This window comes from Simochromis diagramma, unplaced genomic scaffold (assembly GCF_900408965.1).
Source record: "Simochromis diagramma unplaced genomic scaffold, fSimDia1.1 OVJJ01000603.1, whole genome shotgun sequence".
Taxonomy (NCBI): domain Eukaryota; kingdom Metazoa; phylum Chordata; class Actinopteri; order Cichliformes; family Cichlidae; genus Simochromis; species Simochromis diagramma.
In genome coordinates this window covers 22,149,040-22,212,404 of record NW_024387414.1, presented here as the reverse complement: position 1 = coordinate 22,212,404, position 63,365 = coordinate 22,149,040, and the positions used below count along the sequence as shown (strand labels likewise).

The 63,365-nt window shown below is 43.0% G+C and overlaps 1 protein-coding gene across 7 annotated transcripts; it reads right to left on the bottom strand.

The window, feature by feature from the left end:
- Positions 1–5,647: 5,647 nt before the first annotated feature.
- Positions 5,648–47,370, bottom strand: cbfa2t3 (CBFA2/RUNX1 partner transcriptional co-repressor 3). 7 transcript variants are annotated; one of them, XM_040011302.1, is made up of 13 exons: positions 46,215–47,364; positions 37,951–39,211; positions 23,863–24,018; positions 21,552–21,874; positions 21,198–21,287; positions 20,347–20,528; positions 17,961–18,244; positions 17,212–17,297; positions 15,825–16,104; positions 15,246–15,314; positions 14,471–14,524; positions 12,589–12,779; positions 5,648–11,188 (listed from the first exon to the last, which is right to left on the bottom strand). In XM_040011302.1, exons 3-13 carry the CDS (start codon positions 23,990–23,992, stop codon positions 10,796–10,798), a joined length of 2,082 nt encoding a protein of 693 aa, XP_039867236.1. In that variant the 5' UTR covers positions 23,993–24,018; positions 37,951–39,211; positions 46,215–47,364; the 3' UTR covers positions 5,648–10,795. The 7 variants fall into 7 exon arrangements, with proteins under 7 accessions (XP_039867236.1, XP_039867229.1, XP_039867234.1 ...); XM_040011295.1 differs by lacking the exon at positions 37,951–39,211 and having other exon boundaries at positions 46,215–47,367; XM_040011300.1 differs by lacking the exon at positions 37,951–39,211 and having other exon boundaries at positions 21,552–21,793.
- Between the last annotated feature and the right edge of the window lie 15,995 nt (positions 47,371–63,365).

Here is a 63,365-nt window from a genome sequence, read left to right as displayed (position 1 = left end):
AGACAACAACTCAGACTCAGATTCACACCTATGGACAATTTAGAGTAACCAGTTAACTAAGCCTGAAGAACTGCATGTCTTTGGACTGTGAGAGTACCCAGAGAGAATCGGGGAGCTCATGTAAACGCCACACAGAAAGCACCCATCCACATAGTGGATTCAAACCTGGGACCTTTTTGCTGTGAGGCAAGAGTGCTAACCGACAAAGCTTTCCTCTTTTAAATGTTATTTATAACCTATCTGTTTCAGAAGTCTGAAATCTGTCCTCAGGGGTTTTTTTTTCAGTGAGTGAAGTTCTAACAATCTTTTATTCATAAGTTTTCACTGATTAGCAGGTATGCCTACGTGACAATATAAAGTCCAACCCCAGGAACACTCCAGGTTTGTGTCTGTGAATCACATCTCCAATCCAGTTTTGTTCCATCCTTCGCATTGCTTCAAATCACACCCTCACTCCCTATCTGCTCCACCACTGTATAACTATACAAATAACGCGAATAAGAAAACAAAGAATGAAAAGAAAAAGACTAAAAAGATGAGCCTTTAGAGTCTCTATAGTGCCTCTCTTGGCAAAGCAAATGTATTTGGCATGGTATTTGGATTCCAAGATGGCGGCGCGTGAACAACGCGAGGCTCAGTGTCTCTCCAGAATCTGCTATTTAGCGGTTTTTTATCTACTGTACCCTCAAACACACAATAATAACATGGACTGAACCACCACTCACAACCACTAGCACTTTATATAGCCTCTGTAGAAATTATCCACACCCTCACTTATCTTAACTGCACTACTGTATAGCTCTGTGTAAATAATCATTCTGTACATTCGATAATCTTTAATCCTACAACTGTTTACAACTTGCATAGTTCCCATTTCTGTATAGCTGTATATCTCAGATTCTGTAAAGTTATTTATTTCATATTCTGTATAGTTTTTCATATTTATATCCTGTTCATAGCCTGTACATAGCTTGTACTCACTACAGCCTGTACATACTTATAGTTATAGAATATTCACAACATACCTCATACCGTGTACATTATAACATACCATAATAGACCCATTTCTGTAATATACTCACATATCTATATTATTGCTAATATATATTGTAATATATCTATATCACTAAAGCACTTCTGGATGGATGCAAACTGCATTTCGTTGCCCTGTACCTGTGCATGTCCAATGACAATAAAGTTGAATTCTATTCTATTCTATTCTATTCTATAACAATGCATTTATGTCTGCTTGCTAAAACTGCAGGACAGGACAGATTAAAAAATAATAAAAATAATAACATTTTACAGAACAGAGAGCTACTTCTAAGAAGCTTCAAAAAAGCTTCAAAATACTCCACTGCATTTGGTGGAGTATTATCTGGACTGGGTACAATCAGCTCAGGTGACCCTTACTAAGCTAGTTAGTGTTAGCTGATAACATATATGTCCAAATATTTTTAGATGTGGTGATGACCGTTAGAGGCATCAAAACTGTGCCCCCAAACCTATGGGTTATGTCACATCTTTTATATACAGTTAGGTAGGTTTGACAGTTTTCTGTACACCACTAAAGTGGATTTTAAATCAAGAAATCAAGATGTGATTGAAGTGCAGACTTTCAGATTTAATTCAAAGGTTAGGTTAGGCATTGCCTGCGGAAGCTGCCAACCCCATCTCAATGGGTTCAAAATACTTACTGAGGGTGGCCGCAGACCCTCAAAACAATGTCTCATGTGATAGCCAGGGCTTTTTTGAGCCATCACATGTGGAGAACACAGCAGGCAGTCAGAAGACCTTACTGCAACAGTTTTCAGACGATTGCTCAGGTCACGGGTACAGGCATGTTTGTTAGTCAGGGGTGCAGGTCTGAGTGGTGGTGTTATACATGATCTGTCCACCTGCAGGTCATTTTGAGGAACTGGGACATTGTCAACCAGCAGCAGCTCAGGGTTAGTTGACCTCTTACACTGACTACATGACACTACTGAGCAATTATGCTCCAAGTGTAGCCTTTTACTAGGCCTGGCAACCTTGTCGGTTTGAGAACCACGACTAACTTTTCTCAAAGCAGGCCCTTTTTGCTTTGAGTTGGCTTTCCGTTTGAGTTTCAATTTCAAACAGTTAGCAATGAGGTGTCCAGGTTTGTGGCAGAAGAAACACAGCTTCGTTTTGGGTCTCGAAACCACAACTTTTTCAGCCTTGTTAGCTGGCCCACTCTTACCTCGCCAAGATGTACTATGGCACAGAGGGGTATCACATTCTACAGCATTTATTTTATGACTTAGGGTGAACTCATCTGCCAGTGTGGCAGCCTGCTGTAATGTGGAAACCCTTTGTTCACTTAAATAAAGAGCAATACACTCAGGAACAGAGTTTTTACAATCCTCCACAAGCATGAGCTCACGTAATGACCCCAAACTGTTAACCTGGCTTGCAGAGCACCATCTACCAAAAAGCTTCACCTTGTCCCTAGCGAAGTCAAGATAGGACTGACCCTGTGCCAACTCCAAACCTCTAAAATGCTGCCTATAGGCTTCAGGTGCAAGTTCATAGGCTTGGAGGACGGCACTTTTAAGCTTCTCATAAATTAAGCAGTCATCCATAGACAGACTGGAACAAGCTTCTTGAGCCTTACCCGTGAATTTACACAGCAACATCACCCCCCACACGTCTTCAGGCCACTGTAATACTCATGCCATAACATTACCATAACCATATTGGACAGGTAATGTCATCGGATCATGAGCTGTTTCTCTCCTTCTCCATACTTTTCTGTTTTTATCGTTCTTTTACAAGTTCATCTTGGTTGCATCTCTCCAGAAATGTTCAGGCTCTGTTAGATGTTTTCTGACCCTCCTGTTCTTCAGTGGTTTGGACCTTAGTATAAACCCTCTGTATTTCCATTCATAATGGCACTTCTTGTTTGTAGACCTTGACAATGATACACCTGCCTCCTTGAGAGTGTTCTTAACAGAATATTGCGATCATTTGCTTTGGTTGTACTCTGTGGTCTCCCAGGCATCTAAGCAGTGCTAAGTAGTGCACCTTTTAAAGACTGTACCAGACAATAAAGTTGCCCACCTTTGGCCACTAATGTTTTTCATATCTCTCTGTCTATTTTTCAGCTTGATGGCTTCCTTCACTTGCAACAACATCTCACATGGAAAATTCCCATGACAAGTTACCAAATAGGTTCAACACTTGGTATTAACTCCAAATCTTGTGTTTGCTTAATTTCTCATAAATTAACAAGGGAACAGACTTCACCAGTGAAACAGCCTGCCAGCCAGTTACTTTTAACAATTTGAAAATGTGGGACTGTGTATAAAAAAAAAGCTGTCATTCCTAAACAGATAATGCAATATTTCTTGCAAAACCCCTTGAAAAATAAAACTGAAAATGTGCACTTAAACCATATCTTGACTGTGGTGCTGTACAGAAACAAAAATACAGGGAAAAAATGTGTAACTGTGGACCTAACTGTAGCTTCTATTGGTGTCTCTAATAACAACAATATCACATTGTTGTCCTGAAGTGTCTCAAAAAGAAACACCAATGTATGAGGAAGAAACATCCGCTCAACTTTGTGCTGAACATTGGAGGGGTCAGGATCTCTGTCTAAATAAATAAATAAATCTGGGTAAATTCCCAGATGATTAAACATGCAACTATTTTGCTGGTAATAACTGAAATGAGTAAAGAAGATCAACAGCCTATTTATGCAAGATAATTCATAATTTTATTGAGGGGGGTTATATTGGCTGGGCCTGATTATTTGGGGGGGCCATAACCCCCCTAACCCCCCTGGAAATTACGCCCCTGGGAAGAAAGCATGTACAATAAAAATCTCAGAATTAAGCAGCTTAAGAGAATTTAGTCAATAATAATTCTGTTGTTTTATTTTATTTTATGTATTATTTTATTTCTTCAGTGAAAAAGGCCTCATCTGTTGATTTTATGTTCAGGAACCACTCGGAAATACCACAAATATTCTGACATAACACCAGTTAAACATATGAGAAGAAATAACTAAATAAGAGTAAATGGTGGAGAGAGGTTTTGCAGCTTTTAATAAACATAGCCACATACAAAATGTGTCATTTGAAAATTAAGAAAATATAGAAAGAAACTGCAGTAAAAAGGTGTCTGTTGTTTGGTTTTTCCATTAACATACATTGACCTTTTCTTTTCCCTTTTCTCAGTCCTCTTCTTTTAAGTCACACTGACAGACTGCATAACCTGCTCCAGCTGTTTAATTCAGTTCAGCTTCATTTATGGAGCGCTAAAACACACACACACAAAAGTTGGCTCTAGTTGCTTTATATCGTAAGACAAAAACTCTACAATAATACAGAGCAAACCGCAACAATGAGACGACCCCTGATGAGCAAGCTTTTGGTGAAAGTGGAGAGGAAAAACTCGCTTTTAACAGGAAGAAACCTCCAGCAGAACCAGGCTCAGGGAGGGGTGGCCATATGCTGTGACCGGTTGGGGGTGATGGAGGGAAGAAAAAACTCATACATGGAGTGTCATTAATGTCATTTCTACAGGAGCCCTGGGAAGGTTTGGATAACCTTAAAAAATGTAAAATAAAGTTCAGCGGTTTAGATGTAGGGAGGCAAGTCCAGGATCAACATTGCATCTGACCAATCACTTTGTTAAGGTGTCATAGCTTTGCAACTTGGAAAAAAACTGCCGATGCCCACTGAGGGAAAAAAAATATCCAAAAACGAGGTCAGTTAAGGTCAAGGTTATGGATGGGGGTTGGGATGTGATCATGAATGGGTTTAGGGTTACTGGGCTATAGTATGATTCTATCGGATTAGGCTTATGTTTTGTATGTGGTGTTATGGTGTTTCCACGTTACAAAACTATGACATCACTACAATTTGATTGGTCTCTTGTGTTGTTGAACCTGGGCAAATATTAGATTTGTTGACAGACCTGTCCACCGTGTGCCTCATTATAAGAAGGGAAGAAATTGATTTTTTTTTAAAAAACCTAGCAGGTGATTCAGAAGAGGTTAAACGTATAATAAGATTTAATCAGACTATTACATTTACTTTAGTATAAAATCCAAACCAACGGACACTGCACAAAAGACCTAAAAAAAAAACAGCTGGTGGGGTGGAAAGGGACAGCTCAGGTTGAGCAGTCTGGAGAGAGTTAGAGAGGCAAGGCTGAGATGATTTGGACATGTGCAGATGAAATAATAAACAGGAAGACCAGACAAAGGATGTTGAAGATGGAGCTGCCAGGCAGGAGGAAAAGACCACAGAGGAGATTCATGGATGCAGTGAAGGAGGACATGGAGAGGGTTGGTGTGACAGGGGGAAATGCTACGAATAGGGTCAATGGAGGCAGGTGTAAAGATGGAGATGGAGTGATGCAGCCGAAAGAAGAAGAATTAGTAGAAAAGGTGACTTTAACATGAGACCAGAGTTGTTTAGTAATGTTTTTGTGTGTCACTGTTGTAATATACTTACATAATCTTCATGGTATGTCTAGATTTTTTGGTGATATGTCAACATTTGGGATGATGACACTGTGTTAATAATTATTTAATAACAATGGATCAGTTTCATTTTCTGGGCATGTAATCTTAGAATATTCCCACATTTGAAAAAGACAAGAGAGAACAGCAATGAATACTTCATTTCATGTTTTAATTACACAGTTACATTGTTCAACACAGACAATAACCTGAATTAGAATGTTTTACAGCTTCACACATCCAACAGAGCGAACAGTTAAAGAGCGGTATTAGCAACAGGGAGGAAAGCATGCAAGAAATAAATACAAATAAGAATTGAATTCTTCTGGCACAGTTTACTTCATCTAAAAATGGCAACAGGACCGTTTGAAGAGGGAAATTAAACAAAAGGGAAAAGATCTTCAAAGCGCCATCCTTTCCTACAGAAACATGTTTTTCTGTAATAATGTATTGCACATTACAGTATAGAATGCTTCCCTACACATAAAAAACCATAAACCTTTATTCAGTTTATGTAAAGATAAAAACAAGACCATCCTGAGCCATGGCTTTTGGGAAAACAAGTTCTGTATCCACTGTTTGCCACCTTAGCTTTCTACTGTAGCTATATATTGGAGCCTGTTTCACAGGAAGGACAAGTCAGCGTCACATCTGATGAGCTTTGAAGCTTCTCTGGTTGGAGTTGGGAGGAACAAACACCAACCTGCTAATATCTGTCTTCTCTAAACATGTGTTTTGCCCATATCATGTACATAGTTAAACAAATAAGACACATGGCCAATGCAAAGTGTTTGGAGACCCTTGGATGGTATTCACAACAGCAGAGCCCTTATGTGTTTGCCATATATAATATCTTCACAGAGAAAAGTAAATGACACCACAGCACTAATGCACTAATTGCATTTGTTTCATTACCCCAGCTGATCTTCTGTATCCTACTGTCCACTGAACCCAGGAGGAGTGAAGGACAATTTTGCTCTTTCCTGTGCAGATTCGAACTGCAGTCTCATATCTCACGCAATCAATCACAGCTGACGTTCTCTACTGCTGGGACATAACACAAAAATTAGAACCAAAGCGAAATTGAACTGAGATGGATGTAGCTTTTGGTTGTGTTTTGGTCATTTATAATGGTCTGTTGGGTTTGGCTTTGTTTCGTTTATCTGAGGGCTTACTCACAGACATGGAGGCACACACACGAGCAGCGCGCTCGAAAGATGAACGGAACTGCCGCCACAATGTTGCGTGAAAGTGGATGTTATAGAAAAACGTGTCACTGTACTGCAAAAAGCTGCTGCTACATACTGTGAATCAATGTGCCACTGTACACGGCCTGGGATGTTTCATTAAAGCTCTGAAGGTTTCAAGTAGTTTGTACAGAGACATAAAGAAAAAAAGACTTACAAAAACACACACACACAACCATATGCACACACACGCACACACACCATGCATTCATTTTTATCTCTGCAAGGCTTTGTGACTGTAAGAACACGCAATCAGTAGGCTGTTTGAAAGGAGAGGCTTCTATTATTTTTACAGAAGCACTTTTCAGTATGTAGACAACAAGCGCTTTGATTGCTTGAATAATAATTCTACACTTCTGAAACTCAGCCGGTTCATTGAGGGCGGTCTTCACTCCTGGGCTCTGAGCGTGTGTATTTCAGACACTTTGGTTAACTGGTGTAGCTGAGCTCTAACCTTTATTACTTCTGGTCTGCTGATTCACACCATTTCAGAACCTACTATGGCAATACAGGAGTACTTTGGTCTGTGCTTTTATTGGTTTTGGACAACAAATGGCATGTCATGGTCAATTCTCTGATCGGTTTGGTAATACGGAGGTCTGACTGCATGTGTGCCTGTTACTAAATTCTAGCAGTATCAGCTTTTTAGTGGGATGTGTTTTAAAAAAAAGAAAAAGAGAGACACTAGGGTCTGAGAGGAATAAATAGATTTAAACATTATGAGTAAAGACAGTTCTCTACAACGCTATTTCCTTTTATGACGACTTTTGAGCGGGCATGTGTGTGTGTCTCCATGTCTGCTCTCAACCCAGCTTTTCAAAGTCCAGGTTAACCTCTCCTGGTGGTTAGCTGTATGGTCACAGGAGGTAGCTAGTGTGAAGGGAGGGTTGTGAGCAGTGGTTTGTGGTAGCAGTGGAGGAATTCGACATCAGGGTAAAAGGAACAAGTCACAGAAAAAGAAAATAGGCTGAGGTCAGCGCCTTAACATGGTAATTCTAACACACATACATAAATGCTACACACGAATGAAGGGGTACCTTGCAGCTTATGTCATTTGAAATATGGTCTCAGATAGTCAAAAAAAATCAATCCAACAAAAACTAAAAAGTAACAAAGAGTTTTTGTTTTCTCATGCCCCAACTGCAAAAACAAAGTTACTCTTTTTTCCCCATTTGGTCCAAGCAAAGGACGCCAAGCATGTAAGCTATACAATAATCAATATAAAATATGCACACACATTTTTTCAAGGCTTTTTGACTGTTTAGTATTCTCGTGTTAACCTTATTGCTGAGGCGTGTGGGAAAGCCTGGAAAAGAAAAAACAGCGCGAAAGAAGTCGTGCTACTCTCTTGGCCTGAAACTAAAGACCTGCCCACCCCCCCCCCCCCCCAGGTCAGCAGCTTATACTCAAATTGTGTCTTTACAAATGAACAATAAGCAGCGAGGAGTAAAGAACAACATTTTAAAGATTGGGTATCAAATTAGATTTGTCATGTACTGTAGCTTAACACTGGCGTATCGCTTAATCCTGCACCATGGGAGAAACAAACACTGTTAACCACATGCACGCAGACTGATGAGGACCAAGAGAGAGAGGATCACTACAGGGGCGCTGGAGCTAAACGGCTGGTAAGAAACTGAGTGCTTGACGTGATGTGTCAAGTATGACATTTCCAAAAATTGGTGTAAATGAGAAGAAAAAAACAAACTAATTGAGTTACCACTGAGCCTTTCTATTAATACACACTGTTGAGTCACCTACTGCAGGATGCAGAGCTGTTTTACCACTGTTGCCAACAGTTTCCTCCACTCGGAGTCACATGACACTTTGATTTGAGTGAAAATTGAAAAAGTGTTTAACTTGTATGAGAGAAAAAAAATTTGATCAATTTTAAAAACAAATGTACTGTGAAAAAAAATCTGGACATTAAACTTTAAAGGTTTCTGTTATTTGGCAAACACATTTTTGGACCTCTTTAAATACTATGTACATTCACATTAAGTTACTGATGTTACTTTAAATATATTTATATGTATCTATATTATATGACACCCTATGGGCAGTTGCTGAGGTTCCATTCAGTAGCTGAATTCTCTTCATATTGCACCTCCGTCCTCTCACTGTCTTACAATGCGAGCAATACAAAATATTCTACAAGAGGGGTTTCCATCTCATTGATATAGATTCAACAAATCAAACAATAAGTACAATGCAGGCCTTCCTCTCATAAACATAAGCGTCCTTGCTCTGTCTTCACTGCTCAACCCGAACTCAAAGGAGGAAAGTGAAAGGTAGCAAAACAAAAACAAAAGTCCGTCTTTCCGGATATACACAAGGGCAGCACGTGTGGACATCAGCAACAAGAGACATTATTGAAAAATGAAAAGAGGAACGATATCTACAAGCGGGTTCAGCCCTACCCGTGGGGCTTGCTTTGTGGCTCTCTGTCCAAAGCCAGCGGAGGGGTAGGGCACATGTGAGTCAAGTAGTTGGGGAAGAACATGGAAGGGAGGAGAGGGGTGAAGGGAGGTAGAAAGAGAGAGGAGAACAAAGTCTACACCGCCCTTTTTTAGGCTCTGTCTTGTGTTTATCATGCTTTGGAAAAGGAGGGAGTGAATGTAAAGGTAATTCCTTCAAAGATCTCCTCGCTGTGGAGCGTAAATTAAAAACAAAACAAAAAACAACAAAAACTTACAAACAATCCTTCCACGTATCTCCATAGTTTGTAATGCCATCTTGGACAATGTTTTCAAGCTTGTGTTGAGGTTTTTTTTTTCTGTTTCGGCAGCTCCTTTGCCATGTACACACCATCGTCTCCTTTGAGGCTGTGTAGCTTTTTTCCTTCCTCTTTGTCCTCTCTACCATTTAAACAAAAACACACTGTTGCAGGGTTTCCATCTATTTCATTAAGTCTTTCTTGTAGGTAAGTTCAGAGCATTGTCCATATTCACTAGTCTGGGCCGTCTCTGAGGAATCGCTGTACTTTTACCCAGACTGCAGGAGGCAGCTGCACATCAAAGCAGGTCACAGTTTGCTGTCTCTGGGTCCCGTTTTGCAGCTCCTCTGCAGCCCGGTCGTCTCAGGGCTGGCTTATCTGCTGAGGAGGTGATGTTGCTTTGTGTTTGGTTACAAGATGAGTGCTTCTCTTTATCGCTTACTTACTCACTTTGGCAGTGTAATACAAAGGTTTGGATCATGTTATTTTTCATCTTTGAAATCATTTGGGTTCATAATGGTGCAGAGAGGTGAGTCCGGTGTAGATTTTCTTGGCTCGCTAGCAAGGTAGTTAGCAGTTCAAAATTAAGTTATTTTTTTCATATCATTACTGTTATCATAATCAACGTCAGCATCATCGCTATTATTCTTTATTTCGAATATTTGGACTTCTCTTTGTTTTCCCTTAAAGCCAGAAAGCAACTTTTAATAAATACTAAGCTGTGTTTCTGAGGAATTAATCGCATCCCAACTTTTACCCCTTCCCTCAAAAATAACAAAAAAGGTATTATGCTCCTTGCCTTTCTCCAATAGGATACTAGAAAAAGTCCCACATCTGGGAACTGTTTGGACTGTTAGTGCACATCTCAGGGCTCATCTCATTGGTGCTAAATTAAAGGGAAATCCTATCCAGGTGCTAATCGGCCTAGTCATCCCCCATTGATGCTGCCTCCTCACAGCCCTTATAGTGGACATTATTTACCATGCTTACGTTACTGAGGGCAAATCTTCAAGTCAAAGCTCATGTTCTCAGCAAACACATCTGATATGTTTCTTCAACAGAGAAAGGAGACACTGCACTCGTCATGCTTTACACTACATTGAACCCCAGACCACAATCTTTGTATCTGTGGCTGTGAAAGAGAAAGTATTCTGGAGGAAGGTGAGGAAACAAGTCCATCATCAGGTTAAAGAGAAGACGTTAAAGATCGGGATATGAGGGAAATAAGAGGTAAAGGAGGGGACTGGAGCAGTTTGCGATGAAGATTCCTCAGTTTGGTTTTGTGTGGAGTGTGAGCGCTGTCACTTCGGTATGCAGGGAAGGGACGAAGTTCAGACGTCAGCGAGAGGTGGCATCCAGTAGTGCGGGGGTGGCTGGAGTTGTGGAGCGAGAGGCACTGCTGGAACTGCTCTCTTTGGGGCTGGCAGAAACACTTCCGCTGCCGCTGCCGGCCCCTCCCGCAATACTGCTCTGGGCTGCGAGTGACAGGGGTCCTGGAGGAGTGCGCTCGGAGTGAGTTGGGGGCGCGCTGGAGGAGGCGGAGGAGCTGGAGGAGGGGGTTCCTAGAGGGACACTGCTGCCCCCTGGCAGCCCCTGAAGGCCTTGACCACAGACGTGGTGGTGCTTCTCCCAGTCTTTGTGTTGGCAGAAGGAGCCACAGTAGCGAGCTGTGTTGCAGCCGCTGCACGTCTCGCTGGCTTTCCTCCCACAATTCCAGCAGCTCTGTTGAGACAGTAGGGAGAGAGTGGGTCGATAAAAATAAGTCTATTTTGTACTCAACCAAGCAGAGTTTACACTTCCTAACGCTGCAACAAGAGTCTAGATTTGCCAACAGGAAATATGTTTTTTCTCAACTGCATTACTTTAATATGCAGCTTATTTTTCCCAAAAATATTACAGTATCGTTACGATGTAACACAGTGTGCCGTTCGGGTGATATGAAAATAAAACAACAACTATATTATACCACAAGACTGCACAGTAGGTATGTTCCTCAAAGGCATCAGCTTTTACATTTTTTTAACTTTATTCATCAAAAACAATGCATTACAGTTCAGAATACTGTATTTTTAAAACAATTTCTCACATTGTACATGTTAAAACCTAAACTAAGTGGCATTTACAAGCCAGTTTGTGTGTGTCATCCACAATTTGTCTGCTCCTCTTTGCATGGGGATTCGATGTTATGGATTTAATTCTTGGTCCAAGGCCACTGGTTTGTGTTACCAGCAGGTGGTGGTCAACTGCTCACTAATGGCCTCAGCCTGGCACTCTGCTCCAACCATCTGGGTCTGTCTGCTTTTATTTACACAGACAACTGGACTGCTTCTGCAGTAATGATGACAACATGCTGCTGCTGCACCAAACCGAGAGAAGCCAGCTGCATGGATGCAAGCTAATGCAAGGTAATGTCATGGTCCTGAGTCTGTCGACTCAGTGTTTTGTGTTTCTTTATATTATTCTGTGTTCTTGTTTATTCTGTTATATCTTTTGTTAAGGTTTGCCATTTGTTAGGGTTTTGTTCTATGCCTGCCTGCTCCCACTTCTCCGTGTTCCCTCTCTGTCCATGGTGTCACACCGTATGCCCGTGAATCTGTCTGTTAAGTTCAGTGTCTTGTCTGGTTCTCTGTGTATGTGAGTGTGTTCAGTTTACGTTTCCCCTGTCTCGTCAGCTCTGATTTCTCCCAGGTGTGTTCCCCTCCTGTCTCTCATCTCTTGATTATTGCTGTGTGTATTTAAGCCCTGTGTGTTCTCCTGCCTGTTGCAGTTATTTCCCTGCATCACCCTATGTTGGTTCCCTGAGTCTCCCTGCAGCTCCATTTCAGGTCTGCTTGTGTTAGTTTTTCCCAGTTTTATTAATCTTAGGTTCAGCACTTGCCACCTCCTTTGCTGTTTGTTCTATCTCTGTCACAATAAAGCTCACTCTCATCAAAGTCAGTGCTTGCATCTTGGGTCCTACGTCCAACCTCCACTTGTCTGCCACTGCGGACGTGACAGGTAAGGGGAGTGGAGCAAAGGGTAATGGATCAAGAAAGCCTTAAAACAAAGGGCCTGATGACTGATTAAGGAATTTAAAGTTCCAATGAGAGAAGGATGAGGCAATATGTCGGTAGGGGGTCTATGATACTCACTTCACTGGAGTCTTCCTGCTGGTTGATAACTGTTAATGCATCCTCAGAGGCTTGTCTCTTGGCTTCGGCCAGTGCCCTCTCCATTTTAGAGCGCTCGGCAGAAATCATCTCATGAGCCTTCCTCTCAGCGTCTGACACTGCTTTCTGCAGCTCCGACATCGCCTGTCGTTTCACCTCATTCACTGCTTCCTCTGAGAGAGAGAAAGAGAGAGAGTGTTAGTGCTTATGGCCATCGTCCCATCCAGCCTGCTCTGTCTGTCATCCTTTATTAAGGCTCTTTAAGCTGCCGTCTTGTTGTAGCGCGGCAAACAGATGTACATCATCCAAGATTTAAAACTTTATGCCAGGAGAAGTGTGAAAAAAAAGAAAAGAAACCAGACTTCAATAATTTATTCAAACACGTCTGGTCACAATCATTTTCAGAGCTGACAACAGCAGATGTCACCAACTCGGTTGTTCATCAAGCACCCTGAATGAATTGTCATCCTATCACAAGAACAGTTTTACCAGAAACTGACAAGAGTTTACAGTAAAGGGCGAATAATTTCCCCCCGCAGCCGGCACACATATCTCCACCGGCTGACTTCCTACAATGTAGGCTTCATCACATGGTCTTTTGTTTTTCCAGCAGGAGTCCACCATATGAGTAAGGAGGCTTTGTTTTTATAACAGGCAGGTGGGTAGACTCCTTTCCAGATGGCAGTCTAAAATAGAAACTTCCTGTAGTTCCTTCTCAGTAAGAAGCAGAAGTGATTACGTTTTGTGGTCTTTCATTACTGGCCTCGCAGCGCACAACATGTTTTCCCGTAGGACTTCATTCGCCTCGGAAATAGTTTGCCAAAAACACACTGTTTAGCATTCAAATGCTAATGTGGTATGTTGCGATGACAAGATGTGAATTCCTCTAACATATTTTCTACCAGCAAAGACAGCAATATTTTCATACATTGAATAATATTTCTCCAGATAACCCACATGAGCCAATTATAGCAACGTGCGCACACGAATAAAGACACAAATGACACCCTAAAGTGGATTGCTAGGCGGGTTAGACGACGCAGTTCTCTCCCCTGCTCAACATTTCCTCCAGTCAATGTTTGTTTGAAGGGGAACTCATAAATAACTGTCACTTTTCCTCGCCGCTCCACTCCAGTTGTTTCAAACTACTGTGCAGAAAGATAGGGAGTGAGGGGGAGCCTTATCCACACTTTGCTGCTGTGTACATGCGCATGGCAGCGTGTGCATGGAGCTCTATGTGAGCTTGTGTGAATTCAGCGCTCTTGTGCTAAAAAAAGTTTGCATTCTGTCAACGCTGTACACATATAGTTACACTTAAGGCACACGTGTCTATGCTGTCCCACATCCTGTCATTCCCTCACTACCTTCATTTTATTCCTACTCCTCCCCCCTTACACCCCTCCTTCTCCTCCTCTTCTTTCTTCTCTACCTTGCAAACACTATCTGCATTATTCCAAGCTTCTCAATTATCTGGCCTAATGCATGCACCACTAAGATTAGTTTGCAAATTTAATTAATTCTTATCAAGGAGACTGCATAGCAGATGCTGGGGCAATTAGCACTTAATGGAAAACACGGGGGCAGCAATATTAACGTTTTAATTCTGCAGGGATTTGGCAAGTCCCTGAGATGTGTTATTTCTGTCTGCTTTTTCTCACTTCAGATCTTATTTTTCAAAAGCAATGCAGTCTCTCAATGTGAACCAGACCAGAGAACACGTGTCTGGTTTTAATTAAAAAAAGCGAGAGGTGCCGCAGCTACATCAGCACAGACTACCAGGGTGCTGAGATAGAGCTGACACATATGCACATACACGCACACAAACATTGGAGGTGAGATGCTGGGAGTGAGATATGTTACTCACCCTGCTTGTTTTGGAGGTGCTTTAGTGCTGGGGAGAGCGGGATGCTTGTAGTACCTGTATGAAAAACAACTGCAATTAAAAGAGCCTTTTGCTGCCGGTGAAAATGCAGCACAGTATTTTGCAGACAGCAGCAGCATCTATTCCTCCGCAGGGTATTGGAGTATGAGTGCAGCATAATGGTGCTGGGACTGAGGTGGAACAAGGGCTGAACCAGACCGCTCCCGGGACAGGCTCTATCTAACATGCAGGTCCCATGCGGTGCAACGCTCCCACCTGCTTCCTTTTGGCAAAATTAGCCAAAAATAAAGCTTTTTTTGGATTTCTTCTTCTTTTGTCTCTATATCTCAGCAGTTTGTTTCTTCTTCCCTTCAGTCAAAGGTCTGTGTATGAAATGTGAGTGGAAAAAGTGGGATAAAAATTCAAGTTCTCCCGATGATGGAGACCAGTTAAAACTCCACCTTGTGCTGTGCTGTGCTGCCGCGGCCTACCGTAGGCCCACTGACTGCATTTTCACTGCAGCTTTAACTGCAGTGGCCTTTCATGGTGGTGACAGATGGAGGGCATTTATCCTAATGACACAGAGGACATCCAATCCTCTGGCCTGATGGACCTACAGCTGTAAGGCCTCTGCTCTGTCTGTCTGCAGCCGGGGTGAGGGCCATGAAAAATGACGACAGTGTTTGTGTGTGTGTGTGTGTGTGTTTTGTTAGTCTGTGTTAGGTCAATCACGGAGACAATAGAAAGAAGAAGAAGAAGGAAGATGCTTGACTCTTACCAGCTTTCCTCCAGATTTCTTCCGGGAGGTATCCTGAGGGAGGCCTGTGTAAGAAGTCTCGATGGATCTCTGAAACACACACGCAGGCTCACACTCAGTGTCGATTGCATGCACACGGAGACAAACTGTTGATCTGCTCGAACACACATCCATCCATGACTGCCCTACAATTTCCAGTTCTATTTTTGGAATCGATAAAAAGGTATAAAAAGGTAAAATGTATATATATATATGTGGCAACATCAGTGCAGTAAACAGGCTGCCATAGACTTTCTCCAACTATTTGTGGGAAGGAAGTGGAATATGGGAGCTAGAAGTGAATACAAATCTTAATTACGAATGAGCATGCTGTCGACATAAGGGTGCAATCAGCTGGTTAAAGATCCAGGATATTGCAAGGAGATGTTTTGTATGCCTCACAGTTTGAGCTAAAATTTGTAAATCTGCTGTAAATATCATCATCTGACTGACTCTCTGTGTCTAAATTGATATATTACGGCGTTTCCAGCATTTTAAGTAAGCCCTACCTTGCCGTGAGTGTTTTGCTTTGCCAAACATACCCTGCGTGTGTTTGTCTACCTGTCTGTCTGCCTGTCTGCCTTTCAGCAGCCGAGGAAGTTCCTACGGGCAGTGACTCGCTGCTGCTAGCTGTGTTGGAGGAGGAGTTGTGGTGAGGAGGAGGAAGAGGAGGAGGAGGAAGGCAGTGCTGTCCGTTGCTCCCACCTTTTTTCATCTCCTCCACGTCACTGTAGCGCCGGATCCAGTGATTCATCTCCTCCCGGTCGGCCTCCTGGCAGCGGCGCAGCACTGTCAAAGAGCGCCTTGTCTTCTCTACCATGTCCATGATGCAGTTGAGGAGCTGCAAAGGCAAATGATATTTACTTAAAGTGATTAATGAACAAGAGGAGACGTTTACTGGTCCCCTCCGCCCCAGAAAAAAAAAGTAAACTAACGGGAGGGAAGTTAAACTTTCAAATGAAAGGTTTTGAAAGGGACCAGATTTTTAAATAGATTGTTTTTCCTAATAGCTCATGAGAACAAAACCTCTCCAAAACGTAAGAGCCACTTTTCGAGCCACTTTTCCTGTCCCAAAACCAGACGTGTGCTTGCGAGCAGTGTGTGTTAGTGTCTCGACCTATTTGTTCATGAATTCCGTGCTTGTTGGTGAACGTCTGACAGCATTACGATGACGCAACGATGATAATTTAACAGCTGGGCTGCTGATGACAGTGTTGAACCGATTCCTTCTACCCTTCTGCTCTGCTCCTTGCCAGCTCAACAGATTTCCTTCCCCCTCCACCTCCCCCTTTATTGTAACCAGTGTAACTGTTTTCCAAAGTGCCCTGTCTTTCCAGACATAGAAAGATCTGCTAAATGGGTTTAGCATGGTTGACATTCAATCTATATCATTATTCCCATTCGTCTTTCCCTCTCTCTGTCTCTGACTTCTTTCCCCTGCCTCTCCACCACCTCCCTCCCCTCTGAGTTAGCTATATTTATTTCAGTGAAGTGTTTCTAATTTGGCAGGGGTCCAGGCCTGGCCGGTTCTCTCCATGACTGCAGCTCTTGTCTCAGCTGCTCACCCCAGCTGGAGCTGCTCTCTGCTGGGTCCTGAGCTCCATCTGGGGCCCTGTTTCTCTCTCTCTCTCTGTGTTTCTCACTCTTGCATTGTGTGTGCGTGTATGTGTTTCTAGCCTACATGGTTTCTGATAGAGTTGAGTGCTAGGAATCCAGATAGGTGTGTGTCTGTTGTTAATTCACCGCACTGACGCAGACCTCGTAAGGTCAACTGTCTGTCAGCAGCTCCTGTCCCTGTCATCTGCATGCCATCAATTGCACTAAAACAAACTTTCATCACCCGCTGACCTCTTAGCTCCTTCTCCCCCCCCCCCCCCCCCCATTGTTTTAATTTGAATGAAGTAAAGAGGTGGTTGTCATTAAACACAGCTGCTTTGCAGATTCGTACGTTATCGAGGTGCTTCCATTCCTCTGCCCACTCTCGATCTGTAAGACGGTGATCAATCACTTCCTCCTGGCGAGCTCCGTGGACTGCTATAAAAAAAGAAACCCACAAACACAGAGAAGTTTGTGCCACATTATTGTCATGTAGACTTCACACATCATCAACTCATTTTTTTTTTTAAATAACTGTGTCGACATAATGAAACAAACTCCCTGACTTATTTCTTAGGCCTTACTAGCTATGTCAGTATGGCAGCGGTTGTTAGCTTTGTCCATTAGCTGAGCGCACTGCTTTAATTTTCTTGTTTTTTGATTTTTTATATTTCCTGTACAACTCCTGCTGTATGCATTTTAATGTAAGTCCCATAATAAAGCATATAAAGACGCTGAATTATACAAATTTAGCACAAATCAAATTAGAAGAGTCACTGAAACACGCTCTAACATTGTCTATACATTGTTTATAATAAAACACACGCTCATATCTAATCAGTGAGATTATTTGTATAAGAACCAGAAGGAAGGCATGTATGGTTGCTGCAGGTGACCACATGGGCATGTATGGCTGTGGTCTTTATATAGACACAGTGCCACAAGGATTATCACACTGGACTGACAGGTGGCCTTTGTTCTCTACATACACCCCATTTATATACACTGAAGCTCGCTCGGTCTTGACCGTGAAACTGTGTGTAGTGTCACTGTGGTATTGCTGACTTATCTAACCAAATGAATGCTTTGCAGCTGTTCTACCTGTCTGCCGGTGCCTGTCACGGGCTTCGCGGTGTTCGTTATGCCTGTAAGCATCTCTGTATTGGTGTGCCAGAGCCATGTCTTCTAAACGATAGTGCTGGGGTCCCACTTGGGGGTTTGGCGGGTGGGGGATGCCATTGGGAGGGTGTGTGGGGAGTCCATTGAGAGGAGGGTGAGCAGGAAGACCTGTGCTGGGGCTGAAGCGTTGGCTGGGGCTGATGGTGCAGGGCCTCTTAGCCAGGTGCTCCGGGTGCAACCCATCTCTCTCAGAGCTGTCTTTGGTCCTGTGAAAGAGGACAGGGTGGTGGATTAATTCAGTGTTTCTGAGCCCAGATGGCCTGGAAAGGGTGATTTAGCGGCATAGCCACAAATTATTTTGCTTTTTGCTTTTTTTGGATGTCATCAGTGGTAAAGTAATTGCAAATGTATCCTATTCAAAGTTAAGTTTAGAGAGCAAACCTTTAAAACTTTATTCCAATGTTATCTCAAGTGTCATAATACTTAAAAATACACAAAACTCATTATTCATCTCATATATATATATGTATATATATCATCTCACTTTGGCATGTCTGCAAGAAAAGAATCAACCTCTATACAGACTACATGTTTCTCTTGTTATTCCATCCTTGGCCTTGCCAGACCACAGTGACTAATATGGAAACTGTGGGATGGCTTTGCAAGCATCGATATCCAATGCCAATGTATTATGTCAGAGTTCAGGAGGGCACAATAAAGTGAAAGCCAGAATCTCCTTTTAGGAGAAAAGACTAGCTCTAAACATGTAGATGTGATTCCTTTTATGATACCTATCTGTTGTCTGTCTTCTAATGTATCTTTGTATTTGGTGTACGGTTAAATATCAAATGGTAACAGCAGAGTCTGATGGATGATTATTAAATGAAGACTCCAGTATTGCAAGTTAAACCTGTTTGAAGAGGCTTCAGGAAGGAACACAAATCTGTCTTTTTTTAAAGTTGAGCAACTCCCATATGGTGTATGCCAGCGCACATACATCCTCACGCACACATCTTGCGTATCCCTGCTGAGAGGTGCTTGTTGTTCAACTGCGGTAAGTCAGCGCCTCTCCAAAGCTTTTGCACAGCTGTACGCCATATGTACCAAACAAAACCAAGTCCAAGCATACACCCTGCATCTCAAGCTCTTAATCTGAATATCCCTCAGCCTACTCTTAGATTGCAAGTATTTCTCCCACCCTGCTCTTGGGCTTAAGGGGCAATATGGGCTGAATGCTGTGTGTTTGGCAGATGTTTAGTGACACTCATTTGTGTCTGTGTACTTTAAGTGTGTGTGTGTGCGAGAGGTTGTGTTTTCAAGCCATCTGGACAGTTTAAATGGGAGTGTTGATATTAATCTGTTTAGCTGGATGGCAATAGCTAGGCATTCAGATGGAAATCACTCTTTATTATCCTGGGGATCAAAGGCGAATAAATGCAACACTGATGATGATGGTGTGTGTTTATGGGTGTGCGTACTCGTTCTCAGTTATCCGTGTCTATATTATTGTGCATGTCAGCTATAATCGTACACATCCCTGGTTGTACTGTCTAGCAAATCAGAGGTATAGCTGGCATGACGTAGGCCTTGGCCCAGCTGTACACCCCCACCTCCCGTCCTCTGAGTTCTGCCTGCTGCGTATAAGCCAGAGGTTGTGAAGAGGATGTGTGGGGATTACAGCGGGATTGCATGTCCAGCTCCAACCTCTAGTCCCATTCAAAACCATAGCCACCACCTGTCTCCCCACACCCTGCCTAGGATGTGCTCAGCATTGTGGCCAGCACATCGCCATCTGGACACGTCTCTGACATATGGACAACGGCCGGGAGCCCGCAGGTCAGGCGATGTAAGAAGGGGAGCGAGAGAGCGGGGTGAAGGAGTCAAATGCAAAAGAAGGGCAGTGCCAGTAAGAGAAGAAGGAAGAAATGAAAAAGGGAAACGTCAGTTAATTCTCTCGTGTGTTATCCTCTTAGCTGAGCGAATAAATCAGAGTGCCGGGGAGAAATGTGGGACAATAGCTCTTTTAGACCTCCTGTCTGTCTTTGGATAATGTTCAGGACATGTACTGTACTTCACTCCCTGCGCTCCCCTTTGGATCTCGTTTTCTTTCGCCTCTCAGTCTCTCTTTTTTCTTTTCCTATGCTGCATTTATCTCTCTCCTCCCTCCCAGACAGCTGGCAGAGGCAGTCTGGCATCAGGGCTGTCCAGACTTCCGCCTCCCGCACAGAGGATTTATAGCCTCCCCTTGTCGCTTGGCATTCTGAAATACCCTAAAATAATTCATTTACAACAGTCTGTGTAAGACTCTGCCAATGCATGTTCATTTCTGAAGTCTGTGCTTTCTTGTTTTTAAACAGAGAGATGTTACCTGTCAGGGGTCCTTCTCTTGCCATGCTCATTCATCTCCAGCATTATCTCGGAGGAGTCGAGTGGTGAGCTGGCGTTTGCGTCCAGGAGTAGCTGCTCGTGTTGGGCCAGATACTGAGCTGGGGTCTGCTTGGCCAACCTGGCACAGTGAAGCAGTTCTCTCTGCAGCAAGGGCAGGTTTGCCTTCAGTGGAAAAAAGAGGGAAGACAGTATGTAAGTTGATATAGGAAGGACATGCTGTAGATTTACTGAACCTGTAGGAACATAGATTGTTGAGTGGACAGGAAAAGAGCTAGAAACTCACGGTGGAATCACAGATAGATGGGGTGAGAGTGAAATAATGCCAGATTAGGGTGAGGAAAAAGAAAGTGATAGATGAAGAGACAGGATGAGATAAGACAGGTCCCTTGACACATTCCTCTACCATGTGTCTCCCTCTCTTTCTCCGGGGTGTGCTGTTGTGTGTCTTTTATCTGTGTGTGTACGTGTGAATGTGTGTGCAACAGTGCTGTCAAATAGCTCTCTCAGACCTGTCTGGTTGATATAACACAGCTATTGCTGCGATGTCCCAGATGTGGAGGATCATCGCACGCCAGGAGGTCTGACACTCACACACACAAACTCACACTCACCCTTTTTGTCAGACATTACCATGCACGTCTTACCACTGTTTATGTACAGTATGATGGCTACCGCATGTACACACTGTACACATATAGATTCCCCTTTTTACTACTCTTTGAATACTTTCACTGAAACGCTGTCCTGAGCGCTGACCACAGTGAGAAGTAAAGTTTGTGCATTTAACTAGAGGACATCAGGCTTGATTTGTTGAAATGTGCAGACATTTACCTTTAAGAAAGGAATGACGAACGGCCTCAGAGGGAAGTTGGTGGCCTCGTGAAGTTTAGAGTGAAATTCTTCAATGGTGAGAGTGGAATTCTATCCAAGACAACAAGAAGAAAAAAGTGCTTTTAATGCTTTATAGATAGCTCGCACAATCATTCCAACACATGCCATTTCCTTATTGTCTTCTCCACATGCTTATATCTGTTTGTATTCTGTGCACACATTCTTGATTCTCAATGAGCAAATAACACAATAAGTTCCACGTAAGAGCTTAATGTAGCTTCAGATATTTATACAAAACGTTGTTACTGAAAAGATTCATCAGGCAAATTCTACACGAGCATAATCACAACTTACCACCAGTCCCAGGACGAGGCTGCGCACTCTCTCTCCAATCTCAGGCGATATGTCGTTGCCAAATTGCTGCAGCGTGGTCAGGAAGCGCTTCAGCTTGCAGAGCTGCCGGGCGCCGCAGGCCGGCGGGAGCTGCTGGTTGGACAACGAGGCTGTCGAGGACATGGCCGGCCCGTTGCTGAAGCCGTTAGGAGTGGACGGAGCACCGTTTAGCGATGTAGGAGAGTGGCTGCTCCCATTCAGCACTGCAGATAAACAGACAGGAGGAGGAGGCGGCGTGAACTGGGTCAGTAGTTTCGGAGGGGCCTGAGGGGCATCTGACAGATCTAGGGGCATGACAAGGGCAGAAGCTTTTAAATCCTGCTGACAGAAGAGTGTTTGGCTGAGATGAATTAAATAAAACACACAACAGGTTTAAAGTCGATACCACGCCTCCAGTAAATGACAACTGTAGTGATGCAATTTTCTGCTAGATGCCGTGAGTGTGTGTTTGCAGTAACTTCAGCTGTCTCACAAGTGGTACCATTTGACTCCCACCCCGACCCATCCATCTGCCTCTGTATCAGTCTATTTCGCCCTGCTTCTCACTCACTCACTCACTAGGACACAACTATATGAGGAACTTGTTAAAGAGATGCCAAAAATAGTCCTATGGCCTGTGTTACTTTTATTCCAGTAGCAGGTGTGTAGCTAAATCTGGGCCCGCACATGTCCACCAGCTGAAAGTACATTTGCAGCTTTGAGGTTCAGAATAGGCACAGCATTCATACACACTTATACTCACTCGCGTATTTTTCTTAATGCAGGCACAAACAAACAGAGAAAAACAAAAACACGTATGACCTCTCCCCTGAAATGCTCTTCTCCGGTCAGTCCCGTGTCTCACCAAATCTAAATAAATATATTTGCGTCTGTGTATGAATGCTGCGTGTTTGCTGGAATACCTAATTTCTAAAATTCCTAAAGCTGTCTATAGCTTAAACTTCACGATAACAGCATATGACAGCACTTACAGTGAGCACAGCATCCAACCAGCTGCGTAATCTTTTCAGTGTGTATTTTTAGGGCGCTGTAGTGAGCTACTGTCGGGTATGATACTTTTCCATCATATTTTGATAAAGCAAAGACTATAGGCAGTTCAAATGTCCACTGGTGTGTAGCTGCTTTGGTTCCTATCAGGCATGCTTGTTGCTCTAATCCACAGAACGAGGGCCTGAACACATATGGACTAACCCATGTGATTCTAATAGACTGCACTTGTGTTCTGGTTTTAGAGAGCGAGGGAGAGGTGCAAGGAGAGATCTACACTCCTGACCACCCGCCACAACAGGTGAAACAACATAGTCTGCCATTGCTATATAGGGAAGAAAGCACTCTACACACTGAAACACCATCCTGGCCGATGTACCCTGTACCGACTGCCGCCTGACCAGCTGGTAAACAACACAGGCACACACGCATACACAATGCCATACACTTACATAGACACTCAAAGACACTTGTCCCACCAGCAAGGGCGTTATGCACTCCAAAAGACACAAGCACACACGGACGCCTGCAGGCAAACACACCTGACGCACAAGTGACTTCAACACTTGTTCATCAGAGCAGAGAAGAAACACATATTTGGAATTTCTCTTCCTTTACACAAGCGTATAGAGTGACACATGACAAAAGCAGAACAAATGGCTGCGAAGTTCATCGCAGACGGCTGCTAAGGTATTGCAAAAATGTATGCATTTGTGAAGAGTATGATCGGCATGTGGTAGGTCTTAACGAATGAATTTTTCTTATTCTTACTGGAATAGCCCTACTTTCGTTTTCATGGCAAATTTAGGGGAAGGAAGGAAGAGTTTTAAGTCCTAGCAAAGACACAATAAGGCCAAAGTCACAACAAATCATAGAGATTGTGATTAAAATATGACATCTATATTAACAGCTAAACCACAAAATGGTCCAGTTTGGTGTAAAGTAGCTTTTACCCCAATACCAACTACCTAATCTATGCTGTAAAGAAGCATTTACAATGCCTTGGACACCAGCGCACACAGCCACATCCTGTTTACTATGAGATAAAGGTTTAGAGCGACTCCATTCAAAAGTCACCAAAGCAGCACACCAGTCAGTGTTTTTCTTACACCCGTCTCACAGCGTGTAAGCGCTCAGTGGGTTATGAACAATTTATTCCAAAAAGTTTGGACTCTAGATGACGCTCATAGTAAATAAATCACGGACTAAAGATGTTAAAGTATAAAGTGGTCGTGTTGTTTTTCCTACTTAAAAATAGGATGGAATAGATAGAAAGGATCCTTACTTGATTTACTGGTGGTAGGGGTGAACGAAGCATTGCGATTGGTTGATTGGCTGACAGCCGGGGGTGGAGGAGGCATGGTGGGTGGGGTGGACCTGGGCTGGGTTTTCACATCCGCAGGTGAATCTGGCATTGTTCCAACCTTCTGCACTCTGCTACCTACAATATGAAAGGAGAAGACAGACACAGTTTGTCAAGAACGAACTCCAGCTTTACAAAAACAAAAAAAGTGTATACCTAAAACTTCAAAGTGGAGACTGGTGGTTTAAAAGAGAGCACTGACATCTTCACCTGGGAGCCATTAGATGTTTTCTTAAGCCAGAAGCCCCACATATACAGAACAAAAACAAATCAATGCAGCAAGTGGAAATGAATCCAAACTTTTTTTTGTCTTTCCCGATGGAAATTCATGGGCCTGGGAGACATAAAACACCTGCTCACTAGCTCAGCTGCTGCTGACTGAGAGCCCCCTTTCGCTTCCCTCTTGCTCTCTCTCCTTCACCCATGCACAATCCATGTAGCTGTGACATCCCAATCAGACCCCCTCCACTGTAACCTCCAACACCCACACACTTCCCCCCGCCTGTCCCTTCTCGTTCCCCAGTTCAGACAGCCGGCTTGATAGCCAGTGACAAGTGCAGCTGGATCTGCTGCTGTCCATCACTGTGGACTGGCTTTCAGCGGGGCTCTGTCCTGCTACCAGAGGCTTCACTGTCCTCTGCCAGACAGCCTGCCAGGACCAAACAAGGCAAGGCCAAGCTCTGGAGTGTGAAGGGAATGGATGGTACATCAACGGACATGAGAAGAAAACACAACACGTGGTTTATGTGACATGGCCACACGCATGTGCGTGGACAGATGCGCTACGTTGTACACTAGTGGCAAAGGGCCTCACGTAGTACAAAAAATCTTACACAAAAACACGGTCATGTGAAAAACACTAAGTCGATGTATCTATTTATCTAGCTATCTATAGAGCGTTGTCTTTCTGTCTGACTGTCAGTGCAGCTGCTGGATCCTTCTGCAATGTAAACTTGAGCTGAGAGTGTGATGACTTTTTCAGCTTGAGAAGATATTTTATAATGATGTGTGTGACTGGCAAAGTGCAATGAATGTGCACCATGTCATAAGAAACAATAAAATCACTATTAACACTCAGTTTATGCATACGGTTGAGTACTAAAACTCTATTACTCAAGTAAACCCATCTATTCATGAACAAAGCCTAAGACAGAGGCCCGTCTACTCAACTCTAGCAAAGCAGCACACTGTAGACTTTATGTGGCATTCAATGCTTCCTACCCCATCCCTCAGCTTCTCTCTTTTTCTTATTTTCATCTGTCTTGTCATCACTGGATTAAAAAAAAAAGTAATAATAATTCTGTCCTTCCTCACTAACACAGAGAACCCAAACAAGTGACCACAGTAGCTTTCACAGATCTTCATATAGTTGGCAGAACAGTATAAGCAAACCAACTTAGGGGCCAACAGAAACCTTTCTTTTCCTCTCTTTCCTTAATTTTCTTGGCTCAGTTGATGTATTTTGTTTTCTACTGTTACCATCCAAAATACAATATCAGACCACATTTATGATCTGGTTAAATAATACCACTGGTTTAAAGCGTCCCTGCTGCCAATATCAGAGCTGATGTCACATTCATGTGCACATCATGGATGTTAACTGCATTTTAATGCAAGCACAGTAAGTGAGACTAACTTATTTGTGACAATAAGTATCTCTGAGAAGACAACGACCAAAAGTTGGAAGATATTTGCCAAATTTAGAAGAGGAGACAAATAATTATTTGCCACAGACAGCATTTTTGCAAAGTCAATAAAGTGTCCCTTGACTCAATAACTCACAGTCAGCTTCTTTAAGGTAGTCTGGGGGCTTTTACCTTAGCAGATGGTTTTGAAATATCGGATTTTACCATCATTAAACATGACACAAAATAGCGCAACAGATGAAATCTGTTTAAACAGTGTGTTCACACATATCTGCTGCTTGTCTTGGCTGGTAAAATGCACTAGAGGCACAGAGGAGCCTGCACCATGTTACAGCAACATGCCGAGACAATATTTTTTCAAACAAAGGAAAAAATTACACATCACTTTGCCAGTTTCACAAGAATGGACAAATGATTAGGCGTATGATTCACTGTCTAAGTTTACGAACTTTCCCCTGCCGTAAAAACACACACATTTTGAATTTTTAAGAGAGTCTGGAAGTTTCTCCTTTGTCTCTCTGACATCGCGTGCTGCTTTTTCCTTGTTCGCCTATGTTTGAATCTTGTCTGTGTGCTTTGAGGATGTTGTTGATGTAAGAAACGTGTGGCGAACGCCATTACAAATGCGTATTTTTGATTTATAAATTAATGTCATCCTGAGCCAAACATAACCAGTTAGAGATAATGTCTGGTAATGCATTTCTGCTAATCAAAAAGAGCTAATAAAAACTCTACCAGCATCGCTACTGAAGCATAATGTTTAACACTCACTGGGCTTTTTGTACCTTTACCCTGGTGTGTAGCTGGAGTATAGTAATCAGCTAATATATCAAATCACTACCACATAATGTGTTTTTCATTTCACTCCTGCGAAATGTTTTCCTAAACACAACTCCTGCCTCAGTCGGCTTCGGTCCTTGGTGTTAGCCTATTTCTGAGAGCTCCGTTCAACAGCTGGTGTCTGTATTTAAAGAGTGCCACACTGGAGTGTGCAGTGTGAGAGCCATTGACACACTGATCCTCAAGAACACGAGGGGCACTCTGCTGTTTGCCCGATGCCAGACGCTCTAAACATAAACACACAAGGTTGCGGATAGAGGCAAACGAGGCTGGTTTGTATAAATAGATGCTCCTCTATACAGCACTAAACATGTAAAAACACATTACATGCTGTTGAATTGGTGGTCTTATTCCTTTATAGAAGCAGCCATATGTTTCAGTAAACCTCGTCTTTGAGCAAATTTATTATGTCACTCTCTGTACAAGATCTTTTCTAGTGTGTACGGTTAGTTTTTGAGAGGAGAGGAGAGGAGATGAGAGGCGAGGAGGAGAGGACGAGGATAAGGGGACCATTCAGTCTGTCTGCTCCCACCGTGGGATTATAGACAGCTGTTTAATCTGACCAGCTACAGAGACAGGGCGCACACGTACACACCATGCTCTGGATTTTACTTTTAATACATTAGGAAGTCTGCAAGGTCTGCATCCCCATCTGTGGCCATCTGTGCTCCAATTGTGCTTCGTGTTGAAGGACAAAATATTTATACCAAAAGAAGTATAAAAAGAGAGCTGGGCATGGCAGGTGAAGTGGACCTGTGGTTAAGATTCAGGTTTGGACCATGCTATTTCTCCCTCACTTGCACACATCTGAGTCTACTAAGAAGGCCACTTTAGGGACAAATACATCTTTTTTTTGGTCCAAAATATCTCTGAATATTGTGCTGAAAATTAGACGGCACGATACAACCATTACCTTCCTCTCTGAGGCTGTTTGCCTCTGTTTCTCAGACTCTCTGAACAGCTGTATCTCTCTATGTTTGACGTAATCAGGGCTAAAAGATTGCTCACCAAAGAAACAGTCCTCAGTCTAAAAATGTTCTCTGTCTCCTGTTCTCTCCTTGTGCCATGATGAAACGAGATGAAAACCAATTCACTGCAAGGCACACAAAACCACAGATAACATACTGTACGCGGGCATGTGCACAGTGCAGTGGTTTGTCTAAGCCATTTGAGGGTCTCATTATAGATTCAGAGACACATGTTTTCATTTTAGTTCCTTAAGACAAGCGCAGATAGAGATATGACAACCACCATGTAATGATAAGATATTAGAAGGTCATTCAGATGCTGGTTGTGCAGCGTGGTCTCATTTTACGTATGCATATGCCCGCATGTTGACTGTATGTGTATCTAGGCATTTGTTCTTCCACTGGAAATGCGGCTGAAACTTATTAGCTTTAGCTAACCACTGCAGAACAGTCCCCTTAAATCCCCCTGTCTATTCAGTCTCTCATACTCCACAGAGACTCTTGTCAGTGACCACATAGCCCTAAAATTCTCTCTCTGTCTCTCGCTCCCTCCCTCCCACTGTAATTCCCCTAGTCTCCAGGAATGCTGTTGTTTTTAATTTCTCCCAGCTGCTCTGGCTGGCTGCCCAGCCGCCTGGCTTTCCACATCTGTTCCCTATCACGCCGCTGCGGAGTCCACACAAACAGAGCCTAAGCCCCTGGCCCCCAGACCCCCACCAGGCCTTAGAATCAAAACACTGGGGATTGCAGGCCTTGCTTTTTGGACCTAGGACTAAGGGCTACAGCACCTACAGTACAATCCATTATTATAGTACCAGCACAAATATCATTCAAATAAAAAGGAAGTGTGAACATCATTAACACACAATTAATGTCATCTTCCCAAAACCTAGAGCAAGTCAATGTATTTGTTTCTGTCTGTGTGCCTGCTTCCCCATTTTGACATTTACCTTGTTATCAGGGTGCACCGTGCCACAGGTAAGATAGGAATGTGTGTGCGTGTGTGCATAAATATTTGTGAGTCTGCACCGAGGCTGCTCCTGCAGACAGATCCCAGACTCCGCTTCATCTTGAGCTGATTTAGAGTTCAGAGGCTTTAAAGCCCTCACTAATGACAGGGTGGGAGGCAGGCCGGTGCAGTGTGTGCGCACACAAACGCGCTTGTACATCTATCTTTATGAGGACTCACGTTAAAGTAGTGTATTCCCTGTCCCCATCGCACTAAGCCTAATCTAAACCAATTTCTAACCTTAAGTCTTAACTCTGAAGCTGCCTGTTGAAGGTAACTTCATAGCAATGTCCTCACTCCTACGGTTCAGATTACAGTTGCTCAAGAACACTCTCAAACACACACACACACACACTATAAACAGATGCACAGATGGTTTCACACGTGCTTACAAGTTTTCAAAATACGTATGCTCATGCTGTGGACACAAACATGGACATTTTGCCCTTTGTTACTTAAGAATCGCTGTGATATTACACATGTGCAGCATATGGCACAATAAACACGGTGACCAATAACAAACAGGGGAATAAGGAAGGGAGGATGGGGGAGGACTGGTTGTCTTCAAGCACTGACAACAGCCGGGCTGTCTTTGATCAGATTGCAACAAGCAGATCATTGACAATTCCCTAGCTTTTCAAAGTCAAAAACATCTCCATTTTCTTTTAAATGATCAAACTGTGGAGGGAAGAGTAAGAATAACTACAGGACAAGCAGAAGGTGAGGACAGATCAAAGACAATTTATCCAGGACCAGAGGTGCTAAGGTTAGAAAAGCCGTATTTCTGCCTCTCAAAGCTGCAGGGATGCTGTCATACACTGCTTATATCTGTGAAAGCTGTTGATGTAATTGTATTGAAGTTCTAGCGACCATCTGTTCTCCTTTGGGAGGGCCTGGCTCCTCTCGTCGGCAGTGAAGTGGTTATGTGCAGCATATCACTGCTGCCGACGTGCTCGCAGAGAAAAAACTTCCTTTTCAGATTTTCCCAACGGCTGCTAATAAAATCCAGATGCTAGACTGTTTCTGCCTCACTCCCGCTTCCCTCACTCCTCCCTCTCTATCTTCTGTCCTTCTACATCTCCTCTTTTAGTCCCCACCCCACCCTCTCCCCCACCCTCTCCCCCACCCTGAGCTATCCTGTCTTCCTACATTGCTAATCATTTTTTTGCTTTTCTTTTTTTTTTAAATCTACCTGTCCTCCCCTGTTCTTCATTCCCTCACCACCCGTCCATCCTCACCTCCTTCTTTTCTCCAGCCACTAACTCAGAGCCATTCCTAAATAAAGGAAAGTATTTGTGACATTTGGCCGAGGCAGGCTGTGCCAAGAACAACTCCCTGGATAGCCAGACACATCTGGAGTGTGTTAGGACTGCACTGGGCACTGGTACTGACACTGGCTATCCCACCACACACACACACACACACACACACACACACACACACACACACACACACACACACACACACACACACACACACACACACACACACAGAAAATAGTCCCACATATAAGATCACCAAAAAACCCATAAACATTTCTCTCCTTACATGCCAGAAGCTGCAGGCACAAATTCTCAGTTATACTTGTTATTGTATTGCTTACACTTCCTCAGAAGCAACAGGGAAATACACAGGTTTTTATGGATAATTATGCAAGTACATGACTACACGCATGCGTTCTGTGTAGGTATGTAAACAGCATCGGAGTGCACGCATGTGTTTTGTGCTTCTGCATGTGTGCAAATGTGTGTGGGTTTGCCTGTGTGCGTGCTTGTGTGGCTCCAGGGTCCCTGTGTGAGAGGAGCTGAACACCTGAACATCAATAACTGTCATGTGAGCCACCTGGGACCCCACAGCCAGCTTGCACCATGGGCACACAGCCATCACCAGCACAGCTGCCACAGAGAGGGGAGGGGATGGGGTTATAGAAAGAGAGAGAGAGAGAGAGGGAGAGAGGGAGAGAAAGAGAGAAGGACTGAGAGCAGAGATGTGGGGGAGGAAGTGGGAGACAAGACAGAGTCACAGATATGAGGAAGTGACTGTGCATGTACATCTAGGAATGGACCAGCAAAGCAGGCAGGCAGACAAACAAAAGCAGAAAAATTTACATGTAGCTTCTGCCGTGCATGAAAACTCTCGTTTGTTTTTGCTCATCTACTTCTTTTCTTCCCCTCATCCTGTCAGCCATGCACCTAATTTTGCCAGTGGAGAGCTCAGCCCCAGGCAGCCAACATCATCGGATAAGACTTTCTGTTGTCTTCACTTTCTGATGAGCCCAGTTATTGGGCTTCCTCAAAAGTGACATAATTCATCCTTGCAACGAGTGCACTCGTGTAAAATCCAGTTTTGCTGAAGCAGAAAACATTTTTTGTGGAATGTATGGAGTCATGATTGGTATCACAGTAAAGTGGAAGCGTAAACACAGCATCTACCTAGGCATCTGATTTTTTGTTTTAGGTAACAGGATTCAGTAAATAAATTCTATTGAGAAATCACGTTACCGCCTTATCGATCATCTTGAGCATCTAGTACCGATTTCTTTAATGGCCGACCAATATCAGCTTCATATTTCACTTCAATGGGAATAAAACCAAAAGACAAAACATATTTGAAAAGAGTATGTTCACGGTGAGCACACTTCCCCGATCCAAACACCTGCAGCCTCACCCAGCACCAATTAGCTCATCAGGCTTTTAATTACTCTGTTAATTGCATACAGGCAGCGTGAAGGGCAGCCTGGGAATAGGGCAAGGGGGCCTCCTGAGGACCCAGCCTGACAAGCCTGACAAACAAAGAGGAAATTTTCTACCAACAGCAGCCACAACAGAACTACTCTGGAGCCTAGGAGGAGAAGTAAAACGGGAGAAAAATAGCTGCAAGTGCCTTATTATCAGCAATGTGATGTCACTTCCTGTTCGGATCAGAGGCTGAGACCATGATCTGGGTGATGTGAAAGGCTGGGGCAAGCTGAGATGCAGAGAAAGAGAAGAATCTGAAGGAAGAAATGAGCAGCACCTTGTACAAAGAGTTATGTGAACATCTGTGAGCAGCCACACCACATCTGGATTAGTTCATGATGGTCACAGGAGAGAGAGAGAGAAAGAGAGAGAGCGAAGGGCTGGGGTGGTTTGGTGCTGGAGGGGCTAGCGTGGGAATGTCCCACTGTTAAATTTCGGGCATGCAGGCTTAGTGTATTTGTGGGAGAGTTGGGCTGGAGTCTCCACAGTGACCCGTCTGTCACAGAGCTCTGCAATAACACAAACATCCTCTAAACTGTGCAAACTGGACGCACACATTCACATGCAAATATGACTACAAGGCAGCTGATATGAAAACAGTCGGAGCAGCGGGGGAGGAATTCTGTATCTGTTTTCTCCTGCTGCTACAGTGGTTGGCATTTACTCTTCATCCATGTTTTACCGTATCAGAGAGGCCGCCTTCGTGCCTCTCCCTCACAGCAGATGTCCCCCCTTCCATTTCTTCCAGGAGCAGTGTTTGAGGAGGTGTATCCAGGAAACAGTGGCCAGCGCTCACTTCCTGTGTGACAGGTGTGCGATGGAGGCCTGACAGCTGCTGTCCTGCTCTCTCTTTCCCTCTCTGTATTCCTCTCTCCTGTATCTCCCTCTTTCCAGCCAGCTGCAGCAGAGAGCAGTTCTGTTTGTTCTTACGTCACTGCTGCTGCCTGCTGATTTATGGAGCACAAAAGACTTAGAATTGACCCTGGCAACATGCACACACCACAGCAAATGCAGCATCGCTGTGTATCCTTTGCCATAAACTCTTTGCGTGAGTGTGTGTTAACAGAGCGCGTGAACTACGGCTGCCTATTTTTCTCCCCGTGTCTCCCCTCTCTCTTATGCTTTGTGCACCGTTAAAAACCTGACACTGAGCTGTCACTTACAGCTAAGATAGGAAAACAAACAGCAGATTACTCATTCTCCTGCTTGATGTCTTGTATTTCATTTCATTCTGTGTTAAATGTCTGCTCTGTCACTATGGAGCTGTCAGCGCTGACAAAACTGTCTGTAGCCTGAACTGCTCTCCAGCCTGCCAGCGCTCTCATACCTCTTCATTTGCCCCGCGGGCACAGTAACAAAAGCTCCTGACATTAGCCAGGCATGGGGAGGGTGTTCTGTATTATCCTGGAGGACCCCATAGGTTTCACACACAGACACACAAGAAACAAGAATGCAGCAGAGGAGGCGGGGGCAGGGGGGGTGGGGGGGCATTCATGTGACAGGTTAGAGGGAAGCTTTGACAGTTTCTCCATTTAGCCTACAGCCAGCTCACGCTGGAAGCTGCAGAAATAAATACCAGCAAGTCCTCTGGGACGCAGGCCGACTACAGGACGCCGCCACAAAAACAGAGCGAGTGGCTAAAGAAGGAGAGCGCCCGCTGTGCCAATAACATGGTGATTATGTGAGCTAATTGGGAAATTAAGATGACCTGATGCCGCGCGATGGTCAAGGTGGAGGGAAAACTGCCACTGTAAGGGAACTGTGTAAATTTATGTAAATTTAAACAAAACATCTGCACTCTTACACTGGTATAATCTTCCCAGGGAGAGATGACAGGAAGAAAAATCTATATACTTTATATTAGTGCATGCTTACTAAGTTACAGTTTTTTAGGAAAAAATAAAGCCTAATCCAGTGAAGATAATCTCAGTCTTCTATATGTCACAAAATTATCCACTCATATGTCTCCTTATGCTTTGTTCTTCTCTGTTATTACAAGTGCATCTCGTTCATGTTACATAAAAAGAGAGACGCTGTGGAATCAATCATAGTTTCAGGGGAGAAAGTGATATGAGTGAAAACATTACCAGGTGATTATCAGTTCATTTAATGCATAACATTATGTTTCATGAGATGAAATTCTGCCACAGACTCAAAAGTAATCTTTAAACCTTTTAAAAGATCTTTTCACCAGGTCCAGCTCACCATATCACAAACTTTTTGGTCCTACAAAGCATCTTTATGTTTTCTCATATCACATTTATTTCTTTACCTGAAGGTCTCTGGAGGAACTTATAGATTTCTCCACAAAGACATAACATAGTTTTCAGAAATCTTACAGATGGGCTGATTTCTGTTGGAAGCAATAATTGAAATATCAAACACAACCTCTACACCCTGCAGATGTGACTGTGCCGCTCCTCAAAGTCACCACTACTCTTTGACATATCAAGGAAATCTCTAACCTTCCTCTCTCTACACTTCAAATATATCTGTTTTCTGAAAGGTTGAAATATCAATTTCCAAGTGAAATTAGAACTTTACACGGGCAACACTTTTATCTGAAGGGGCACAGTTTCTCTATTCCTGTGTGTGCGTGCGTGGAGAGACAGACATGCACAGGAAGGAAGGCTGAAGTCGAGATTAAGGTCTGTACAACTAGCTGGTAACACACTCAGTGGCTCAGCCTCCTATTTGAAGAGGGACGGAACCATCTGTGTGGCACAGGATCTGTTTCCAGGAGATAACGACATTTTTAATTTCACAAATACTGTAAGGGGAGAGAGAGAGCGCAAATGTGAGAGACATGCCTTCCTTCCCAATCTCTGTCTGCACGGTCGCCCCGTTGCAGCACTTCCCCAGACGTCCAGAGAGGACGTGTTTTCGAGTGGAGGCCTTAATAACTTCAGTCTGTGTTCCTTTGCGCTTGTTTATCCCACGCCTGTGATAAAGGGCTCGATGTGGGGCAGAAGGAAAGGGAGGGATTCATTATATCATGTAGCGGTGGCGATTTGCACTTCCCATTTTCTCTGCCGGCCTGTTCGCTTGGCGTGATTAAAACACAGCTCGGTGCTACTGTAGATTAGCCCAGCTGTATCCTGTGTCAGAGTCTGATCTGAGCACATTTCCTACAATGAAGTAGAAAGGGTGGGAGGTGACAAGATGTAGCAGTGGGAATGGGACGAGGAAAAGAAAGGGGTCAAAAGAAGGTCAGAGGTGAGTGACCAGGCGAGGAAGTAAAAAAAGGTGAGGAGGGATAGCGGGAGGTGAAATAGGCACAAGATAAGGAAGGGAGGAGGAGGAAGGTTGTTCTTCTTGGCTGTAGCTGTCAGCATTTCAGCTACATACTGTGGTGACACTGGTTTGAACCTGCATTCACAACCGGGTGTTTATGTGAGCTACAAATGCGCCTCGTTTGAAAAATGCATAATTGAGGGTGCAATTTGTGAATGCTTTATATGTTGATGAATTTTTGAAGAGTCAATTCAACAAATAATTTTCAGAAATGCTTAGCTATAAAGGGTGAGTTTTCAACCATGAATGTTCCAGATAAAGTAATTCAAGCATCTCACCTGCTGTGAGAAAGCTGGAGAAAAGACACCTGATAATTCCAGTGAAAACAGTGTTATTACTAGATATGCCTGTGTGTGTGCTGTGGCGCTTAAGAATATGAGTGGATATGCGCACATTTGGGAGAAAGCAAAAGGAAAAGAGAGAAAGAGTGATATTTCAAACACACAATTGGGGTTTTACTTGGCCTCCACCCACCGCTCTGCTCCCACGCTGTGGCGTCAGCAGGCCAGCCATCCAGCGAGTGTGTTTCTCATTCCATCAGATGTTGGGAAGCTGCTCGCTTCTTGACTCTAGTCTCTGACATTCTCCATCTCCCCAGAGAGGCTGGGCAGCCTTGTCACAGTAATGTCAAACACATGTGGAGCAGACCAGAGAACGGCCGACCAAAAACACACACACACACACACAAAAGACAGAGGACTGAGCAGCAGGCATCCAGAACCACGCTGGTTTACCCCAGTGTGCGTCAGGATAAACAGCACCGAAACTATAGAGATGCTGCACCTCATCATTTGCTCTCATAAATTTACACAAAAAGCACAAATTTTCATATCGCTCTCACTGATCTCACTTCAACTGTGTAATAAGCACACTGTTCCTCTGCTGTGAGCAACAGTTCTGCAAAGAACTGCCAGAGAGCAAAAGTCAACTAAGCTGGATGTTTCTCTACATCACAGATGTCCAGTATAACTCCCCTGTTAGTCTGAACACACGCAAATATACACTTAGGGCTGCAACAACTGGAACCAACAACTAGTGACTGGCTTCTGTACAATTTGCAGTTTTAGAGTAACTGAAACCATAAGTGCTGTGTTTTTTTCTCTTTATCTATTAAGGCATAATCTTCTCAAATTAAAGGCAAGGCCATGTGACTTCCTACAGTCAGCTAATCAGAGCAACTGGTGAGCGACAACTTGTATGACAAAGAAGAAGACAATCAGGGGAGTGTACATATGTCAAACAACACAAATATGAACTACTTCAACTTATTTTCACCATAAACTTTGCTGCTATAGTGTTTGATTAAGAATAGTGTGTTATTCATATAAGGTTTGCTTCTTAATTAATTAGATATAGTACACACAGCTCCTCCGTTTAATGAGGAAATCACTCACACATAAACCCATCAAAACATCTTCAAAACTGGGATTGTGGTTTTTTGGGGGTTTTTTGTACCACTGACTAAACTTTGCAGAAAAGAGAAGAAGAAATGAAAGATTATCTTCTCAAACCGCCTCGTCTTGTTTATTTCTTCTTCTCTTTGCTGAATAGCGATTTTCCTTTTCAACACACTGTGTTTGAAATTTCCCAGCTAATACATCTACAGCATGAAGAAGAGGGTTTCTATAAATGTTTGTTGACTAGAGAAAGATATGTAAACACACGCAAACACAGGTTTTATATCTTTGGCCTGTGTCAGCCGCTTGACTTGTCTTGTTTGTGATGGCCCAGGTGTCTGTGTTGTGCTGACCACCTGACCGGCTCGCTGTGTGCTTGCAGCTCCCGCCCACCCAGGGCCATCTGCTCCACTCATTAATTAGGAGGCAGCCAGTTTCACCTGCACTGCCTGCATTTAGATCCCAATAATTAACACACACAAACGCACACAGACACATACTCAACAAGCCCACACACCCATATAACAAACACATAAGCTGAGGCATCAAGTCAAAGTATAAGCGAGAGCCTTTTCTCTGTTAGACACTGAAGGCTTCTATCATCTCCATTTCTGCTGTTGAATGCCTGATATGTAACTCACTGATAAACTAATGAGGTATAACAAACAAAAGAGAAAGCCATCTTGAAGTGAATGGAAGTGAAGTACACTGGCCTGTGGTTTTGCTTGATGCCTTTTCTTCTGAGGAAAAGTGGTCCTATTACTCAAAACCTGTGGTTGTTTCCCTCTGTATATATAAAACAGCAGACATCCTATCCGTGCACCTGTAGTAGATGGGAACTGAACAAACACTCTGCAGGCTCGGGTCATAATGAATGGCCAGCCTTTTAAGAGAGCTACTTAATGATGAAGTGGGGACATCTGCCCTAGCAGGCAGCAGGCCCTCCTGGTCTGAGCGATTGGGCAGCCGGCACTGGGAAGGAGAGAGGACGAGATGCTCACTTGGTGGTGATGGAAGTATAATGTGCGGTGAGGCAGGGTGTCTGCACTGCGGTTTCACCTCTGCAACCTCCCATCTATTGTTCAAGACTATTATCAACTGTTCAATTATTCAGATGATATTTACCAGGGCCAATTACACGGGGCCACATCCTGCAGAGAAAATGGCCGGAGTGTTTTACTGTTGCACTTGCATGCGGAAGAGTGCGCTGCTGAGGCTGTTCAAGTGGGGCTCAGAAACCTTTGGCTGGACTTGTTTTCTTCGCTGGGAGTGTCTCCACACTCACAAGAGTTATTATGAGCCGTCCAGTCCTTTATAACCCACTTCTCTGGTGCCTCCACAGAATGGTCTCACCGCAGTGACACGTAAAAGGTTATCCCTCAAAGCTGTTCAAATCTTAACATAAACAAACACTCGTGACACCATACCTTGCACTACACTGTTTTGGGGCACCGAGCAGTTCAGTTAAGGGTAAATGCCTAAATGTATCCCTTCACACCCATTGCCTTCATCCAGACCAAAATCACAGAGACTAAAGATTTTGTGTCACCACTTTGTCTCAGCATCACTTTGATGTGTAGCACAGACTCATGTGGCGAACAACTCATGACCTCCACTTGCTCTGTCTTTCAGTGTCTCTGTCTTTTTATGTCTAATCTCAGGTCTAAAGAATTAAAAGTACAGGAAAAGAGAAAAGTTCATATAGCACTACTGATATTAATAGCAACAATAATATTATTAGAGTCACTTTTCCTGCCACTGTAACTGTCTCTTGTTACCAGTGTTATTCAATTCAATTATATTTACAAGGCAACATCCTACAGTGACCCAGCAGTAACCATCTAAAGACATCATAACACGCAAAGCGACAAAAAAAGGCAAAAGCAAAAGTTATCCAGTATCCTGATCTTCACCTTCACAGATCAATAAAACATTGAATGCTTACAATAATGTGAAAATTTACACTTGAAATATTTTAGTATTTAAAGCTTTTCCATTTAAAACATCGAAAGGGGAATTAAAAATAATGCATGCCAATAAAAATAATAATAGACATGTTTTTTTAAAGGCGTTTTGCCGTAGTTTCACTCAAAACTGACTTTTGCAGGTTGTACTTACTTTATGAAGGTCGAGGTCAAGCTGAGGTAACAGTAGCGGAGATAATCCACACCAAATAGTTTCTAAAACCGATTTTTATATGTCATCTCAATCCTCATCATTTGAAAATAATAATAATAATAAAGCTTTGTCGCGGTCTTATTCCTTATTTTTCTGTCTTTGAAATATTGAGAGGAAAGAGCGAGAGTCTAGCAGGAAAAAACAGACGGTTTAACTTTCCTTTGGGTGTTCAGTAGGGGGTCTTGACTTTCCAGGTTTAATAAATTATGAGGTATTTCACTTCTCAGTTATATCGAAAAACGTATAAATAAAATCAAAGCCAGAGCTCTTGGATCTTTAAGCAGATTGATGTCTTTGGTTTTTGCAGTCTGAGTTGTTGTTTTTGTTTTTTTCTTTTAAAGCAAAAATCAGAACTTGTCCCAGGCATGTAAATCCGCACTCTTGCTCATTTTAACCATCCCAGATCGAAGAAGGAAAAACACAGCCGAGTTTCACCTGCAAAAAACCCCAAATATATCTATCTATCTATCTATCTATTTTTTAAAGCAAACAAAACTATTAACCTGTCGCTACTGCAGAAATCATCGCATCCCCCAGGCAAAAAAAACCAACGAAATTCTAAAGATGCGGATCCTCTGTTCGGCAGGGTGCGTCTATTATTCCTCCTGTTACAACTTTAAAACCCTCCTTTTTTAACTTCACAGTTAAGCCACAGTCCGTGGTGTCAGGAGCGAGTCCTTGTACATCCGACGAAACGAAGTGACCTTCTTCTTTTTCTGTCTCTTTTAAAAATGTTTAAGCACACAGTCACCCTACAGCCCGTGGACAGGCTGCTCCACCACCACGCTTCTCAGTAGGGCACTTCTCCTCCGACGCGCTGTCTTTCAGTGTTGTGGTCTTTAAAGAAAAAAAAGAGGAACGCAAAAAAAAAAAAAAAAAAAGCTTCACTTCCAAAAAAGAAAATCACATTCGGCTGAGCAGATCTGACGGTTTATTTTCCTGTGGATTCACAATTTGGGATTTGCAGACTTGTTTTGTCTTCTTCACTGATGAGTGGAGCTGGCGGGGCCACTGTGCGCAGTAACCGCGGCTCTCTCCTCCTCCTCCTCTCTCTCTCTGTCCTCGCTGTAGCCTTCTGTCTGCGTTTAAACACCATCTGGAGCTCCTAACCTCTCTCTCTCCCTCCTTCTCTCTCTCTCTCCCTCTCTCTCTCGGGTACCATCATAGGCGAGAGCTGGCAGCTATTGTGCAGGAATCCTTTCTAAATTGAAAAAGATCCAAAGTTGCACATTGTAAACCCCGCATTTGTCCAAAGTTATTACAATTATGCGATTTAACCAGTAAAACCTTGCTAAAAAACACATCTGCAGTTCTCCAATAAAATGCAGGCAAAAATTAATAATAATAAGCTGGATGAAGATGTATCGTAATGACATTATATGGCTGTATGGTTTGTAATATATAGCCTATCCTTTCCTACCTATATATTTTTTTAGAAGCTCGAATCCAAAAGCACTGAGACTGAGTGAAATACAACTCTTTTACCGTCCCGCTGTCTGCCCGTGGGGGCCGCTGTTTCCTCATATCAGGACGACGGGGACGACAAGGAAGGCAGACTATGTTTACTTTAACACTTGGGGCGAAAACCACAAGCTTTCTGAGAGCTGAATGAATGCAAAAGAATGCGTCTGTCGGCATGTGACCATACGCCAATAAACGCAACGCGTCTCGTAAAAGTGACAGTTTCCCTTTATGTTCAAGTGTTGTCCTTAATAGTCAAGTCAGTGGACTGTTGTAAAGAAGGATAGCAGGACGATTAGTCTTGTAAAAGAGCTCTATAAATGTGCCCTATATCTTCCCACCCATATACTTGTTTCGACTGCGATCATCTAAGATCACACGTGGCAACATTAGTATTCCCACTTTGCAATGGATTCACGATTGATGACTGCTTCAACCTTTAATCCTTCTCATTTGATGTAACATCTGTCCGAGTATGACGAATGACAATTCAAAAAATAACAATTATTTTTAAATGGACTAAGCTGTTTTGTTTTTTGTTTTTTATATTTTATATTTATTAATCAATTCATTAGCACGTCAATAAAATTTCAGCAGTTTAAACGGTGAAAAATGTCCATCGGAAGTTTCCAGAAGCAGGAAGATGTTCTGCTCTCCGGATCAGCAATCCCAAACTTTTTCATTTATTTATTCAGAAAACGCAGTTTTATTTTTAGGTTTCTTTTAAATCTGAAAACAATAATATTAAGTACCCATAAATATATAAAGTAATATGAATTCATTATCCTAAATAGATAAACAAATACACCGGATAGGCAGACAGAGATACACAAAGAGCGACAGCGAAAAAGGCAGGTACAGTACATCTGCCTCCTCTATAGTGAGAATCCTCCACCTGTCCACACTGGTCTGTTAGTCCCTTTGCCCCACCCACCTGCCCTCTCTCCCTCCAACAGACACACATAGCCATGGAAGGGGACAGAAGACAAAGCTGACACCCTTCTGACCCCTTCTGCGTCGACAGAACAAACAGAACCAGCTTGTAAAGTACACACAGACAGCTGCTGTGCCCTGACTCCAGTCTCACCAGCCTTTGCCAGCACTGAACGCAAATGCTGCCGTCGTATGGAGACTTCTGAAAAAGCCCTCCACTACTGATTAAATAATGTGAGCAAGTGCGCAGGGGGGGAAGCCCCGTTCCTCTCTGACTGGAACAGTTCCCTGCACGGCTGATGAGAGGCAATAACTTCAGGTAACGTCAGCACCAGGTGCCAATGTTCTTTTTTTTCTTCAAGCCACAATATCTGATCAAGCTGTTGCTGCAAATGTGATCAAACAAACAAAAGCAGGAGAAATACACCGCAACATTACACACATAAACTGATGCACGGGACATTACAAGGGTGAATCTCCCACAGACTGGGTAGCTAGCGCTAAACTTCAGAGTTTTGGCCCTAAAGCAGCTCTGTATACATGCATGTTGCAGTGTGTGTGCGCACCATTGGTGACTTATTTGCTCTCTGTGCAGAATACTGAGAAAGGAAGAGATATGTGTGTCTCTGTGTGGCCCTGAGTGACAGAAAGGTAGGCGATGGGGGTTGCATCCAAAGAAAGGATTCCTGTCAAGGTGACAGCTCAGAGATTGACAGGATGCTATTCTCTTCGGGAACAGCGTCAGTCAACCTGTCAGCCTCCCTGTACGACAGCCTCTCACTCCTCTTAATTTGGCCTTTTGTTGAGCGGTCACCGGGTTAGCTCTGACACTCCATGTGGCCAGCCCGATAAACTGCACAATGAAACACACTCACGCAAGGTGGGAACTCGCCTCAATGAACTCTCTGTGGCATAATACTGCGACTGGAAGTCCCTTTGATGGCATTAATGACAAAAACAGCTTTGTCTTCCCCGCCTTTTCACTCTCTATCTCCCTGTCACACCACAAACACCCCCACCCTCCACCTTCCAACCATTGCTCTGGATTCTATTATGTTGGCAGCATCTTCTGGGTAGTTGAGCACAAACTGAGACAGAAGAACTCAGTTCGGTCATTGTGCTGCTTTGGAAATGACTATTTCTGTTTGTGTGTGTCAGACTAAAAGCAAGAAAGAAAGAGAGAAGTTTTGCAGCATTTCCTCCTCTTGCACATTGTAAATCCTTTCCTATAGTGGCAGTCACAGGCTAGTGTGTTGAAAGGAGATAAGGCCCTGAGCCGGCTGAAAGGAACGCTAGACCCATTGTGTCCCTGCGCTCTTCTCCCTTCTGCTATCCTTTCCTCTGTCGTGCGCGTTCAACAGACCACACGTTCGTGGAGCTACCATTAATGTCACCAGTGTAGGCTCCAGGCAGACGTGAAGGAGGAAAGAGCACATTTTGATCAAAAGAAGGGGGGGGGGGAAGTTAACTGCACCGAGTTATGCTGTTTGATAGAAACGATTAGAATCATACCGAGCCTCCTCTCCTCTGAGTCACATGCATCGTTTGTGAATATGACTCGTGTACTTTAAACTCTATTTTCTTTGATAAAGCACTTAACAGGATGTTTATCTCTCACTTTGTATTCCAGCATCTTAAATGTGTGCAGGTCCTCCAGCTGCTCCATCATATTATGAAAGAGAGAGTCTTCCTGTAATATGGCGTGGTGTAACGGATCATTGACCCACCCACTCAAGCACACACGGCGGAATGCTGCTTTTACAAATTGCACCCATAGACCCCCTGACATTTTGTTTGCAATCAAGCAGGAAAGTATCGCCTGTTTGAATCATCCAGACATGATGGGAATCGTAAATTCAATCCATGCTCTTGGACCAAGTACTTCATTTCCAGTATTGTCATCTTCAACTAATAAGAGTACTATCTATTACTGCATTACTGTAGATGCTCCAGCATATGCAATAAAGCTGATTAATTACCCACTCTATGTGCTTTGGTTAAATTCTGTATTTCAGATGGTGAAATTTGGCACGAGTATCGCAGGGATGTGCTTCATTCTTAGTGTTACAACCAAATATGGCTTCAGAGGACTTACACGCTGGCATGAAGTTTTCTTTAACCAGAGTGCTAGGCTATGTGTACACGTGGTCATATCTGACCAAGAGAAGTGCAAACTTACAAAAGAGGAAGTGACATCTGATCAAATCAAGTGTTGACTCAAGAGCAGGATATGCAGCCTGAGCGAGGCGAGGGGGGACGGACAACGGCCAGTAAAATGTCCGCAGGCAGGTGAACGCGTCCCATACGTTCACATGAAAAAGTCAGTGCTAAGTATGTCTGTGTTTCCCAAGAGACAATATGTGTGTGTGTGTGTGTTTGTGTGGAAGCAGACAGTTGGTGGTGCTGGCACTGGAGATAGTGAGTAGAGGGGGATGAGGCGCTGTATCAAGTTGTGAACATCTGTTCCTCATAGAAACCACAAAGCTGGTACTGAGGAAATAAAGAGGATAACTGCTCTACTGCTCTCTCTCTCTCTTTCACACACACACTCATCTCACTTTTTTCCACTCCTTGTTTACTCAGTACTTTTACCTCTTCTTGCATCACTATCAGCATCCATGTTTTTCCAACATTTTTGATAATCCATTCCACATTTATTTGCTCGTATCTCTGCTGGAAATCCAGTGATGTAATCATTAAGCAACGGATAAGTGCACACAGCCGATGGTATATTTTTCATGCAGATGAAGTTTCAAAATACAATTACAAAATATGTCCCGTAGTTCTAGATGCGATAACAATTATGTAAGCTGGACTTCTAAGAAAGAGTGACGTGGCGAAACCGCAAGACCAAGCATTTACAAAGAAGGAGGACAAAAGATAAACTGATCCACAGACTTAAAACTAAACAAAAGCACATATGGTTGATTTTCCAATCCTAAAGTCAAAACTGTAAATGGATAGTTAATTAAGCTTTAGTCAATACCTAGTTTGCTTTTGACAATCAATAAGATTATTATTAAAGCCTCTAGTCACCCGTAGCCTCGTGCAGTCCTCAGAGATTTTGGTCCAGATTGTTATAACACGGTTGCTGCAGATTTATCAGCTTGACATACACGATGAGTCTCCCGCTCCACTACACCCTAACAGTGCTCTGTTGGACTGAGATCTGGTGACTGTGGAGGCCAGTTGAGTACAGTGAACTCATGTTCAAGAAACCAGTTTGAGATGATTTGAGTTTTGTAACCCAGTGGATTATCCGGCTGGAAGCAGCCGTCAAAAGATGGGCACACTGTGGTCATAAAAGGTTAGACATGGCCAGCAGCAGTATTCATTTAAGCTGTGAAGCTGAGTTTAATAGTGGTCAATTGATATTAAGGGGGTCAGTGTAAACTGTAGCATCAGTTTCCCGTTCTCAGATGACAGGTTGGGATCACTGTGGCGTTCTGCGTCTGCTTCAAGATTTGAATGAAGGTATGCAGAGATGCTCTGCATGCCTTTGCTGTAACGAGTAGTTATATAAACTACTGTTGTCTTTCTCTGGGCTCAAAACCGAGGTTAAATCCCAGGAGAACAAGAATTTGTGAAATCCTCAGACCAGCCCATCTGGCAGAAACAACCATTCCCTGTTCATTTTTCTTCCCCTATTATGATGCTCGGTTTGAACTTCAGCAGGTTATCTAGACCATTTCTACCATATGATTGACTGATTAAATTTACACTTTACAGAGAAGCAGAACAGGTGTAACTAATGAAATAGCCGGTGGGTGTACACATAGTATTTATTACCGTGTAAAAAGTTTTATAAACATCAGCTGCAACTTAACAAACACGTGGCGGCTCACACATGATTTATAATACAGTTATTAGTATTACTCATTATTCTATTAATGAGTATTTCAGTGTTGACAGTGACAGTAAAACATTTTAATTAACTATTTAAAATGACTATTATGAAGTGTAATCAAAAAGGTTTATTTAGAGTCTATGTTAGATGACTAATCGTGCAAACAGGTCTTTGGCAAGCTGGATAACAAAGAAAGCAACAAAGTTATGTGCTTATGTATTTATACGAAACTTATTACTGGTGAGATGCCTGTTTTTGTCAAAGAAAATTGAAAAGAATAGCCTCTTCATAGCTATAGAGGATTAGAGTTGGCACAAAATTACAAAGTCTATGATACAGCAGACATGAGCCAAGGCTTTGTTAGGGATTCTCTGCACCTTTTCCATCAAAGACCCTTGATTTAGTCCTTGCTGCTTTTCTTCTTCCTCTCTCCATCTCTCTCACTGCCTTACTGGCTCTATCTGGGCCTGCTGCGAGGTTGTGCGAGCGCTGGGTGGCAGTTCCTTATTGTACAGTGTCTATATGAGTGTGCGTCTGTGTGTATGTGTGAGTCTGTATGCTGTGTGCGACTGATAAGACCCAGGGAGAAGAGCCAGCATGCCGACATATTCTTGCCACCGCGGTTATCGCCTGTCGCAGCTGTGCCTGAGCTCTGCGACATCTGCTCCCTCACAGGAAGCCTATGCTGTGGCTCACAACACCTCTCCCTCACACACACACACACACACACACACACACATATGTACATGCATGAACACATACTTTACTCCCGCTTCTCCATACAGTGAGAACATATTACCGGACTGTACCCCCCCACCACCACACACACACACGCACACACAGTTACATCAGGTAAACTACATGAGACAAAGAGCTGTGTTTATAGTTCTCAATGGCACATTTTGTTTTTCTCAGTCTATACATGTGTGCATGTGTGTGTGTGATGAATGGGCTGGAGCACCAACGCTGGAGTTCTACTGGGTTTTTATCACTGAATTACAGGGGGGGATGCTTATGACTAAGCCTAATTATAGAGGCCTTATCGCTGCAACGTTCACAAAGCTCATTACTGCCAAGAGACGGTATGCGCTGCAGGTAATTCACCACGTTGGGTATTAGTCCTCGCACTGGCTTACCGTTTCTACATATTTAGAGTCTATAAAATTAGGCTTTTAATGTCTGATTCTTAATGCATCTCTCTCTTCAAACCCTTCGCTGATTTAAGTGAAGGTTTTCATTTTTATATCTAAAGGCAGTGTTTTCACTTCTTTATGAATCAATTACATTTTTTTCTCTTTTTGCTTTTTTTTTTAACCTCACATGTCTTTTCATGTATTCCTCAGCTGTCTGCTCTCTTAAACCTGTCCATCTGTCATTCACCATTTTTGACCTTCATGTGTATTATGAAACCATTAAAGCTCAACAGTGAAACTCCAGAATCTGGTTCTGTTCCTTTTAGCTGCTTGGGGAAGCCCAGAGGAAGACACCCCCGGCTCACCCACCCAACCACCAAAAGCTCTAAAAACCTCTTTCCTTTTCCTTTCCAGCGCCCACAGGATAAATGTGCTCCACTGGGCTTGGTAACAACAAGGACAAGTTTATTCAATCTAGACTGGTAATATGAAGAAATGGGGAGGGGGGGGGGCACGCAGACAAAAAACAAAGCGTTAAGAGAGCAATTTAATACCAGTTTTATTTGTTATATAACAGGCCAAAAAAGGCCATGTTTTGATGCCCTTCTAACCTTGAATCCTTTTGCTTCAGTCATCAAATAGCAAGATGAAGAAACCTCACATAACCCCACATAGCATGTAGCACAAAGTCAACACAAACTGATTATACGTCAATCACTTGAACTTAATGAGCAGATCAGACCGCTGCGGGACCCTCCGTCACTCATCGCGATTAACACGATGCCAAAAGACCTTCATAAAAAAGGTCCTGTAAGATGACAAGCTCATACCTTCGCTATATCTGTAACGGCTGCTGGCCACCAGGTTGTGATCGAGGCTTCCGGGCTGGAGTATGTGGGCAGTGAATTTATCCCTCAGCTCGCGGTGGCTGATAAGTGTGACGGTAGGGACACGTGGAGCAAACGCTGGAACAGCTCTCAGGTCAGCCCTCTTCTGGCGCTCCAAATGGACCTCAGCAGACATGTTCGGACTTTCCTGTTTATTTGAGAGGTGAGAGGCTTGGAGCATGAGGGACATGCTCTTTGAAACTCTCTGGCGCACACTGGCAGCTTGCAGGTTCAACCGTGGAAGCAGCAACAGCACACTTAACGCTAAAAGTTAGTATTACCTCCAAAGGCTTTCCTGCTGAATGTTCTTGTTCAGTTTCGCTTGAGGATTTCCATGTGTTTCTTTACAATTTCTAGTTTTGCCTTTGAGGGCCCAGTGGATCATTCTGTGACCCGCTGAACTGTTGTACACATACCCGGACTTAGCTTCACTTAAGGCTCCAAAAATTGAAATAGACAGTAACAGCCAGCCTTTCCTTATATTCCTTTCATTCCTTCAGTGAATAAGTTTATCCTGGTTGAAGTATTCCTGGAATCTTCTGGTGTTTTTTTCTTTGCCTCTTGCCTGCGTGCAGGAAAGAGAAATAGATTGTAGTTGTATTCTGTTTTTTCACAAGTAAGTCTTTGTCCTTAACCGCTGTTCCCTTTAACATGGCACATCTTGCATGTAAATCCCCATTTCTTTCTTCTTCTTGGTTCACCCGATCCTCTCAGTCGCTCTTCTCTTCTCCCCAGCAGAGTGTGTGGGAGTTAATCAAGAGTGTGTGTGTGAGTGTCAAAGGCAGGTCAGCTTGTCTTGTGGCTCTGGCTGAGGGGTTGTGCTCTCATCTGAACCCTCCTCCTCCTGCCTGCCACAACAGCTCAAAAGAGAAGTGAGTGCTTGGATGTCACACTATCTGTGTGTGTGGTTATTTTTTCTGTCTTGAGGCTAACACCCCTGGGGAGGCCAGGCAGCAGTGCTGCTTGCGGTGATAGCTGCAGACAGCAGCACGCAGCAGGACCTGGGCCTCAGTCTGGGCTTCCTCTGTCAGGAACCAGCTGTGTCGGCCAGAAGCCGCTCCTTCCCTTACTGCATCCTCCCTTCAGAGGTGCCCTCCTTTGCTTCTGTGCACCTTGCCCGGTGGCTATAATGATGCCGTCTGTGCTCCCTTGTTCAAAATCCTTCCTTGTTGTTCTTCCCCCTGTTTAATTTTTGGGTTTTAATTCAAACCAGTTACTTCATCATCGGGATTTTTCTTCTGCCTCGCTGCAAAACAACAGACTAAAAAACTTTGGATGTTTCGTTTTTGTATATTTCATGGAAGTTTACAGAACAGGACAACAGGAAATACAACAAAAGCCAAAGTAACTGTTTGTCAAACTGTACACAGAACTGGAACACAGCAAATCAATTAACCAGCTGACTTTCCTATAATAATCTGCTCTTATACACACAGATGTATCTCAAAAGTTTATAATATTAATCCATGTTTTTATTAACTCCTAAAAAGTAGATGCTCAGGACTTTTTAGTCCTGGCTTGGTTCATGGTAGACAGATATTTAGTCAAAGTAGTTATGGGACACAGCTACCTATTTTGTTATTTTTAATATACATCATAGGACTAATAAGCTAGAAGTTGGCCATCAATTCTCCTGACCAGTGATAATATTAATTGTAATAAATGTGTTTATTTCAATTAATTAATAAATAAATACTTTGATTTCAGGTTAAATATAAATATTAAAGTAGCATACTAATTGTCAAAACTCATATTTACCATTATAGCACCATAATAGGTCATAATAGAAATATAAAAATGCAGTTAACAACTTCAATATTCTCTTTTTTTCGCTAACCATTTCACCAGAAATTGAGTGGACAGGCCAACCGACCAAATCCACGTTTTACTTCTCTTTTTTTTTTTTTTTTCGATAAATGAAGGGTTTCCCTGTGGAAGTTTTTTTTTCCCCCACTGATAGACAAATGGTGGTGTGTCTTTATCCAAAAGAAACATGCATATGTCTGCCTCATATTAGTCCAAAATAATAAAAAGCTTATAACTCATGTCCTCTGTGATTACTGACTGTCTGTATACACTTCATACTTCCTCAATGGCTTTCTGGTGTCGTTGACATCAGCCAAATTAAAGATCGTGACATGATAATTGTTTTGTCACTAATATTTTTAACTTTTTTATTCATTCCTACTACGTGTGAGCAACATGAAGCTGTTGCTGCAAAGTAGAAAGAAAGTAAGTAGGACTACAGCTGCAGTGGGAAAGAACATGCTGAAACAGGGCACATGCTCTCACACACAGGAACCAAAGACATCGACTTTTACCTACTCTGGCCTCTGACCTGGGGGCTCATTGAACAATAACCATAACACAGAGTCCCAGCATTAACCCTCACTGCTGCTACACACACACACATTTCCACACAATTTATGTTTGTGTATGTCGTTTACTGATGAGAGAAGTGAGAGGGGATGTGAGTACACAGATGTGCCAAGTGCCTGGTTGAAACTAACACACAGATGGTCATCAGCAGAGAGGAAGTGAGAGAAACCCATGTTGCTTTCTCTGACTTTGGGCGTGGGGAACAAACAGTGTGAAAGAGAGAGAAAGAGAGAGAGAGAGGGAGGGAGAGAGGGAGAGAGAGAGGGAGAGAGAGACCTGATTTCTCTATAAACCAACAGTGTGTGAAGAAGATGAAATTTAGGTGTTTTTTAATGTATTTTTATTAGAACAACCATTGGTGATTTCCCAGTCACAAGTATTCAAACACGGAACATCTGCACTCTGTTTTAAAGCTGATATAATTCTGAATAATAGCAACAATCAAACTGCTGTTACATTTCATTTAGGAGTTGATTCTCTGACGACATGATTGCATTTTGGCATGGATTTTTAGGGGGGTTAAATAAAAGAGCCCCGTCAGTGAAATGAAAATGAAAGCATATGTTTGTTGGAGGATATGACAGCTTCTGAGAACATATGAGGAGGGGACGCTGATCATATGTTTGGAAACACATTACAAACAGCTACTGGGCCAGAAGATGGGGTAAGTTTAAAAAAAGAGCAGAAATCGGTCCTACATTAGCTCTCGTAGGGAAGTTTTGATGTGTGACAAAAGAGATTTCTCTTTGTATTGTTTTGTGCTGAGATTTATAGTTTTTATCCAAATAGAAATAAGATGAAGAAATAAACAGGATCAAATAAGACCTAGTGGAATAAAAGAAAGTGATTTAGACGCAAAACCTACAAAAAGACCTTTATTCACTTAACATCAAACAACATGTAAATTATTAAGTTCCTTAACTCTGACTGAACTGTTAAATCTTCTTGATTGTAATCCTTTCGTGTGCCTATATGCTTGATTATATATACATAAGCATGAAGCAGTAATGGGCAGAAAACAGATGAGTATCCATTAAATGTAATTTATATCCTATCCTATGTCAAAAAACGCTAAATGTCTTCCTGAACGTATTTTTGGCTTTTTGCTTTGTGTGCCTCAATGTGAACATGTGAACACACACACACACACACACACACACACACACACAGTTTTCTCTGTTACCTGTTAGAGAAGCCTTTCCTCTCTTGCCTGCCCCCCTCCCCTCAGATGTTGGCAGGTATAAAATGAGTTTTGGGGGAGAGCGAGATAATGATTCCCCCATAATCACCAGAGGCCAGGTCTGGTTCTGGCAGGTGCTATCACAGTAGCGACCCAGTGGTGCCTTCTCCCCTGAGATAAGGTCAGGGGGATGATGCGAGGGAGGATGGTTGGAAGGGAGGAGCAGAAGAGGAGAAGAGAACAGGGCAGAGGGGGGCAAAACGTGAGTTACAGACGAGCGGCTAGCCTCGCCTTATCTCCCCCCAGCGGCTGCCACTGCTGGCTCCCAGATGCGGCGGGCCAGAGCAGCCGTGTCAGAGAGATCCCTCTATCAGCGACACGCAGGCACCCCTCGCCAAATACAACCCCAGCAGGAGGACACACCAGGACTTCATTACCTCTTTAAAACTCCAATCAGCATTCAGAGAGAGAAGCAAAATAATCTCTAACTTTGTTGCCGTATCAGAAATCCAGAGGAAACGCACAAAAACTGCGATTGTTGTTTTCTAGCCAGGTTATTAATTGTCTCGTCGCAACAGCAGCTCCAGTTCCCCTGCCTTAAGAACGCAAACACACACAGAGTTCTTTCAGCATGTTAGTCAGGGTTTAGACGAAGTGCAACTTTTCACCTTGTGCAGCAAAAGTGAAGCTTGTGAAAGTCAGTGGTTGGGACGTCTGGCGTCTGGTGGCGAGAAGCAGCCATATGGTGAAGCGGCTCGCCTGCCTGTGAGACACCTGGCCACCACTAACTGGCTGAACTTTTCAACTCTGCAGCCGTCCTTATCACACTTTGACCGAACAAGGTTCTTCTAATGGAGTGACTGTGCGCAGATGCAGAAACACACAACTTTAATTTGACACCACTAACTGAAGATTAAACCTTCTAAGAAATTTGGGTTTGTTACACTGCTATGAAGCTACTTTTTATAGCAACTTGAGCATAAAATGCTTCATGTGTTTATACTTCGATGATCTAAATTCATAAAGTACCGGAACTGACAGCATTAGTGATACCCACTGAACCCACAGTAAACACAGCTCATGGGAATTTGTTTCCACTTGCAAGCAGTGACAAAAGGATGAATGAGAACACTCAAGGCTGGCGTGTCTTCCAAAAGAGACTAACTACAGTGATCTTGGACCAGTGTGAGGAAGAGAGAAAAAAACAACAACCTCCTCATATCAGTGGAAACACCACCACCACTACCAGACAAATACGTCAGTCGAGGCTTGTTCGCCTTTTCTCTCAGTGGTGTTTTTAGAATACACACCTGTTTGGCAGAGACAGCTTCAGAAAAACCTCCAGATCTTAACAGAACTCTATAAGTTAAACCGTCCCCATCTGTCACAGTCGAGCTCCACACAGATGCACACTGAGCGCCTCCTCTTTTTTTATCCTTCTTACAGCAGACTTGGCACTCATTCAAGAACTGTCAAAGCACACCTGCTAAATTAAGCCGGGCCTCATACTCGCACAGACACAGAGGCACGAGTTCAGGAATACACACAGCAGACACATGTGCAGCTGGACGCACATCACCAAGTGCGCTCACATGTGGATGCTGATATATGGACGCCTTGAGGTGACTGTTGTTGCGAATTGGTGTTATATGAAGAAAGCTGATCTGAATATATTATGATATGGTCTGCATGCGGTGTTTTAGATTATCTTCAACGGCCTGTTTAACTAACTGTGTTTTACCTTTGGTCAGTTTGTTTTGACAGATGTGTTACATCAGGAAATTTGCTTTTGAAAAGTGCAATATGTTACTATAATTAGTCATATATAACAAGTCTATTGTGTCCCAGCTACATATAACCCCATTTTTTTTATTGCTGTACACACAAATATGTAATCTATTGATGCCCACCTCTCTTGACCCCACTAAACCCAGTCTCTTCCTTCTCTCTTCTTGTGGCTCGTGGCATGCACAGCCGCTGAGCTGCTCTAAATAGGTGCCACTGTGAATTGGAGACAGATGGAAACGAAGGTTCCCCGCAGAGTGGTTCCCCTGCAGCTGTGCAGTGTACCCGGTGCCAGGGAGTGATGACAGCTCAGCAAGGGGCACCCGGAGAAATAGAAGACAGCACCATCTCCGTCTCACCCACGCACCCATCACCACACTCACACACACACACACACACACGTACTCACACGGGCTGTGCAAAGGTGCAAAGAGGAGGGGTGTGAGCTCCAGTACTAGCCTCCAGGAATGTGAAAGTGGAGATTTAAGTGAGGAGACAAGCGACAGACAGCTATAACACAACACATTTCCACTGCTCTATGGCAACCAAACAAACAGACACACTAACTCATGCTTAAAGACTCATACATTAAATATTAGCGTAATAATTTCCAGTAAATGATAATGAAAGGGAAGTAAAGGGAAGTGTGTAGTGTTGGCTCTGAGTGTAAAGCATTTATATGATTGTTGTAAGAGAAAGTGTTTCCATTCTGGACTTTCCAAGATAATAAGGTTGTTAAAATGCTCCACTTCTATCTTCTGTTTGATATTAAATGAATAAATTTATCTGTTTAACATTCAACTGTTCAGGTAATAATATTGCCAAGATCTATATGAGATAGTAGGCTGGCCAGTCCTTCAGTCACGAATGGTGATGTAGAAATTTGTACCACTTTTAACTCCCACCAGTTAACTAACACACTACATTTTGTTTGTGTAATTACTGAAGTCTGAAAATAAGCATAAATCAAGAACTATTTATCATTAAGGCTTCATTTACTGTATGTATTCAAACACCTACCAAAGAGTCCATTTTTTTAAGTACCAATTTGTGGCATTTTTTTTTTTTAAACCATGCTGAGAACAATTCAGAGTCCAAATATTGAGTCTTCATAGCTAAATATCACACAAATTTCTTGTTTACGTAGACGTCTGGGAGAGTTTAGTCAAAGCACACTGCCTAAAGTAGGAACCAGAAGTGAGTAACACCTCTTTGTAACATCAACATTGTATCACCTCTCAGTAATTGCATTTTCATGAATCATTAAAAAAGACTGAAGGTCTGAAAGTTGGAAAACACAATGACAACACCTCACAGATAGAGAAGTTAGAAAGCCCCTGTGATGATTAAAACAGAATTAAGCACACCTTCAGTATTCCTGTTACGCCTGTTTCTTGGCTGCGGTTATAAAGTGAGCTGTTAATGCCAGAACATTCTCAGTTTTGATCTATACACTTTGCCTGCCTGTCAGCATGATGGCCACACAAGGAAAAACACTGCCAGAGGAGCAGAAATATCTGAACGCTTCACTGAGACACACGAAGATCTATAACCATTTAAAAATCGGTGGTAACACAGTTGTGGAAGTAATCAGGAGGTATCTAATGAGCCATAGTACCACACAAATTACACCATGGAGAGAGCTCTACTTGGGCAATTTATCTCAAGTACTTTGAGCTTGAGTTTCTGCGACACTCAGACATTGCATAGAAGCAGCTTCTATACTGTAAATACAGTAAACATATCAGATTTAAGTGGAATCAACCACGCTGGGTCTGACCCTGTCGAGGACTACCAGTATTAATGCATATTCCTGGGAGGAGGGAGTTTGATGATCTGGAGCTGTGTGAGTGCAAAAGGTGTTCGGTGATGACAATGACTGGCACCGTAAACGCCTGTGGATATGCAAGAGTAGTGGCTGATAATTGACTCCCAGTCTCCAGAAGCTTTGCACAAGGTGAATACTCCAGTATGATAATGAATTAAAGTGCAGGGCTAAATTATGAGTCTCGACAGAAGAAAAAAATGTCTGCTGTCTGGCTTGAATACAAGAGAACCAGCAAAGAGCGGCTGAGAAGGTCTTCTCTGGGGAGGATTTAGTCCGTCATCAAAAAAAGTTTTGAAACATAAGATAAAAAATTAAATATTTAACTCTCAGTAATAAAAGATGTACTGACGTTTATTGCATTGCTGCAGAGCCTTTTTATCGGAAATGAAGACTGATTTTGTAATTGTGTATAAGAAAGCATACAATATTATTTTCTTTAAATTAGCAGTAATCATAAGGTGACAGAATTTTGAATTACTTGGGATGGTGATGGAGGTGATGGAGGTTGTAAAAAAAAGGACCTGACCTTTTTGGCTTGACCTTCAGCTTGTGTTTTGTGCCATCTTTTCCATCTTTGGAGTCAGGACTTTGAACTTCAGGTTATTTTTTTTGGATAATAATCACTAATGGTTCAGTCACAGCAGAGCAAAAATAAGACTGTAACCCTGTTAGCTTTAATCGGAAGATCCAAAAATTCTGAGTTCATGAGGTGGAGGAGGTGAAGTGGATGATCCCAACCACAGTAGTTTCAGCCTACCAGCAACTAAGACTATTTAAAAATGTAGTGAGGTCAACACTACCAGAGCTGTGAGGCAGCATCATGTGGCACAGAAATCCAAGCACTCTGAAAAAGGTTTGTGTGCACGCTTGCACGTGTGTGTGCGCGCACGTGTGTGTGTGCAAGGCCTTCAGAATTTACCTGAAGCTAATTAGCCTCGTCTAGCTGTCTTGACATATTGTGTTCAGGGTCATGTATATTTCATGAGAGGAGGCTTCCTGTAAAGGTCATTGTGGAATTTTCAAATGAAGAGACACCTGCTTTATTCATCACATATAATTGTATGTATTATCAACTCTTTGCCCAAGTTTCAGCTCCCTCTCCCATCCATTCTAGTGAGCAAAACAATTCTCGGCAATTACATTTTTACTGTAGAAAATTAGTCATGTGACACTGTTGCCATCATCAAAATGGTTTTCTTACAATAATTACTGCTGCTGTTGTTACACTGAGCTGTTGTTGTTTTTTTGTTGAGGGGAGAGGGGGTACGGGGTGGAGTGTCGGGGTGCTCCCGCTCATTAGAGTTGTATTTTACCAGTAGAAGTGAGTCCAGGGAGTACTTTTGTTTGATCTGCTTTACATAAACCAATCCAATCTAACCTAGCTTGTGAAGAAAAATCAATTAAATTCTCTGTAATTGGACTGACAGTGCACTCCAAAGTAGAGCAGCAATCAATATTAAAGATGAAAAATGAAGCCAAAGGCCATCTTGCTCCATTGATTTGCACTGAGAGAAGGGGGGATCCAGATATTACTGCCACATACGAGCGCGAGCCATTGAACTCCATGATGTTGTTATTGTCTCAGTATTGAAATAAGTACCATGGAAGTGAGTGTGGCCTGACAATTTCAATTAAGGCTCAGTGATCTGTAAACAGAGTTGGGTCAAATAATATTTGCAAAGACTTTCTCTGCTTTGTTTATTCTTCTTCACCACCATATGGTTAGCGTAGCAGAATAAACACATGTCCAAGGTGTTTTACTTTTATCCTTTTATATTTACTTTTGTCAAACTTTTCAGTGGAGATGGGAGATAGCATTACCCACATTACCTACCCATGGTAATCTATCTACTGATGATGAATAATGAGAACATGGTGTTAGAGAGCACTGCATGTCTTCTGTTTTTGAAGGAACATTTTGAGATTATAAAACATTGCTTTCTTGCCAAGAGTTAGAAGACTGACTCCACCTTCGTGTCTGTGGGGCAAACATGAAGCGTCGAGCAACAGTTATTTTGTTTTGCATCACAGAAACTGGAAGCAGGATAAATAGAAGCAAACCGGAACTGTTTCTGAGCAATAAAGCCATAAAAGCCTTACACTGTCTGGCCCTGTGTAAAATTTCTAATATATGTAGTCAGAAATACTGCATTTGAAAAGAAGAAGGATTATTATTTCAATCTAGTTTCATGATTAGGACATTTTTATTTATTTTGAAATGGATAAAGATGATTATCTAACATTTAAAACAGAAATAGGCTTGCATGCAAATACTTTATTACTGTATCGCCGTTAGAGAGATTTTCAAGAATCACTGTTTTCTCAGGTAACAGCAAATTATAATGTGTGTCTGGGAGTGCGTAGAGGGTTTGTTGTCAGTCTTCTTTTATTAAAGCAGACAAACAGGTGTTTTTATTTACTCCACTATACGTCATCCTTCTCTCCAACTGCAGGATAACAGGGCGGTACCCTAATGTTGCTCATGTCCCCTACACCTTGGCTCCAAAAACTGGCAGATGGATAGACAGACAGCTGTGCACTAATCAGCAGACAGATGGATTGACCAACCATCAAAAAGGCAGGCAGATGTTCAGATAGTTAGACTTAAAAAATCACTTTTTTGGTTGTTGAGGACCCAAAACACACACACACACAAACCAAACACATCCTGTAATACCCCAAGAGGGTGCACTACTTAATCTTTATGACTCTCGAACCGTAAGGCTCTGTTTTAATTTTGAATTCTGCAAAGAAGGGAAAAAGGTAATATCATCTGGTCCTGTGAAATTCTGTGTCCAAAAAGTGATTAAACGGGATTAGACAGGATTAAACCCCACAAAAGGTAAAACGGGCACAACTTGAAGCATGCAGTGATGCCCATTACGTAATAAGGGTAAAAATATGAATGACCAATTTGTGGTTTTAGACCTGTACTCTTGAATTGTGTCATTTTTTTCTTAGAACGAGCCAGCATTTCTGAGTGCACTGTTCGGTAACACTGTACAGCAATGTGATTACTCCAGTCCCAGGGCTAACTGTATATTTGAATAAATATCGCTAATATAAGTTAAATAATTGCATGTTTTAACAACAGTTGTACAGTTTGGATTGTTTGCTGCAGATTTAGATCAGTTTGGTCTTCAGGAAGTATTTTCTTACTCTGTGCAGCAGCGCTTTCCAAAAAGAAAGTCTACGTGGCCGTCATGATAGTCACGGACATTAGTGCTCAGACACCGAAAGTACTCTCCATTGTCAACAGCCTTACGTCCCCACAACACAACCCAATCCTTCCACCTCTTGCTGTCCTCTCCTGCCCGTCAGCTTATCAGGACGCTGGCAGACACTCTGATCAGGGTTGCTCTGTGCTGCCCATGTGTTTGTTTGCTCCTTATCCCACCTCGTGGCATGGCAAGCGGCATAGTGCGCCGCAAGCCCCTCAGCATATCCTGCATGCAGGCGAGAGATAAAACAAAAAAAAAAAACTGCCATGAAGATTGCAGTTGTAGAAGAGGCAGTCATCACTCTGAGAATCTTAATGTCCTTCCCTTTGGAGAGGAGAAGAGAGAATAACAGAGCAGAAGAGAGGAGAACGGTGGATATTTCAATGTCACTTAATTCAAGCCTTTCATTGATGTTCTTGACATACAGATAAGTGACAGATTAAAGGACATTAAAAGGTATCAGTGAGGTGCTGGTCCATCATGTGCTGCAAGAACAGCTATAGAGCACCTTTGCATTCATTGAAAAAGCCTCTTGAAACAAATATTCACTTAGTCTGTGTTTTGAAGATGACTGTGACAAAAATCTCCCATAGGTGTTTAGTTGGATAAAGATCTGGTGACCGCAAAGAGAACAGTACACGAGTCACAAAACTTTAATAGTCATCAAACCAGTTAGTGACCTCTCATCTTTTATGGATTGGGGTGTTGTTCCCATCAGAATTTGAATGTTTTATCACAGGCTAAAGCGTGAAACAACTTTGCTCTGATTTCTGTGACCCTTTCTTCTGAGACCCAAAACCAAACATGTCCCCCACATCAAAACAGCAGCGGCAGATCACCTCACTGCAGTTTCTTTAATTTTCCACTCATCGGTGGGTGTGCCAGTTAAATCTCTGAGAGCTTTAAGTAACTGATTGGCTGCCAAACTCAATTCCTCTCAGCTTTACTTGTACTTGCCTGCAGGTTGTGATGCAATGAAAGCTGGTGCACACAGCTGCCTGGTGATAGTAGGGCGAGTTCTTTAAAGGAATCATCCCTTTGGGGCTTTCACCGCATCTGGTGCCTCTTGGCAGACACATTTTTTAAAACTCGGATGTCTCTTAAATTCTTCCGTGCCTTATGTTGGATTTTATTGTTAAAACACCTCTCCTCAAAGATGCAATCCTTTAACTGATAAACTGCTCTACTTGTCGCAGGATCATTTGTGGTGTACAAATAAATTTGAGTTATTTGTACTTTTGTGTGTGCGTGGATAAAGACAACCAAAATGACGCTATTAATTCATTTAAATGATAACAAGGTCAGATAACTCTGAAATCCTGCGTGCATGAGATGCTTCATTCTTACATCAGCAGCAGTTCAAATCTATCACAGCATCCAGTTATATTAATTCACAACAGGCATATAAAGTGGCATTTTTTTATGACTACAACACGCGTAACAAAGCCAGACACACCCTGCACTACCTGGAGGAGAAGTGTCGTGGCAGAGCAACAGGAGATAGGCTATGTGGAAAGAGGGTTAAATGAAAGGAAGTTGCTGTGGTATTATGTCCCACTATGGGATGAAGAGGATAAGAAGAAGAAGACTACACTTATATCTACAGCTCCTATTATTATTACGTTTATTAATATTGTTGTTAGTTCTACTAATAGCATGTCTGCACAAGCCAGATAGAAAAAGGAACAGAAAAGCAGCAGCAGCTTTAGTCCCTTGTGCCTCTATAGAAGGTGTTTTCCCTTGCATTATGGCAGTGCTCAGACAGCGACACAAATCACTGCTGTTTGTGTAGAAGGGAAGAATGAGACTATTCATATTTTCTTGAATATCATGGCAGCAAAGACAGTTTGAACGTCACCGTTAAACGAAACAAACGTCCACTTTGGACTCTGATGTTTTCATGGTTTAAAGTGTTTGGGCCAGTTGTGCATGTTGTCATGTAATGTGCCTCATTTTGTCTATATTATCTTTATAAAAGTGGTCCCTGTAGTTCATAGCCGCTTGCTTATTAGCAGGCAAAGCCATGTCCAGAACTTTATGTCATGGTGAAGGTCATAAGAAGAGGCAGGACAAAAAGGTATACTGCAAAGAGACAAACAGTAAAAAAAGAGAAAGATAGGCATAGCCAAACAGAGAGAGAGAAAAAGAAAGAGGAGGAGATGAGAGACAGCGCGATGCCCGGTGGAGGGAGAGGAGGAGGCAGTGAGTAAATAGTCAGCGGCTCTAATAGGAATATCAAGCCAGTGAAAGGTAAACAGGCTTCTCCAGGCAGATACAAAGGGAATGTGGCGGCTTTGAGAGCGCTGGAGTGCCGGCACGCCACTGTGGCACAGCGATAACGGCCCCAGGCCTGCCTGCATCCCAGAGATAAGGCCGAGCGCTGGCATGTGTCGCCCCTGATCCCAATTTCACAGTCAATATTCATCCAGCCCGACAAACAAGCAACATTTAAGATAAAAAATAAATATAGAGTCCTTCTGCTATTACCTCCTGTTTATTAATCTGCACACAGCACCCACTGCCTTTTAAATAGTAGTAAACACCCAGCCCTCCTCGCCTCGTCCCCTCCCTCTCTCCCTCTCTCCCCCTCTCTCCCTTCTCCCCATCAGAATCCCTCTCTCTCCCCTCCTTCCAGGCACTCCACTTCTCCCAATCCTCTCTTCCCTGTCTTCCCCCCCGTCTTCCTGCACATCTGGGGATTTGCATGGCTTCGCTTATTCTTCTCAGATTGCCTCAGGCATGTGTGTGTGTGTGTGTGTGTGTGTGTGTGCAGGTCTCTGTGTGTACGAGCTGATGACACCTGTGCTTGCATGTGTACACAACATCCTTTTCAGATATATTTCTGATATGTACCTGTATGACCAGTTTCTGATTGCTGCAATAGGTGCGTGAGAGTGTCTTTATGTTTTGAGACATGTTTGCCTGCAGTGATTTTGTGTGTACGGAGTCAGAGCGCAGCTGTATGCTTGAATCACTCAGTGTCTTCATCTTATCCTTCGCATTTCCTCACCTGGCACCTGTACTGGCGTAAAAAAAAAGCCACTCTGACAGGTTGTCAAGCCTCGTGTTCAGTCACGAAACCTGCATTTTCCTAAAACACAGGATCAATCACAAATGTTCAACTAGTTCTTGTAGAGCTTTACTTTGAAAGAATGCTCACTAAGAATTTCCAGAGAGAAAAAAGAAAAACGATGGAAATTCTTAAGTGAAATGATCTCATACCACTGGAAATTTTCCCACCAAAAATAAGGTTAAATACTGGATTAAATCACTTGCTAAGTCTGATTTTATTTTGAAACGCTGGCCCAAACCGCAGCCAAAAAGCCATCTGGGGTCTGATTACCATATGCAACAATCACAGAGACGAGTAAACCAAGAGCTAAGCAGAGCTACTTGGCCTACAGCTTGTTTTATTTCTTTTTCTGGACTGAGCACAAAGCCTCTCTTCAATTAGCGTCATTAATTTTGTGACACAGAGCGGTGAGAAAAAGGAAGCAGAGCAGTGAAGTACATAAGCCAGGATTGACACAGGTACATGTCACATTACTGCAGCTGGCACAGGCCCGCTGTAGTATTTACGGTTACAGGCATGAACATTACATTACAGTTCCATAATTTGCTGGCAGCTGGACTATAATCATTCTTACCAGTGCTCTTTATTGCTCCCTGACCACCAATCCTCAGCTCCCATATCATCCTCCCCACTACGCCTGACCTGCTTCATCACTGCTCATTTACTCATCCCCTTCTCTGTGGCCTTCTCCTGCCCTTCCTTTCTCTCTGTGGTACAGACCTGTCCATGCCTGGCCAGCTGGCCATATCCCTTTAAATCTGGCCTGAGCTGAGCCGCTGTCTCCAGGAGATTACTGCACACTCTCCTAGGCTCCACAGATGGGAGAGACAGGCTGCCAGCTGGCACAGGGACACCCACTATCCCCACTGGAAACTGGCCAACAGGCCTAGCTCTCTGCTCCAAACACTCTGCCCATTCACACTCTGTAGAGCTAGGCCTCCAACTTCCTGCTCTACTTTTTTTTTTTTGCCATCCCCTTCTGCTCTATTCACCTGTCTCAAGCGGTCATGTCTATTATTTAAGTAAAGCTCCATAAAGTACATATTTTGACCTGTGCTTTAGATATCTAATAGTTGCTGGAGTGTTTTGGACTTTTCCAGATGGCTTTAATTGCACTGAATTAAACAATTCTGTGCAATTAAAAAAAAACAAGACCCAGAGAGGTGACGTTATCCAGCAAGAAAGAAAAAAGGCCAAAAAACAAAATAACAATAATAGCAGAATTGTTTTTTCTTCCTTATAACATCCATCAGTCATCTCTTAACCGTTCAGACATTAGTTGTTACTCAGGCAGTTTAAATTACTTTCCAGCCTCCTTGTACTCTAATGAAGTCACGCAGTTTGTCAGTATGTTAGCTGCTACACACCATCCAGTCATTTAAGTGTAACTGTATCATCCAGAGCTCTTTTATCCAAGAGACTGTCTTATGAATGGCGAGTGTTTTTTTCTTAGTGGAATAGAATTATTAAGAACCACGTAATGTAAGTATCTATAATGCTTTTGTTCCTCATTTCTGTTCTTCTAACTACTTCACACACATACATACACTCGCTCTTTATCTCTCCGGCCCCCATTTTAGGGCGCAGTGAAAGGTGCAGACTGAGGCTTATTGAAAGGTGTCACATGTGCAGATGTGATAAGAGTACCAGGTAGAGATAAACAAGCCCCCTTCATCACTATGTAACCACACACATGCTGTCCTCTTGAGTTAAAACAGAACACACACATATGCACCCACACACTCACATGTATTTAATGTACCAGGGTTGAACAAGTTCATTATCCCTGTGTGTGGTGGCTTGATAAGGCCCGGATCTCCTGAAATAGCTTTGCTATTGAGCTAAGACCTTCCACTGTGGAATAGAAAAAAAAAAGGAACCCAGAGTGGAATATATATCATTATCCTCTCTGCTCTGTTATCTGTCACCTTTCCATTACAGGAGAATAAGGTGGTTTTGTCCCGGAGGCAAACAGCTATCAGGAAATATGTTTTCTGATGCAGTCAGGACACACTCTCGTACTTTGTGCTACAACAATGGCTGTTGTTCCTGCTTACATCGACCTCCTGCTGTACTTCCTGAGCTGACTGAACCATTCCTGTGCCACTTCTGGCACCTTGCACTTCCACACGTGCACCCGCCATGGGAAAGTGTCAAGTGCACTAAAACGGGGGACGGCACTGTCAACACAGCCGCCTGACCGCTGCAGATAGTAATGAGATAGGAAAAATACTCCCCTACATTTAGATTTGCATAATTCTGTCCAGTGTAACCTGGTTAATATTAAACTTTATCTATCTTTGCACACAAATTTAATTTTGTGGTAGTAGTCATACATGGCATAGTTACACCGCATGCGCAGTGTTAACCGATCATAGAGTTGTGTGGAGCGGAATAGCCTTTGGTGGCTAAGAGAAGAGAAAATGCACAAAAACCTTGCTCCCCATCCTTCTACGGGACCACCTGCTGACCACTGAGATGATTACAGTGCAAGATTGCTGTACCAGATTACTGTGACCCCAAGGAACCCTCAAGATGGATGTGCACACACACAAATACACACATCCACACACGCACCTACAAAAGCACCTGCCATCTTCATGTAGAATACTTCTTACAGCTTTAACTGGTGTTGTTGACTCCACACACTGAGTATACCTCATTTACAAATTCTCAATCACCCATCATGGCCACTCAGGAAGTAGCTTCTAGGGAACAAGGGAGCAAGGGAAGTGAATGTTATTGCTGATTGAAAGGATGATCAAACCTAGAAAAAGGTAATATAGCTCAAACCTGAAGTCTAAAACTATTTTTAAATGTTTCAAATACATTTTTGAGCAACATCATAAGCTCTGTGGCTAAGAGATCAAATCTATAAAATATATATAGAATAAGCACATTAGGACAGCAAGACATTGCAAACAGGTGTGTGCTGATTTAATCGTCAGCATGACTACAAAGCAAGTTCAATAATCCTTGTGTCAAGATACAGCTTCTGAAACATGTATATCAATATGCATGAATGAGAATAATGAGACACCGAGGCTCAAAAATATCAGTTTTTGCCCACCTGGGGACGTTTAGTTCCCTATAATGATCTGTTATCACAGTAATTAAAAAGTACCACATAAAAGAGATATCGGCATAAATGTTTCCGCCAGCTCTAGACAAAGCAGCAGATTTCTATCAAAGGAGCCTATGCAAGATGAAGCAAGGGAGAAAAGGGAGAGGTCTACGTTAACTGACTTGACAGTGCATCACTTCGCATCATATGTGACGGACTGTCATTATGGTTCACATCCAACTGCACGGCTCTCTTTACCAGACTGTGGACGTCACATGATATCAGTGAAACGGAGAAGTTAACTTGCGGCTCCTTCCCCATCCCTCCTCCTTACATACGCTGCTTCTCCGAACCCCCTCGTTTCTTCAGCACCAGCCCCCCCCCCCCCACCACCACCACCACCACCACCACCACCACCACCACCTCCTTCCACCCCTCCACCTCTCCACCCCTCCTCTCCTGCCATGTTTGCAAGAGCGAGGGCTTTGGAGGGTGGCACTCTGATGGCGTGAAGCCAGATGGCAGCCACAAGGCAGGCGATGTGGCACAGAGCGAGGAAGGGTG

Coding starts and splice junctions, on each gene's coding strand:
- cbfa2t3 (XM_040011295.1), bottom strand. CDS start 46,461: ATGTCCCTCATGCTCCAAGCCTCTCACCTCTCAAATAAACAGGAAAGT. Junction 21,875..23,862: donor CCCTACCACCAGTAAATCAA/GTAAGGATCCTT, acceptor TCATGCCCCTAG/ATCTGTCAGATGCCCCTCAG. Junction 21,288..21,551: donor GCCTCGTCCTGGGACTGGTG/GTAAGTTGTGAT, acceptor TGTCTTGGATAG/AATTCCACTCTCACCATTGA.